The sequence below is a fragment of the Pogona vitticeps genome, chromosome 14 (genome assembly GCF_051106095.1).
Source record: "Pogona vitticeps strain Pit_001003342236 chromosome 14, PviZW2.1, whole genome shotgun sequence".
Lineage (NCBI taxonomy): Eukaryota > Metazoa > Chordata > Lepidosauria > Squamata > Agamidae > Pogona > Pogona vitticeps.
Window position 1 is genome coordinate 2,856,908 of NC_135796.1, and position 62,337 is coordinate 2,919,244.

Below are 62,337 nucleotides of genomic sequence, written 5' to 3' on the forward strand. Positions count from 1 at the left end.
ACAGACAGCCGAGGAAAGACAGAAACTGAAAGCGATGGGGTGGGATGGGAGGTTTCCTGACAACTCCCCCAAAAAGCTGTCCTGGAGGAAATGGGATGGTTATACTCTAAATAAGGAGGTTCTGAAACCCTTTGTTCTGCCTCTGAGGGCGAGGGGGTGGCCGTGTCCGCAAGTGCACAGCAAACGGGGGACGGAGCCAACCTCCGCCTTGCACAAGCACCCCATGAAGAATGTGGACGAGGGACGGCGAGGTTGCTCAAGCCCCCACTTCGACAGAACCGAGAACTGGATTCTTTTCCCAAGAAGCTTGAGAAGCATCCAGCCAGCGACCTCCGTCTTTACATGCCCTCCTCCCGCCGCCCTGATCTGCTGATGCCCATCCTTCCTTACGCCCTGGCCCTTGTGCATCTTGTCTGTCCCAGTTCACGAGTTCCCTTTTCGAGATTAACGTTTTTGGAAATCTGACGGTGGGTGCTCCTGCATTTGGGGTCAACATAAAAAGCTTTTTTCCAATCCATGGAGCCTCCGCATGGGCTGGACTGTGGCTTCCATCATCCCCAGCTGCCAGTGACCCATATCATTAGAGGAAGGACACCAGTGGCGCCTTCTCCCCTTTCCAGTCCTCTCTGAGGAGAAGCCAAAATAATAATAATAATAATAATAATAATAATAATAATAATAATAATAATAATAATAGTAATAGTAATAGTAATAGTAATAATAATAATAATAGTAATAATAATAATAATTAATATAATTTATTGTCATTGTAAGTATATACACAGTATACCATACAACGAAATTCACAGACACCCAGAGACCAGACACATGCACACACATAACATTCCCCAAACACTCGCCACCCTCTAAAAATCCCCCACTAAAAATACAAACATCTACACCTCAGGCCAAGTAACACAGTCCAACTAATTATTCACTACTGGTGGTCTTTAAGCTCATTATTAATTGCAATTATAGCTCTAGGATAAAAACTATTGAGAAAACGTGTGGTCCGAGTCTTAATTGTTCTATATCTTCTGCCAGACGGTAACAGTTCAAAAAAGTTATAAGCAGGATGGGAAGAGTCTCTCAGGATGCTGTGTGACTTCCTCAGACAGCGGGATGTGAAGATGTCATCCAGGGTTGGTAGCTGGAGCCGGATGATATTCTGGGCAATTTTAATGGTTCTCTGTAGAGCTTTTTTGTCCGCTACAGAGCTACTCCCAAACCATGCCAGAATGCCATAGGTTAGGACACTCTCAATGGTGCTACGGTAGTAGGACAGAAGTAAATGCTGTGATAAATTTAACTTCCCAAGCATTCTCAGGAAATACAGCCTCTTCTGTGCTTTCTTTATTAGCATGTTGGCATTTATAGTCCATGAGAGGTCCTCTGAGATGTAAGTACCCAGAAATTTAAAACTACCAACTCTCTCCACTTCCTCACCGTTTATGTACAGATGGGGTGGGTTCTGAAAGCAAAGTCATCACCATGTTCTCCATCGTGTGAATGATTAAACCATAATCAGGCAGCTGGGCAGGGATAAATCGTGGGAGGCCCTCGGAGATCAAAACCTGGCCGGTAAAAGGATTCGTAAGTACCCAGAGCAGATCTAGGGTGGATTCCCTCTCTTGAGGATGTCTCCCAAGACAATAGTCAATAACATTATTGATGGCTGACACCTTAAATCCTTAGGTCTTCTAGAATATATTTTATATTTAGGTGTTTTAGAATGTATTTGATCTTGTTCAAAACTGATATATTTTATTTTATAATTGAGTTTTTTTTCCCAATATGATTTTGTTTGTGTTACTTTTATGTTGTGGATTGGCCAGAGTGGCTGCAGGCCAGATGGGTGGTGTAGAAGATGAATTAATGGATAGATCGATAGAGCCTCAGTTTCCAAACTCTACTTCGTTCTCTATGTTGGATCATGACAAATGTGGGTCAAGACTTGCTTACGACAGATCTTTTACTGTGATGAGTTTGTTCACATTTGTGTTCTGATGATGGGACTAAGTAGGTTTTAAAATATGGATGCTGAACGGCTGAAGCCAAATTAAAAGAAAGTCTAGTTTGTCCCTTAGCTTTGTCTAGGCCTAGGACTGCTGAATGGATCGCTCAACCTAAAGAACAATGGGTTTTTTAAAAAACAGCCTTTTGTAGTATCTGTAAGATAACCCTCTCCAGAGGAAATGTTGAAACTCCTTAGGCATAAATAGGATATCTGCAGCTGTGTTGCTTCGTAGTCCCATTTTAACTGCTCACAAGATTCTGTCTTGTGTCTCAGATATATAAGTTAATTTAAATAACATTTATTTGTTTGTTTGTTTATTCGATTTATATCCTGCCCATCTAGTATATTCTACCACATCAGTTCTGAAGAGTCTAAATTTCACTCAGGCATCCAAGGGGGGGGGGGGGAATGGAGAGTAACTTCAAACAGGAAGATCAAAGAACAACTAATTACGGTTGTAGGAGGTAAGGGCTTAGAGAAGTTTTGGGTATAAGCCTTCTGTGAATGTTAATAAAGCTGGTTTCAGAAACATTAAGACTTGTCTGTGTCACATGTGAGTTTCATATCCTCATCTCTCATGGAGTGGAGATTCCAAAACTCAAGTTTGCGAAGTGGAGATGCTCTAGATTAATCCTACCTGGAAAACATATGCTCTTTGACCTTGATGTCCTGTCTATTGATATGCCACAGGTAAGGGTGCAGTTGTTAGAGATGATGGCATCACACGCCTGCCATCCCTCTTGGGCTTCCCGGGCCTCTGGGAGCATCGACAGAGTTTGGAGAAGTTACTTTTTCAGACAATGCCTTCCAGAATCCTCCAGCTAATAATGGCTAGAAGGAAGGGTCTGCAGATGCGAGAGAGAGAACAGAACAGTTTGCACAAGGAGAGAAATCTTTGACAGAAGGTGCCACTAAAGTGGGGCAACGAGGACTCTGACCCAGGGCACTAAAATTTATAGAGGGCAGAACCTTTGTGGCTGGAAGGGCAGAATTCACAACGTTTCCTGCCCTGAGTGCCTGGCGCATTGCTGGCAAGTCCTGGGTTCCAGTCAGGCTGTACACTTATTAGACCTCTGTTTCCCAACAAAGATCATCAAGAGTTTTCTGGGTGTTGTGGCTTGTCTGATAGGTGTTGTTGTTTAGTCGTTAAGTCGTGTCCGACTCTTCATGACCCCATGGACCAGAGCACGCCAGGCCCTCCTGTCTTCCACTGCTTCCCGGAGTTGGGTCAGATTCATGTTGGTCGCTTCGGTGACCCTGTCCGTCCATCTCATCCTCTGTCGTCCCTTTCTCCTCTTGCCTTCACACTTTCCCAACATCAGGGTCTTTTCCAGAGAGTCTTCTCTTCTCATGCGATGGCCAATAGGTGTTGTAGCCCTTGTTAAATCATTTCTCCCTTGACCTTTCAGAGCGGGATATTAAAAGTGAGTGTGTCTGTGTACGTCTGAGAAACAGTCCCTTCGGGGAAGAAAGAAACCTCTACTTCCCGCAAACGGATGGCCAGGACTATTTTTTACAAAATGAAAATGAAAAAACGCCCGTGTAAAGATCTACCGTAATTGCTGCTGCTTCCACACACACAAAAAAGGGGATTTCAACTGTGATGTGTCACTTCCGGAGAGCCTAAGAAAGGGAGGGAAAGGAAAAAAAGAAGGAAAAGTCACACGCAGAGCAAACTCCAGACAATGAGAGCTACATTCTAGTTTCTGAGGGGGAATCCTGCCTGCATGAAGGTTTCGTTCCCCTCTCTTGGTGCTGTGATGTCCTTCGCCGCCCCCCCCATTTGCCCTCTTTCGAGTTCCTTTGCCTTTCCTTCTCCCCGCCTTTAACTTCCCCCCAACCTGCTCCCTCCCCATAGGTTAGAACTATATTTGGAAAGCAATGGGTTTTTAATGTGTTTTCTTTACCCCATTCATGGCAGGGAGTCCCAAGTTCCTTGGCTCTTATAAAAGGGGTTTGCACCTCAAAAATAGGTTGGGGTCCAGTGTACGCAGCCTGTCTCTCGCATCAGATCCAGCAACACGGCTGCTTCGGAGACCTTTACCCCCTGAGTTCCACTTGGAAAACCTAAGCCTGAATCCAAAGGGGATTTGAATAAATGTGGGTAAGTTTCGGTGCAGCCGGAAAAAAGCCATGGGTTCTTGGGGTTTCAACACAACCCTTCTTCCCAATAAACCTGCTCTGATGTCTTGTTCTTTTTTTAGCTGGCTGGACAATGATGCTTTGTGGACGGCATGCAGGGCGTCATCCATTGCTGCAGAATTTAAAAGCATTTCAGAGGTGCTCATGAGTAATTATGTAGTGTGTGGGTTGAAATGCGCCTTGTGTGTGTGTGTGTCTCTGTGGATTAGATTAAAAGTCCATTTGAATACAATTGCAAATTTTACCATGCTTATTTGAAGGATACTCTCAAAGAAACTTGGTATCTGCTTTTGACTTTAGTGAAAAAGAGCAGCTTCTGTAGCAAAACAGTTGCAATAGGTTTGGTTTCTGGAAGGAAACCGCCTTTGTGCCTAGCAGCTTTGCTGGGTGAATACAGATAACCTATTTTGCTTTAAGGAGTGTCTCGTACCCAAACAAGTGCTCTGACAGCCAGTTATACAACAGGTGGGGTATTCCCCATGAGTAGTGTAATGGAACCAGGGCTTACGGGATCAGAACACCTCAACTTTCAGATGAGCCGGGCCCATCTGTTAGTTCGCTTGGCAGAGATGATGTATTAACAGCCTGGGCCCCTCAGCATGATATATGACCTTGACTCTAGACATGATTGATTTTACATCTCTTCTCTCCTCTCCGATTTCTCAAGTGGAATTGGAGCTGCGGTTGCAAAATGCTGTGCAATAGCTTATATAACAAGAAAATACATGATTAAATCACTGCAATAATCAGATTAGAAGCTTACACTTAACTGCAATTCGAAATTTCAGTCTGCTTTGTATCGCTTGTAATTGTGATCTCTGTATGGTTATTATGTTTTATTTTTGTTTATCTAACATGGCTGACCTAAGGTCGGAATAATAATAAAGTTAAAGACCTTGAGTGCCTGATGACCCACTTCTGCCTGCTGCTGAAGTTTAAGGAGACAAATTACTTGCACCAGATTTTTCTTTGGCTGGACCCATGGACGCCAATGACGGCTTTTTCAAATGGACTGGCTTAAAGGAAGCATCCCAGTGCATGTAGCGTTCAAATGTATAACACTCCCCCTCCACGAAAACCTCCTGTTTACCCTAATAAGAGAGGCATTGTGTGTGCATGGGGGGGTATGCCCCTTTCTAAAATGGATCTCCTGCTTCCTATACAAGCACCATCTAAATCAAGGAAAGTACGAAATGCTTGTTTCAGACAATATACAGATATTTGCTGATATACTGAATGAAAAGCTCTGCCAGCATACTCAGGCGGGATCACCCACTGCTTGCTATTGTCTAAGCAGTCAATGATACCAAGAAAATGTGGTTTTCCCTGGCACCATGAGGACCTCGGGGGCGTAGGTTAGAGCCAGAGGTGAGGATGTCTGACTGCTTGCCCTTTTGTCACTTGGGGAAGTGATTCGAAAGAATAAGATCCTTTGTTGTTGTTTAGTCATTTAGTCATGTCCGACTCTTGGTGACCCCATGGACCAGAGCACGCCAGGCCCTCCTGTCTTCCACTGCCTCCCAGAGTTGGGTCAAATTCATGTTGGTCGCTTCGATGACACTGTCCAGCCATCTTGGCCTCTGTCGTCCCCTTCTCCTCTTGCCCTCACGCTTTCCCAACATCAGGGTCTTTTCCAGGGAGTCTTCTCTTCTCATGAGATGGCCAAAGTACTGGAGCCTCAGCTTCAGGATCTGTCCTTCCAGTGAGCACTCAGGGTTGATTTCCTTCAGAATGGAGAGATTTGTTCTCCTTGCAGTCCAGGGGACTCTCAAGAGCCTCCTCCAGCACCACAATTCAAAGAATAAGATCCTAGCCGTGATTAAACTCATTCGGTTGATAAACCAGGGCCACTCCAAATAGTTTCCTGGCCCAAATTATGAGATGCATGTTCAGCCATCCGGTGGCACTGATTCTCTGTAGGGCACCATTTCACACACGCTTATGTGCTTGGAAGCCAGCTCCGCTGGTGTTCAGAGACACACTTTACACCTTCTCAACAGATTATCTGGCACCTCCCTGGTGATGAAGCAATCGAAGGAGTTGGGCAACCTTGATCTTGTTTTTCCTGGCAGCTTCCTTGAGAGCCATGGAGAGAGAGAGAGAGAGAGAGAGGCAGGTCATTGTTATCTCCATCATATAGGTAGGGAACTGAAACCCAACGACCAGCTCTGGACGTGGTCGGGTTCCACCTGATCTCCCAGATTTGCCATCTGGGCAGAATCAGACTGTGCTTTGTTGAGTCTGGTAAGAAATGTTAGGCTTAATCGTTGAGTTCCACCTCCAGATACTTGTTCCGCCTTTATACGATCAGCTGTCATGGTGATTGACAGCTCCAGATTTTCCTTTTTCTTCTTTCCTCGCAGCTTTTGCCTATTGAATGACTTACCCATGCCCTCCTGAGTTGCTGGTTTCTGGATACTTGCGCCGCTTTCCCACCCTTCTCAAGCGCATAAGGAAGGATAACACACCTGTGTTGTGCGTATGTCACCTGCTGTCAGGTTGGAACTGGCTTAAACGGTGACTCTCATGGGGCTTTCAGTGTAAGTGAGATCTCGAAGGGGTGGTTTTACTTCCCTTGCCTGGATAGCTCAACGCTTTAGGTTCTCTGGCTGTGGAGCCGGAGGTTTGGAGTTCAATTCCCCCCACTGGACCTCCTGCAAGAAGAGCCAGCCGTTGTTGCTGATGGGGTGGATGGCTCTGCAGTTCGAGGTGGGCAACCCTGGGGATAAGGGGCAGCGGAAAGGCAAAAGAAGGTATCCCTACACGCACAACAGAGACCCCAGACTCCTAGAGGCCACCAAGGAAGCCTTCCTGTGCCTCCATTTCTCCCTCCTCTCCTACCCCATCCATACCTGGTCTAACAACCCAACACTTCTGTTTTGGGAACAAGATTCAGCACCTTGGATAAGTCCTGGAAAATTCACCGCCTGCCCCCAAATGGCCAAGGTTCTTACCTGCTGCTCACTCTTCTCCAAGCGTCTTTCCAAAATCAGGTTCTTGACTTACCTGCGCACATTCAACCTTTTCTTTGTTTTGATCCTCCCTCCACCTTTTCTCTCTCTCGCACACACACACACACTGATTCACACACAGCTTGTTTAGCAGGACAGGAACACCGGACAATCTCGGATCCTTTGGTACGGAGACAGAGGGGGCAGGCTGGAGGTAGCCAGAGGTTAGAGCGTGGCAAAGTCCCTTCTGCCCAGATGAGCCAGCTGCTACTGGGCAGAATTCGAAGCCATGCAGGTCACCTATATTCCTCTTACCAGGTGTCCACCACAAATAAGTTTTTTTCATGCCTAAGGAAAAGGACAAGGTGGATCCTTTCCCATCCGGTACTGAACCTAAATGGACTGGCAGTTGAATCTTTCTCTAGGACCATACCTGAAGGCAGCTGGCAAGTTTTTGCTCGGCAGGCCGGCCGGCTGGCTGACCACGATGCACCGAAGGCCAGGGCCGCGCAACCACCTCTGCTGAGCTGCTGTTTCCGGTGCCCTTGTCACCCTGCCCCAGGGAAGGGCCGGAAGGGGTAGGAAAGCCCCTGTCTCTCTGCTCCACCCCACCTCTGTCTCCTCTGGAGGATGGATCAAGCCATGTTTACGCTGTCACGTGGGGGGCTGATATTTATGGGTGCCAAGCACTTTCAAAAGTAATTATTTTAAATAGATAATAAATGCATCCATCAGTACATTTGCAGAGAAATGGATCAAGTGACCATATTTGGTCTGGCTCCTTCCAGCTGGAATTTCTGATATTGTGAAGTGTCTTAATAAGAGAGCCACTTTAGGATATCCGCGAATTAAACACTTCCTCTGCTCCTCTTAGATAATTTTACAGGCTCAGAGATGTTACAGAATGTTGCATTTCTGGTAAAATTCCTTTTGGTTATTCAGAGACTCACAGAGAAGAACAGCTACAAGTTCCCAAGAGTCTGCCCCTTTTTCATTAACAGGCACCTAAAGGGTCAATAGACATTTGTCAGAGAAAGAGTAGAAAACATTTATTTAATTATAGTTGCTTGAAAGTACAGATTTATGCATGCCTTTTTCTTTCGTAGCACACATACTTCACAACCAACTGAACAGGTCAACAGCAAACATACAACGGACACCAACAGACTAAAGAGAGGGGAAAAGAACACTCAGCTCTCTTTCAGTTCAAAGGCTGGATGGAATTATTGATAGTGCGGCATAGATAGACAATCCACCGCAGCCCAGAAAAATCTCTCCTAGTCACTGAGATGGCAGGCAGCATGCAAGATTGTATATAAAACTTCAGCAAGAGATCTTTGACCTTTACCTGAATTGCTGTGTTCTAGGTTTTCAGTTTGCCAATCTTAGAGGAAACAATAGAGTGCTTAGATGGTCCCCAGTACTTGCATTTTATAAGCAGAGTGATGTAGGCAATGATGACCCCTCCTGGTGTTTTCCCATCATGCACTACCGTTGGCCAAGTTGGCTGGGGCTCCTGGGAGTCAAAGTCCAAAACAGCGGGAGGTAGTGGTGCCTGATGATACCACCTTTGGGGTTGCCACCTTAGGCCCCTTTTAGGAGAAAGGGAGGGTAAAGGTATTTTAAATAAGCAAACTAATGAATAAATTGCTTTTATTCCATTCTGAATGTTAGTCTCCCCACTTTACAGGAGCTATTCAAACTGCTGAAAACCTATCCACCTAAATAGGTTCAGCACCATGAGTCACTCTTCTAAAGTACAGGCTAAAACCCAGAGCGGATTGATGTCACCCCCTGAAATGGGAGTCACTGGTTCATACCTTTGTAAAGGGGTAAAGTGGAGTGGGGATGTCAACAAATCACATCTGATACTGAGTAAAGTTTACCCTTGTGAATTGGAGGCTATTAACATTTATCTCCGAGTGCCTTATCTGTCTGTGAAGTGGAAAACAAGCTTAGGTTGTAATCCTTTACAAACTTGCGCTCGGTGTGACTTAACTTCTGAGCAGGCGTGTATATAATTACAGAGTTATTCATCCGGCTGGAACCCTCCTTCTCTACCATGTCTTTGGAAATCCCTGGAGTTTCTGGCACCAAAATAAATTTATAGATTTTTGAAGCTCACTGCATCTGTCCCATCGGGGACACTTCCAACCTTTCTTGCTCACTGACTTGGTAGTGGGTATACAGTACGGACTCTACCCGCTTGCCCAAACGTGATTCTGCAAAACGCCTGCTTGCTTCTCCTTGATCCAAAGCAACACACCCAAGATCCGTCTTGAGCTTAAGCTGTTCAATCCCCTGGAAATCCCTCACATGACCTGCTACTTGTTCTTGACACCTTTACGTGTCACAGGGAGTGAAAAAAGAGGCCACAAGAGAAGGGAGAGTGTTTTGTAGATCCTTCGACATCACCCACAACCATCACTCCATGTTGGAAAGTTTAGACCAAAGTTCAGGGCAAGTCCCAAATATCGTGGGAGAGGGGGGATTTGCTGGTTGGGTAACAGCTTATCCTCCATACTATTTTACCCAGGCTTCGTGCCCTGGAGAGGACATTCCAGCTTTGCATACAGCATCAAAATACTAGACGCTGCTCCAAGTCCTCCATACAGAGCATGTTACCATAGTCTCTCGAGATTGAAGGATGCCTATGATGATATCACGGGCAAAACTTTTATGGCTTGAATCTTCGAAATGTTACAGTCCCCACCGTCTTCAATCAACGGCCATGTTTGAAAGGGCTGATGGATATGGGAGTAGAGAGAGCAACTAGTTCCTGCTGTCTTCTCTAGTCTTCTCCCCAGGACACAGTATTTTAGAAATGTAATGTCCTGTTGGTATGTTTAAATCAATAGGGCAGGGAGTTTCCATTAGCCGGAATAGAAGGAGGCTGCTGGCTCTATTATAAGGAGACGACGAATCTGCTCCCAATTTTAATCTGAACTTTAAAGCAGCTGTTTGAGATGCTGGACCTGTTTTGGTGATCAGACTCAGCACCTTGCATGATGCCTGCAAAACTGAGAGTAAAACCTTGGAGCAGATCCAGTGTTAGATGTCTTTGATGAAGGGGGCAAGCCAAGCCAGCCCTGCTTTTGGGCTCTGCAGGACCCCGGTTTAGGAAAGTTTGCTTTTTGGATGACACAGCTACCCTCGGGCAGAGGAGGAGGGAGCTTCGTCCAAAATCCCCGCACATATATCTTCAAAACAGTAATAATATGGGCCTTCGATTAAGGCCTCTTTTGGGGCCATTGGTAAGGAGGCTTTGCAAAGTCTGGAGATTTTTTATTGGACTGCAACTCCCAGAATTCCCTTGAGGGGGGACTCTGGGAGTTGTAGTACAAAATCGCTTCTCCCCCCCCCCCCGAAAAAAAATCTGTTTGAAATGGTCATAAAATGAAGCATTAATGAAGGCCTCTGGTGGTGTTTTTCCAGGGGTAGAATTGAAAGGAAACCGAACCAAAGTCTTGTGAGACACAATTCGTGAGGAGGAGGAGGAGGCCTTGCGAGATTTTGCGGGGTTGGGACTACAACTCCCAGAATCCCCTGGCATCTCAGACTGAGAGAAAGGGGGATTCTGGGATCGGTAGTCCAAAACCCTCCCCTCACGAATCTGCACACTTCGAAACGGTGATAAAAAGGGGGCTTTGAATGAAGGCCTCTGGCGGTGTTTTTAATACAGGTGGCTTTATTTAAACGGAAAGGCTCCCGGCCGAGGTCTTGTGGGGGCGCAAACTCGTGAGGCGAGGGAAGAGGCCGCGCGAGGTTTGGGACTACAACTCCCGGGCTCTGCGGCCTGGGGAATTCTGGGAGTTGTAGTCCCAAACCTCGCCCGCCCGCCTGCGTTGCCGGGGAAGAAGCCGGGCTGGGCCGAGGCTTGGCCGTCGCTTTTCCTGAGGCGCGCTCGGGGCCTGCTCCTCTTCCTCCGCCTCGGCCGCCAGGGAAGGTCGGTCGGTCGGTCGGTCGGTCGGGCCTTGAGGGGCCGGGATGAGGCGTCGGCGTCTCTCCGGGGCCTGGCCGGCCTGGTCGCCGGGCTCGTCGTGCGGGCGGGCGCCGGTGCTGCTCTCCTGCCTGCTGGGCCACCTGGGGGGCCTCCTGGTGAGCGGGGCGGCCGGGCAGGCCCGGGTGGAGGTGATGCTCCTCCTGCCCCCGCCGCCGCCGGGGGCCGAGGCCGAGGCCGAGGAAGGAAGCGCCGGGGCGGCCTCCGAGGACGGCGGCGGAGGAGGAGGAGGAGGCCGGAGCAGCAGCTACACCTTGGAGGGGGCCTTGCTGGGCCGGGCCGGCCTGGAGAGGGAGCCCGAGGCCGAGAAGGTGATGGAGGAGGAGGAGGAGAAAGAGGAGGAGGAGGAGGAGGAAGAAGCGGCGACCGAGGCCATCCGGGGCAGCCTGGTGCTGGTGAGGGGGGACCCGATGGGGTGGGTGGGTGGTGGTGGGCGAGGACCCCCCCCAAAAGCCGCCCCCTTCCCTGCCACCCCGATCAGCCTCGACCCCCAGGGTCTGCACACCCACACCCATATCTGCCTGGACGCCCCCCCTCTCCAAGATCCCCTCTCCCCCCCTTTAATTAGGGGGAGGACCCCCTCCATCCTCTCCCATTCTCTCCCCCCCTCCGTTCAGTGAAGGGGCGACCCCTGCCTGGAGAGCCCCCTTTTGAGACCCTCCCCTCAGCCATCCTTCCCTGAGGGTCCCTTAACCCTGTGGGGACACATTCCCCCCTCCTGTGTTTCCCCCCCATCCAAAAAGGCAGCTGGGGTATCCCATCCCCACCTCCCACCCCAGAAATCCTTCCCTCTGGTCATCAACAATTAAAGGGTGACTGATTGGACTTCTCCCCCCTCATCCATCCATCCAGTCATTCATTTTGATATATATATAGATATAGATATAGATATAGATATAGATAGATAGATAGATAGATAGATAGATAGATAGATAGATAGATAGATAGATAGATAGATAGATAGATAGATACACATACACACACACACACGGGTTGGTATACTAATATATAAACACACACACACACAAAACAATGGCTCGCTAATAAGGTTGTGTTTGTGTACATGCATTTTTCATATATTGTATTTATTTATATATTTATATCTAGCTATCTGTAAAATGAAAATAAATTAATTTCACCCCATTAGCGTAATGCACTCTTCTGGGCAGTTCGCCATTAAATAAACAGACAGGGAACAGAGATAAAACAAGAACAGATCAAGCAATTTAACAGTTAACAGCATAAAACCAAATGGCACGGAGGACAGTTTTCTCTATCCTGGCAGGTCCCTCCTTGTCTTCTGTCTCAAAGCCCGGCATGTGGGAGATCCCCCCCCCCTCGCCATGCCTCTTGTGAAAAACCAACCCGCTCCCCTCTTTCTGGCTGCACGGCCTCCTCTTCCAGAGTCTTGGGGGGGAGGCTCCATGCCTCTCATGCTCCACCCAGTCCTCCTCGTCAGTTTATAGGATCCCCCTTGCTCCCCACCTGAAATGAGAGGGCTGATGTTCCCCCCATCCACTTTCTCCTCTATCAGTCAGGGGTTAGTTTTCAAATGTTGCTCGAACCCCTTCTCCAACCCCTTATCTACCTAAATGTGTGCCTTCTTAGCCTCTTCCTGATCATCAAACGGTATGTGCATATGCGTTTATATCCATTTATGGCAGATCCGGAGCCTCTGTGGTGTGCTGGACCTCATATGGAGCTCCTTTCCTGCCTCTCGAAGTCCAGGGGAAAGGTCCTCCTTCTTTTTACTACAACTCGAGGAATTCCCCAGCTGTCACACTCACTCCACCAAAGATCAATATTCTGGAGCTCTTATCCCTGCAGATTCTGACTTCTTGCAAATCTGGAATGAGGAAACCTCTTTGGCTGGGTGGAGGAGACAGATCCTAAAAAGTAGCGGCATATTGACTGGGCCGTGTTTTCTCCCCAAAATTGTATGTGTGTGTGTGAGAGAGAGAGAGAGGGAAAGAGAGAGAGGTCTCTCCTCCTGTTCCAGTCTCCAAGTAATCCATATGCCCAGCCCTTGGCAGGATGAATTATATCATCACCATTGTCTTAGAGCTGCAGAGCTGGAAGGGACCCTATGAATTATCCGGTCCTACCTCGGTCAAACTCCCAATCTCTGGCTCTGCAGCCAGATGCCTCAGCGACTGAGCTACCCAACAGGAGAAACTCCCAAGATCCTGACTATCCCAGGATGCAACACAGTTTACATTCAATTAAACTACATCTCTAGATATTTATGCAACGTTTCTCTATCAGGATCTGTTCACAGAGCAGTTCAGTAATAAAAAAAAAACTATTTTAAAAGATAACAGCCTGCAGGCCATAAGAATTTGGGATCCAGGCTGCCAGGCAAGGAAGTCAGAAAGAGCCTCAGGTGGGTTTAGATAAAGACGATAGCCTTCTTTTCCAGGTGGGGGATACTGACCCCAAATTGGAGGATGATGACAGCTGGATTGGCGTCATCCCCGTGGGAGAAGAACAAGCAGAGGTGCCAAGGGGCAGCAGAGAAGAGTCCTTCACTACAACGGTGGTCAATAAGGTAGATCCGTCTTCATTTCTCCTAACCCTGCCCAATGCTTTGAGGATTCACACATGCCAGGTTTGTGACTTAGTCACTCCAAGGTCAAGTGGGGACCGCATGTGTGAAGGGGCTGCTGCAAGGTGGTCTATTCCATGAGCAGGAGTTTCACGTCTCCTCTTACCACAAGCCACGCCATGTTGGTCGATGCCAGCATCCTGGTTCATTTGAAGTCATGAGGTCTCTCCTTCTCTCCCTTTTCCGTGTTGTGGCTGTGGCTTGTATAGTCAAAACAGCTGCATGCAAGATGATGAGGTGTCAGCAGGCTTAAGAGGAGCCTGCAAGGATCACAGAAAAGTTGAGGGCAGAGTGTGCTCAGTGCCTGCGGAGTGCTGAGTGAAAATTGGGGGAATATTGTGGAATGGAGTGAAATATTGCCCTAGGGCATCGTTGACTGGGACAGTGGGGGGAATGACTGCACGCTGCAATATTTTGTTGTAGGTTCTGGTTGTGCTGGACAATAGACCATTTCCCTTTAGCGTTCATCCTACTTCTCTATTTGAGTGTACAGTATCTACATTGCACAGTTTATAACAGTCTTGATACCACTCAACTCTCATGAGCCCAGCCAGCTACATGATGGGTTCCTTGGTTTTGGTATTTTGGCGAGGCAGGCGTACTCTATAATATATTGCTTGTGGACAAGTCCCTCACTGAACTACAAATCCCAGGATTCCATAGGATGGAGTCATGACACTCAAAGCGCATCAGATTTTTTTTTATACTCATGTAGCGTAGATATGTGCTTAGTGATCAAAGATGCTAAGCCTTCCTTCTTCCGAGCAGCAGCTTGGCTATCAGTCTCCTCAATGTGAACAAGGGAGATAGTCCTTGACATATTTATGGAATGGTTCATAGTTTGTGCTGTGAATGAGCTGATGTATCAATTCCGGATCCTTTGATAAAAATTGTTTTTTCCTCCCCCAACGTCTCCTTCAGATGAAGCGGGCCCTCGTCTTTGGTGCCTCGGCTCTGCTCATCCTCGCACTGAACCAGAATGCAATCCGAGAGGTAGTCGTGGATGGTTTTGCTCTGTTTTCTTCTTGGGGAGGCTTGGGGCATAGAAAGAGGAGCCGTCCATGCCAGCCACCCTGCTGATGAACCTTTACTTTCCTTCCTTCCTTCTTTCCTTCCGCTGCAGATGGATGTCCCCCAAGTTCTCTCAAAGCCAGTGGTTATTGTCCAGACTTCTGAAAACGTTACCAAGCTCCTCGGAGCGCTGCTGCGGTGAGTCTGGCTGGAAAGATTCTTTCTGAGGTTTCCATTGGTAGCTCGGGAATGTACATGTTTGATTTCTTTTTAAAAGGTTACCTGTGGTTTTCTTAAAAGAATCCAAAGCATCTAGTAACCCACGTAAACCTAATCAGGGACATCAGTAACATCAGGAAAAACCAGAAGCAGAGAAAGTGACCGACGGGCAGAACAACAACAGCATCATAGCAGTAGGAAAAGCTGCAACAAGCAGTTTGGAGAAAGCTGATCTCTTGGGCAGTGGAAAAGGTTTAGGGTTGGCTTTGGCAGGCTTTCTTGGGGAGAGCCTTCCATGAAAGTGGTGCCACAACAGAGAAGTTCTTGGCTCTTAATATTTATTATCTATTTATTTCAATTATATGCTGCTTTTCTCCCCAAAGGGGACTTAAGATTGCTTACAACAGATAAAACTACGGTTCTAAAAACATGGTGTAAAAAAGCATGTTGTTTATATACCAACCCATAGTGCTTAAAGCACTCTTTGGGCAGTTTACACTTTAATTACTGTATGCACTGGTTACTCAATTGACAGCCCTCGGAAGGATGGAAAGCAGAGTCAACCTTGAGCCAGATGCCTGGGATTGAACCCAGGTTGTGAGCAGAGTATTGGCTGCAGGACTGCAGTTTAACCACTGTGCCACGAGGCTCACCGGTTAAATATCATATTTTAAAAACCATTATACATATAAACAAGTTAAAAAAACTCAGAAACATTGAAAATATCTGTGACTTAAAAAAGAAAAACAACATTCCTCAAATAAATTACTGCTTAAAACCCTAACGGAAGGTCTGTTACTAGCCTCATGTTGCAATGGTTAAACTATAGTATTGCAGCCAAAACTCTGCTTGCTGTAAGCGTTCAATCCCAATGGATCTGAGGTTGACTCAGCTTTCCATCCTTCCGAGGTCAGTAAAACTTGAATACCCAGCTTGCTGGGGAAGCAATGTGTAGCCTGCATAATGAAAAATGCCCAGATAGTACGTGAACCACTCTGGGGCAGTATATAAGCAGCACATGTGGCCTTAGTTTTTACTTTACTCAGATAGTAATGTTTAAGTTGATGGGGAGACAAGGAGCAGAAGCCTTACTGTTGCAGTTGGGGAAAATATTTATTTATTTATTTATTTATTTATTTATTTATTTATTTATTTATTTATTTATTTATTTATTTATTAGCTTAGCTTAGCTTAGCTTAGCTTAGCTTAGCTTAGCTTAGCTTAGCTTAGCTTAGTTTAGTTTATATGCCACCCATACTACCCAAAGGTCTCTGGGCGGCTCACAACAATTTGAATTCAATCAAAAGATAAAAACAATTTAAATGCAATTAAAAATACAAAGCTCTAAAAATTGCCATCAGGACCCACAGTTGATATTATTTCAATTTAAAACCTTCTGGAACAGGAAGGTTTTGACCTGGCACCGAAACATCATCAACGTCGGCGCCAGACGAATTTCCGTCGGGAGGGCATTCCATAGTCTGGGGGCAGCCTGCCGAAAAGGCCCTTTGTCTATCTACAAGCCGTCCCTCTTACCTCCTGGAGGGATGGCTCTTTCAGGCAGCCCCCCCCCCCGGCTAGATCTTAATGGCCGGGTAGGTTCCTAAGGAAGGAGTCAGTCCTTCAAGTATCCAGGGCCCAAGCTGTTTAGCGCTTTATAAATCAGAACAAGCACTTTGAATTGGGCCCAGGCAGCGACTGGTAGCCAATATAATTTGAACAGTATTAGCCTGATGTGTCCCCCAACGGCCTTACCACTCACCAGCCGCTCAGCTCGATTCTAAACCTGTTGCAGTTCCAAAATATGGAAATGACAAATCGGATGGAAAGGATCTTCTTTGAAAACAAAGAACGAACTCATGTTGGGAATGTCCAGATGAGCAATTTTAATACAACTGTGGGGACAGCAAGGTTTGGTACTGTATCTGTCCAGACGTGTGCATTTCATTCTTTTAAATCACCTTGTGTGCTTTGGCGCTGCCGTGGGTGAGCAGCCCTTTTCTGGGGGTGCCTCTTTCCGATGGGGAGGGTGTTTTTGGAAACTGAAGGGGTGAAGTGAGCATCTCCTTCCCTGAAGACGGGGCTAAATTGTTCTCTTTCTCTCCCTCCCTTCCTCTTTTCCTGGCAGAGGACTTCGGGCAACAGCCAAGATTACGTATCAAGCTGTGCTCTTGGAGAACGTGGTATGTGATACTTGCGGGAGGTGGGAATGGGTGCGCTCCCTGCCTCGGCCCTGGTAGGAATTCGAATCCCCCTTGCTCTCTAGGCATTCTTTTTGTGCCAAGCGGCTGGTTCTCCACTTGGTTAAAACGGACAGGAAGGTTCCTAAAAGGGGTTTGAAGCCACCCTGTATTTAGGTATTTGTGAAAGTCACTTACGAGGCCTGGCCTCTTGCATGTTTCTATACCAAAGCCTTCCTTGGCAATGCTATCTCTGTGTGTTTTATCTTGAAGGGGGTGACACTGACTCTGTGGTCCACGTGTGGCCTCTCTCGGGGTGGCTTGTATGGAGAGTGGCAGGGAGTCATCTGCACGGGGGAAACAAGCTCCAGAGTCCAGGTAGGTGAAGATGCTGGGTTTTTACTTAAGACCCCATTAGCCAGCGATCCATAGCTCGGTTGGCCAATGTGGATACAAATGCTGGAGGCCTACCAGGCTATAACTATGTATTATAAGCATACACGGGATGCTTATCGTACATTTAAGAACATTATGGCATTAAAAAAGGAAATGGTAATTCTGAGGAAAAAAAAAAGAATGTACACTCAGTCCTTTGAAACCACGCTGGATATAATGGTATGTTTCTGTTAAAGATTTTCTTTGAAGTTCAGGATTGAGAAACAAATTTAAATTTATAATACGGGCATGTCCCATGTTGGCCTCACCTGGAGTATCTTTGCAAGCAGTTTCAACTCTTTGGATTCATTTTGTCACCCTTTTGGTAGGAAGCATGATTTTCAACCAAAGACTCAAAAGGGGTGCGTGGCCTGATCATAATTTTCAACAGCCAACAAGTAGAACTGTCACCTAAATCCCAGCGTAAAGAAACACACTCGTTCTGACTGGTGGTTTTGCCAGGCACCCACCCACCTCCTTTAAAAATGAGAATATTTTCATCCTGCTGCTTGCTCCCTCTGACTGGCAGGTCCTCCTAAGGTGGCATGGATTACGTTGGCAGACACCGGTTCAGGGCTGGCCTGCCACCTTTCCAAACAGCCAGTCCCCTTCTGCTAGCTTAGGCGGCTTCCTTGCTCATGATGTTTAGAAGACCCTCCCGTCTACACGGTGTCAGAGATCTCGCTTCTGACAGAGGTTTTTGTTGCAGAAGTACCTCCAGCAGCTGTGGAATGCCATCCTGCTCATCGCCCTGATCCTGTGCACGGGTGTGATCATGCAGGCACAACGGCAGTCTCGGCATAGCCAGCTGGACGACGACTCTGAGGTGGGTTCGCTCCCTGCCTTCCTCCTTTTTGCCTAAACTCTCTGGCCAAGACAAAATCCGCCTTGGGCCGCAAGCGGGAGCTAACCTGGCGCCTTCCCTCCTGCAGCTGGATCTCAAGCAGCACATTGCCCAGAAGCTGTCAGCGCTCAAAACCCGACGGTATCACCCCGGCAAGCCGCCTCGGAGCTGGGCTCATGAGATCGACAGCTGTGCCATCTGCTTGGACCATTTCCACAAGAATCAGGTAACTCTTGTCACGGGGCGCTTGTGCGTGGGAGCGTGGATCACCACGAAAAGGGTAGGAGGAAAATGAAAAGTGTTGTGTGCTACTCTGCGTCTGTCAACTGTTTCCTGGGAATGGTGAAATGCCGTTTGAGACAAGGAGGCTGTCTTGGCAGCATGGGCATACCCCAAGGGCCCTTATGTGTTTCATACGAGTGCCGTGAGTTTTAATGGATTCCATCAGTTACCCAATTAGATTTCTTTTATTGATCACAACGATGCATCCAGTTGATCATGTAGCAGAGGGGGGAAAGCAAGCAAAAATCACCACTGTTGACATTTATGAACTCTCCCATCTCGGAAGAGGCTTTCTTTCTTTCGCCTCTTCCATGCTGATGCCTGCTATAAAGGAACGCAGGCATCACGTCCCCGTAAAGAACCTGCTTGGAATTCAGGTACTTCTTTTGGGGGCCCATGGAGGCTGGGTGGGATGAAAGGCAGGACAAGGAGGAAGCGAGGTTTATAGTCTGCAGAGCCGAGGGTTTCCTGCTTGCCGGACACAAGAGAGAGCTTTCGCATCTCCTGGTCCTTTTAACGAGAGGAGAATTTGTGGAATTGACCTTTAGGCCTTCTGCGTGCCGAGGGAGCATTCATCTGGTTTCCCCTGCTTTCCAAAGGGAGCCCAAACGGGGAGGTTGAATGAGACTCTTACCCACCACCATCCTGGGAAGGAGGGGCAGGGCCTCTGAAAGCCCTGCCTTATAGAAAAGGGATCAGAGGAGGGAACGGTCGGATCTCCTGCTCTTTGGTGGGCTGCCGGGTCCCACGGAGGCCAGTCTGTTGGCCTCCTCTTCCTCTGCCTTGGGGTCCAGACCTTTTTCGCAGCTCCTGAACCTGCTCTGCCTGCCTTGCAGTGTCTCCGGGTACTGCCATGCCTGCACGAGTTCCACCGGGACTGCGTGGATCCCTGGCTTTTCCTGCAGCAGACCTGCCCTCTCTGCAAACACAACATTTTAGGTAAGCCCCTTAACGGTCGGTCCTAAAGGCCCGAGGGCCACCCAGCTCTTCCCAGCCATGACCTGCTTTTTTTCCTGTGCAGCCCTGCAGAAATAGGTTCTGTTTCATAAGCAAGTGGCTGCAGAAAGCGGTAGAAATCGATGCTCTTGGCTTTCCATTGCTTCACCTTGAGGAGCATCAGTGGCCAGGGACTCTTTCATCTCACTTTTGCCTGGGTGTGAGGCCCTCAATACTCCTGTTAGTGTAGGAGAGTGGAGTCAAAGAGAGGCGCTTGGTGTATGCTCAGAGGCGATCTTTATTGTTGTTTCATATGTTCCTCTCATCAAACATTGACTTTAGTGTTAGGGGTCCAGCCCCCAATTTAAAAGACCCTTTGTATTTTTGACCCAGAGGTGATTTTCTCTAGGATAAGGCTAGCCTTATTATCACTGGCCTGGCCTGCTGTCAGACCAGAATTTCACTTGCCCAACCATTTACAAGCACAGGAAGATGGAAAGCTGGAATCACTGGGGATTTCCTTGGCTATTCCCCTATTTCATGTTAAACAAGGGAAGATCGTTTCCGGGGTGGAGGCCGTATCTACATCATGGCACTCTGCACCTAAGTTGATCGTAATCTCTGTTTAAAATCCACTTGCTCTCAGGAGGGAAAGGCGCCGTTTGCTTTCAGAAGCGTTTTGCGCTGCAGCCTAGAAACACGCAGCAAATCCGTCCTCCACCTTGGCAGAGAGAAAACTCTGCCCATTTGTGAAGGCCCCTCCCGCGAGCTCCCCCGGTCGACCGCTCTCCTCCTCCCACGTTGCTACTTGTTCGGCATTCCCACAAGCCGTGGCTTTCTGAGCACAGCCCTTTGCAGGCCATCCCCAGCTCCCTGACCCTCCAGTGACACACTCTTCTGTTTTCTCTCAGGCAACTGCTGTCAAGAGAGCTAGCAAGCCCAGCAGGTCCCTCTCTTGGGTGGACGGATCCACCAGCACACCAGGGGAAAAGCGCCTGACGGAGACCTTGGCTTGCCAGCGTCTTTCCTTGCCTCGGTGGCTGCTCAAGGCAAGAGGGGAGCTTCGTCCCTGGCGCTTTGGATCCCTGTCCAGACAGAAAATGTGTCTGTGTAAAACTGTGCTCATCTGTTCTTGGGTCTGCTTACATGTCTCCACACTGGACGGAATCCAGGGCTTTTGGGGTCAGGATGTTCTGCCCCGAACATCCACACGGTGTGAGTCGGGTCTGGGCAGAGACTTGCCTTCCAGGTGGCTCGGCTTTTGTGGGCCAGCCTTCGGCCCTCCTCTCCCTGTAAGGGAAGGTGGGCTGCCTCCACGGCGGTGGCTTCCTTCAATGTCTTGCTGTGGAGAGCCATCCTGGGCGTGGGCTCCCAAGGCTCGAAAGGGGTGGGTGGGGGTTTGGAACGCTTGCTTATTTATACTAACTTATTAGAGAGGAGGGGGAGAAGAGGGTGGCCGGGACCGAGCGACGGCTGTCCGTTGTGTCCTGAAACCCCTTCCCGAAAGGGCCATGGCACCGGAGGCCCTGCTTGGATGTATGGAGCCACCTGTACTAATAATAAAATCAAGCAAAGAGAAGCCAGTGTCCGCTTTCCTTTTTGATGCAGGTCCTTCTCCGCGGAGAGAACCGGACTCTCACTTTCACTCAGGCTGGGAAGAGCCCCAGGCGGGCCACCTGGCGCCAGAGCCACCGGGGGAGAAAGGAGCTGGTGGGGAGCTGGAGAAAGCAGATGGGGGTGAAGGGCCTTGTCAGAATGCCACACCTCCGCAGAGTGTAGAGGAGAGTGCAGGCTGCATCAGACAACAGAAGGGGAAAGGGAACAAACTATCTTCTTGAAGCCGGTCCAGCCAGCTGGCTTCAGTTTACTCCCAAGCCCTGGTCCGGCCACAATGCAGAATCCCCAGCAGTGCCCTTGTTACAACCGCCTGAAGCTGTTCCTCTCAAGGGCTTTTATTTCTGGTGGCTCCAAGCCCCGTGGGCTGGGTGGCCAAGGACCTGGTCTCTTCCTTGCGCTCTGGCGAAGGCACCGAGGCCAGAGCCCTCCTCGCATGAGAAGTGGAACGCTGCTTTCCGAGAAGCTTGTCCTGAAGGAGGCTTCGCTCGCTTGCCTTCGCTGGGCGGCCTTCGGGAGGCTGAGCCATCTCTAGCTAGGGCGTGGCCACTCCGTGCCCTGTTCTGGCCAGCGCTTCCCAAGATGGCCCGGTTGGGGGAAGAATGGCTTGCTGGAGCTCCCTGGGAGCCTCTTCCTCCGGCATACCTGCAAGCAGAAGGAACAAGGCGGAGGCGTGACCGGGAAAGGGCGATTCCCAAAGCTCCCGTGCACCAGAGGCGCTATGGGGCTGCCCCACTCACCATACAGGAGGTTGCCTCTCGCCGTCTTCGCTGGTGGCTTTCGCAGGAGGCTGAATCCACAGCTGGGCCGGAGGTACAAGCTGGGGAGGGGAAGAGTCATCCTCAGCACCCGTAAGGTCAAAAGGCACCCGGGCGGCTGATCTTGCTAACACACAGCGGCCATCCCACGAGGAGTGGGAAAGACAAACCCTGTGCTGCATAGGTCAGAGTTTCCCGTGGCGCGTTTAGGACTAGCAGGTTTGATTTGGCACAAGCTCTTCATGGAGCGCAGCCCCCTTCTCGAAGCCACGGACTCTCACTGGAGGTGTGGAACTGGTAAAACGGCTCCTTTAATATCTTGCTTTCATTGAAAGCCCTACTAGGCTTGCTCTGAGTTGGTTCTGGCTTGACGGCTTGTGACCGCCACCTCGGTCCCTGCCTGCCTGTTGCTCGAGGGGGGCACCCAAGCCCGACTGGCGACCCCACCTACCTTCGGCCCTTCCAGCTGGGTCACCTCTTTCATTTTGGTCAGGGCCGTGCGGAGGCGCGCGTTCTCCTCCTCCAAGATGCTGATGCGGATGTTGTTGGCCTGCAGCTGCTTCCCCATGTCTTCCATGACGTCCCCTGTGCCTGCGCGGAAGGACAAGACAACCAGGAGTCAAGGCCAGGGCGGAAGGATGGGGCATTCCCCCATCTGCAGAAGGGGTGTGTGTGTTAATAACAAGCCTTCTTTACAGGGTTGTGAGCATTTATGGGCAGTGCTTTAAAAACGTGCAAGGAACGTCATGTAAATGCTGATATCATCCTGTGTTTTTTTTCCTGAATTTCAGAAAATTTTGCCACAACCTTGAAAAATTGCACAAGCCGGAGAAATTCGGGACCCTAGTAGCCACTAGCATTCAGCAACTGATCTGGCAAGGAGTGAGGGTTTCCCAGAGTAGCCCTTAGGAAATCTATCCCTCCCTACTATTGCATTATGAAGGTACTTGGAACCATTTTTAAACAGCATCGGTATCTCTTATTTTCTCTGCATTCAGTCTCCCTGGTCCCTTTTTATTCTCTCACCACCTTTGTCAGAGAGAGCTCCTTGCTCCCATTTTACACAAGCAGCAGCAAGGTGGGGAGGCACACCATTCCCCTCAACAGGCGCCTGGCGGCCACAGCCGTATGTTTTGAATCCAAATCCCAGTTCTCTATCCCCTCCCATCCTCCCCAAACTGGATCCATGCACACTAGCCTTAGGAGAGCAGACCCTCCTTGGCCTTCCGCCCCTTCGGTGTCCGGGTCCCTTACTTTCAAACTGAGCCTCCACAGGGACGTGGAGGTCCGGGAAGAACACCAAGAGCCTCTGCTTCTCCTTCATCTCCTCGATCAGCTCTCCCAGCTCAGAGATCGTCCTTTGCAGCTCAGCAGCCGACTGCTCCACCGTCTGCTTTTCGTGCTGCGCTCTTTCCGTAAGTTTCTGTGTTGAGACAGCATTGTGGGTTAAGTCTCCAGGGCTCCCCTGGATACGACGGCGGCAGATCAGAATGAGAATGCTCCCCAAAGGTGGCTCCGAAGTCCCTGGGGGGGGGTGGTGGGGGAGATGGAGCTTAAACACCCCACATGCTCTCTTAGTGCTCATCACCTTCCCGGCTTCTTTCTAATCGTTCACCTTTTCTGGAATAGCAATCGCCAAGCCTCTATGTAACTGGGCTAAGGCTGCAGTGAAACAGACAAGGACTTGTATACGGCCTGGGCCAATGGCAAGGGGTGCTTTACCCTGGTTTGCCCCTTTTCAATGGGCAGTTTGGTCCCCACCTGCTTGGAATGCTCTCCGACACACACATATACCCAATTTCTACAGACCTGCTGGACCTCCAGTTGTTGCTGGACCCCCCGCTTCTCCTCCTGGGTCTCCTTCAGCCGGTCCCTCATCATCTGCTGCTCCTCTTCCCCGTCAGCCAGACTGGCCTTCAACTGCTCGCATTCCTGGTCCAGACCGTCCAGCTGCTGCATCAGAGCCCTTTGCTTCGCCTGCAGGGACTTCGGGAACAGAGGGAGAGCCATCCGTGACTCGGACACGACCAAAGGGAAAGGCTGAAGCTTTTAACGGGCTGATCAAGCAAGCCGAAAGAAGAAGTGGTACATGCAGAGATAGCGGACTTTAAAGACAACTCTGTCTGTATCTGGAGGGCCATTTGAGTTTTGGTATGCTGCCGGGAATGGATGCCTACCCCCCCCCCCCGTCTCCTCTGGTGGGCTCTGACGTGTCTGTGGATGATGGGAGCGCGGTCACACGTCCCTTTTAATGCTCCTGCTTGTTTTTCGCAAGAGGTTTTGACTAAAGGATGGGGGCACAAAGGGTTTTGATTCCGGGGAAGCAAAGACACAACTACGCCTGGCCGCGCACACACGCACGCACACGTACACACCCATCCCACCTCTTTGTGCCGGAGCATGCTGTCTGCCTTGGCCCGCTCCTTCTCCAGCGCCACGCTGGCCCGGTCCAGTTGCTGCCTGGCACTTTCCAGCTGGCTCGCCTGGGCCTGGAGCCGGTCTTCCAGTTTCTGCACTTCGTCTCTGTCCACCATCTTCGCTTTCATCTCCTGGAGCAGACCCTTCTTGGCCTCCTCTGTGGAACGCACAACAGTTTGGTTCAGGGGGCCACGCCAGACGCAGCGGAAGGGGGAAGCCACGTGCCACAGTCAAGAAGGCTCTGCGGGGCACCCTCTTTTAACCTTTCAGAGGCCAAGGGGGAAGAAGTGGCGATCGGTGTCCAATACAGTTATACCTTAAGTGCCATGGCCTTCATCGGTTTATAGGACTCCAGCCTTAGGGTTTTTAAGGAATTTAACTGTGAAGTCTTACACAGGCCTACTCAGAAGTCAGCCCCACTGAGTCCTACGGGATTTACTCACAGGTTCCTAAGCCTCCCTCCCCCCCCCCCGGTAGCTGCAGACATGGTGCTAGCCATATAGATTGGGAGCAGGCAGTCCGAGGGGGCCATATGGCTCCCTCCCTGAGCCTCCAAGCCCTGGGCTCGCTCCCACGATCGCTGTTTCCTCACCGTTTTTCTTGCCAATTTTTAAAAGCAAGGGCGCACAAGGGGATTTTTTAAATTAAAAAAAAATTAAAATTTCAGGAGACAGAGGGGTGTGGGTGCTTGGGAGCACCCACGGGTCTCTGAGGTCTCGCGTACAACCTGCATGTTGCCCACCTTGAACTCAGATCCCTCCAACGTCTTTTCCTGACTTGAATGTTAAATGGAAGAGGGAACAGTAGTAACGAGAGTACAGTAGGGCCCCCTTATCCACGGGATTGGTATCCACAGATTCACTTATCCACGGTCTGAAAACTTTAAAAGAAAAATCCCCCAAATATATATTTCTAACCATGTCGTTACCAGAACTGGCCGGTAGAAGGAGCCAGAGACCATGCTTGTATAGCATTTGCTATTATACTAGCATTTGCCATAATCTGCGTTTTTCAGCATCCATGGGGTTGGTGCTTGGAACCAATCCTCCACGGATATGGGGATGCTACTGGATCTCTGCTACAGAGGAATTGCCAGTGGATGCAGCTCTGGGCCCTCCCTATGCTGACCTGGAGGTGCCTGCTTCCACGTCACCTGCAACCCAAACGTAAACACCAGGAATATGTCGCCCGCAAAGATTAAACCTTAGTCCTCCACCACCTCCGACAGGACACCAAATGACCGGCCTAACTTGTGAGCTGACAGTGACTGTGAACATCACAGACTCTGCCTGTGAAGGAAGCATCTCATGATGACTATTACCCAGCGCTTGGATGGTGCCTTCCTGTGCCCGGAGTGTCTCTTTCAAGCGGGAGAGGTTTCCCTCTAAGGAGTCCACTCCTAGAAGAGATCCAACAAGTCCCGTTCAGTGTTTATTACAGTGGCTGCTAGTACCCGCGAGAAGGAGCAGACCTGGGGGGGGACCCAGTGACCCTCAGGGTGTCTCTGGGCTCCTCATCCCGCCCAGCCACTGATAAAAGGACGAAGGGAGCGGTAGGCCAGCAACATCCACACCCTCTTGGCCAAAAGCAAAAAAAAAAAGGGGGGGCAGACCAAGGAAGCCCCTCCGAGCTAATTCAGAAGATGGAATTCCGGGAATCATGAGGACCCAGTGCAGTATTTTGGGGGGCAGTGTACCTGAAGGCCACGGGCTGGAGCCAAGGCACCCCAAACCCACCTCCGTGGAGTCCTTGACAGCCCCAACTGAGGGTGGACAAGGTGAGCTGGCCTCTACTACCTACGAAGGCAGCCCCTCTGTACTCCAAGCCGCACTAGAAAATGCAGGCCCATCTCTTCTGCCCTGGGCCAGAGCAAGGCTTGGCTTGGGGAACCACAACTCCCATAACCCTTCTCGCCAGACAGTGTTTGGGAATTGTGGTTAAAACCAGATTTCTAAATGTTGATGAACCCTTTGGAAAAGTCTGGTTAAGGGAAAGATATTCACTGTTTTGAAGCTCCTTTTTCTCTTTCTCCAGCGAGGCCGCCTGCTCCAGGCTCTCGGCGTGCTTTCTTTCGAACAGCCGCTCTGCCTCTTTCCTTTCCTGCTCCTGGGCTTCTTTCTCCTTCTGAAGGCGGCCCTCCAAGGTCTCCAGCTGGTTCCTCAGCTCCTCTCTCTGCTTCTCAGACTCCTCCAGCGCCCCCTTCAAGGGATTGATGAGTTCCACCAGCGTTCGGAGATGCTTGTTAATCCTGGAGAGGTCTTTGCTTTGCTCGGTGGCCCAGTAGCTCACGTCCATGGCCCTGAGGGGCTTGGTGTCCGGGGCCTCCCCTGCCAGCTCCAGGAATCTGCTCAGAGAGGAAGGAAGGTTCTGGCTGTTGCAGATGTTAATGATGCCCCTGCCCACTTCGCGGAGGCTGGCCTGGGCTCTCTCGCACACATCGCAAGGCTCCGCGGACCACTCCGTGGTCTGAGTTTGGATACTCTGCACAGATGTGGCAGGACCATGTGCTGACTGTGCCCCAGAGGGAGCGGCGAGGTGACTGTCCATCTGCCTGCTCCTGGCAGATGATGTTAACGGGGAAGACTGGAAGCTTGGTAAAGTGACCTCCGACTCCGAGTGCGATGAGGAGCTGCTTTCTGTGCGCATGTTCTCAGCTTCCGTGGGCTGTGAGAAAGCTTTCGGGCTGGAGGAACCTTCTCTGCTGCAATTCTTCTAAGCAGGAAAGAAAAAAGGGGTTAACGCCCCTCTTCAAACAACCCCCTGTGCATTAGAGAGGCGGGTCTCTTTGGGCAAGGAGACACTGCCTCCCCCCACCTCTCCACCCGATAGCAAAAAAGGCCAGTAGAGGCCACAGTTCCCCCCTGCATGAAGAAACAAGGCCTTCACAGAGATCAGATGTTTATAAAAATGAGGCAGAAGAACCCCACCGAGTCAACATAAGAGATTTTTCTTCACTTCAGTTAGATGTCAAATATTATGAGGTTGGATTGCCATGCTGCTGCAATGAATAATAATAATAATAATAATAATAATAATAATAATAATAATAATAATAATAATAATAATAATAATAATAATAATAATAATAGAAGAAGAAGAAGAAGAAGAAGAAGAAGAAGAAGAAGAAGCAGCAGCAGCAGCAGCAGCAGCAGCAGCAGCCGGTACTGCCCAATGTTGACTCTAGTTTTCTGCCACACTCTTCCAGTCCTATGTGCCACGAGGCACTACTGATTCTGTGTATGAAACCCTTTTGCGTGGTTATGTCTACGCAACAATCTTGCTCTCTACATCAGATTCCTAAGAATGTGTCATTTTCATGTAAAATAAGCAAAAACAACTTCTTAGACCCATCTGGTATGCCAGCTGCATCCCTAAGTTTATCTTCAATGGGGAAAAAAATGACTTCTGGAAAAATGAGCCAGGAAATCCTCCACCGTTCAGCTCTGGTATGGCTTAGGGTGCCCTCATAAGTTCAAACTATTTCCAAAGGTGTTCCTGACAACGTCCTTGTACAGTGGGACTCTCTGGACAACCTATCTAAACTGCCTGTTTTTAAGGCCACTGTTAGACAGAACTGTCATGGTCAGGTTACGGAAATCTATACGAAAGCATTTAGCAGCCTCCGGACGAATGAATGAAAATGGATGGATGGGAACAACATACTTCTTAAACCTCTCTTGTGGTTTATATCCCTCAGATTTGGGATACCCCGGATCTTTTATCTCTGCCTGCAACCCCTGGAGCCCCAGAAAAGAAAATGGCAAGATGGAAAGTTGCACCTATTTTGATAAGAACTCACTTGGTGGGCGTGCAGCAGACACCAAGCTCCTTAAGGCGCCTACCTCTGCTGCCAGCTGCTGATAGAGGGTGCCCAGTTTCAGCATGCTAATCCAGTACTTTTTTACTGCCAGCCCAATAGACATGCAAGGTCTTGTTGTCCTGGAGGGAGGCCGGGTGTGTTCACCGATTAAGCTGTCTGTGTATCCCATGAAGCTCTGAAGCAGCAATAGCAACCTTTGTAGGACAGAAAGGAAATCTAGTTTTCATGTGAAGTCAACATCTTTACCCTAATTCTCCATATAAAAGTAAGTCCAAATAGTTTACAATGACGTACCAAAATTAATACAATAATAAATCTGGATCTGTTCTCAATTATCCCAGAGTGCAAAACACATAATAATGGGCTCAAGTTACAGGAAGCCAGATTTCAATTGAATATCAAGAAAAACTTCCTAACTGTTACAGCAGAACAATAATGGAACCAATTCTTGAATGAGAGAATATCAGACAACCATCTGTTGGATCTGTTTTGATTTGGACTCTTGCATTGAGCAGGGGGTTGGACTCGATGGCTTTATAGGCCCCTCCCGACTCCATTACAGTACTCTATGATTCTAGGACATAAAAACTAACCAATAATTTATTTGGAAACTCATTAACAGTGAAAATGTTACAGTAACCCAACACATGTACATTTGATTTCCTAAGAATGGCAAAATAACAGTTTAACAAACAAAGCACAATTCATAATCATTAGTTTCAAATGAAGCAGGCATTTTTCAATGGATTGCAAAAGGATCCCTCTTTCTTTGGCCAGGGGGACCTGGGCAAAGCATACTGCACGTATCGTCTCTCCACTTGCAATCAGATCCACGCGTCAGTACGTCCCACTGCATTTATTGGACTCTCCAAACAAGCATGCAAAGAACTTTTAGGAAGGGCTGCAATGAGGCTGGGGATGCTCAGAACAGGATTTTGGTGCAGCCACGGAATATGCTCTCACCTGTCAATCACAAGTTCCAGAAGAACCACATGGGAATGCTGGGTGAATTCGGGATCATTCTCCGAGAAGTCATAGCGCTCCAGCAAAGCTACCAAGTCCAGATCACAAGATACCTTATCAGGAAACTTCCAGGAGGGGTAGTGCACAGCCCCGATGCAGGAGAACACGCTGATGACTGTCCCTTGAAGATCGGTGATGTCCTTCCGCAAACTTTCCATGCAGTTTTGATTCACCAGCATCGTCACCATGTTGCCGCCCTTACGTGACAACACGCCTTGGTCTTAACGAGAGATGTTCCTGGGCAGAGAAAGACACGTGCGTGACCGCTAGCCTGCATTAAGCTGGTCAAGGCAACAGAATAGAAAACACAGATGTAAATTGGAAGAGGGAAAGCAACTGATGGGGAAAGACATCAGTAGCCGTCGCACCCCTCACTCTACTTCCGTTCAGAAGTTTGGCAAAAACAGGGGAACCCCAGCTTGGATCTCTTCTTTAAAAATTCCCATCCATTGAATACAGATGAGCCCCCAATTTCCTGCTATTTTGCACTCTACAGATGTGTCAGACAGCCTCGCCTGTCAACCCCAACCAGGCTGGCTGGCGTGATGGGCATTATTGTACTGGGGGGCACATTGGGGGCACTGGGTTTGGACACAGTGGGATAAACAATCCCAAGAATGCCCAGGTCCTAGAGACGGTGAGATTTAAAGCCCATTGCTGGGGCAGCTTGTGAAGTGGATCATGCCAACAGTTCAGGGAAGGACAACTTTCCCGGCCACGAACCCCCTTGTTCCTTACAGATTGTCCTACAGGAGTCTTCTTTTATTTCTACCAAGAAACAAAAGTGGGTGAAAACCATTTCTCATTATATTTCTAAACACAAAAACGAGAAGTGCTGGATAGCCCAGGGGTTGAGGTCTCCGGCTGCAGAGCCCAGAGGTTGGGAGTTCGAATTCCCCACGGTGCCTCCATGACAGAGGCTGGACTGGATGATCCCATGGGGTCCCTTCCAGTTCCCGCAGTTCTAAGATTATAATATGAACAAAATTGATTAATACGTATCGTGATCTCAAGATGTACAGAGTTATCTTCTCCTTTGCAGGTGGGTTTAGAATTGCATTTTTCAGAGATGACTTCTGAACACATGCTGTGCTGTTGGAGGTACTAAGAATGAGCAGTGGCTGCACCGTAACGGCCATACCACTGCCCTGATCCTGTGCATGACTTTGCCAGGATGCTTGCACCTCTGTTGCAACCAGGACTGGGGGGTGCACGTGAGAAATGCTGCCTGGGGGGGGCATTGCAATGTAAAGACCAGCTTGCAACATTCATTGCACGAACTGTGTATTTGTTGCATGAGCAGTGCTGGCTTATGAGAATTGCAACTCCTGCCTGCGTGTCAGGGGAGCGGGAGGGAAAGCACTCTGCACGTGCTCAGAGGCGCTCTGCCGGAAGTGCTCGAAAAGAGGATCTCCCTTAACCTAGAGATGAGGATATAGGGCGTAAAGGGGCCGTTCCAGGCTCGCCTGCGGGGCAAAAGGGGGGGGGGGAGAAATCTCAGGGTCCCAGAAAAAAAGCCCCCTGAAAATCGGTGGGGGGGGAACCGACCCACCTGTCGAATGAATCTCCACTACTGCCACCAGGCTCGCCCTCGCTTTCTAGGCCTTGACCGCTGCCATGGCAACCCCCGACACCTTTCCCCGGCACGCCCGCCATGGCACCGCCCCTTTGGAACGCCCCCCCCTAAGCCCCGCCCCCTCAGGGGAGAAAGAGGGAAGAAGAAGTAAGCTTGGCCTTTTGGACTTGACTCTTCCGGTTCTCGTTCGACCCGCTCGCACCAAAGAGGAGGCGCAAATGGCGAGAGCTGTCTTAGGTTTATTAAAAGCACCCCCACAAAATGCTACCCCTGTGCAAGGGGGTTGTCAAAAAGGCTTGAGGGGGGAGGGAAAGGAGGAGACCCGCCTTGGATCCTTTTCAGGAGAAAGGCGGGGTTTGATTGATTGATTGATTGATTGATTGATTGATTGATTGATTGATTGATTGATTGATTGATTGATTGATGACTTCAAGTCAGCTTCAGCAAATGAAGGAAAGGCGCTCTGATGAGGATGGCCAGAGTCTTGTGTCACTTCGAAGACAATTGTATATTGAACTCCACACACCTTCAGTGGGAGAAAGCTGCGTGCAGTTCCATGGGAGACTCTTCTCAAATAGAGACAGCCAGGATTGTGAATCTGTCAATGAATCTGCTCTGGGTCCTCTGGCCAGCTAGAGGTCACTTTGGGTCAGCTGAATAGCCAGCTGTCCTCACCTGTCCTATGGGCATGGTGTATCTTCAACGCCTATTTGGCAAAGCAGGAGCCACGTCTGGAGCACCTTGAGACCAATGTGAATTTGGTACCAAACTCTGGGAGGCAATGGAAGACAGGAGGGCCTGGCGTGCTCTGGTCCATGGGGTCACGAAGAGTTGGATACGTAGACCCCCTGCCTACCTAATATCGCATTTTCCTAAATCTATTGACTTCAAACGTGTTTTAAGGGTTCTTTGAAAGAGTGCTCAAGTGTAGAAAAAAAAAACATACAATTTTTATTCATACCTTCATTGAAAAAACACAAAATGCAACTACTGTAAATATTTGTATTTGGAATGAAAAAAAATCAGTAGTACCTAATTAAATAATATTATGAAATATTATGTACACAGAAGCTGTGTTTGGTGTAATTACGGATCGCCTAAATATTTATTATGATCTGCCTAATGGGATCTGCTCACCTTTACATCTCGTGCACCCTCAATTTTTTTCTCTCTCTCTGACATGGACCTCCTGCAAGTCAAAATTGACCCTTGGGGATCCATATAGACCACTTTGGAAACCTATGCTTTTGACCTTGCACTGCTTCATCATCATTTGAGAACTGGAGGTTTGCATTTCTGCACAGGTTTGCCAGGGTGTAAGAACACACACACACACACACATTTCTGGGGGGAAACCCGTGAAATGGATCGCATGAGTGGAAAATCTGATTATTTTTTTCTCGGGGGTGGGGAAGGCTTCCAAAGAAGCAGCCGCCTTCGTCTGTTTCTTCATCTGGGCCAAATTTAAAAAGAGAGAAACAAGAAAACAAAATATTTATTGCATTAAAGCTTTTTTTCCATGTGAACTTTCGCTTAGCAAGTGGAGTCTTGAAAGCTGACATTGGCCTACATGGGTTAAGTCTTTAAAATGCTGCAATATCCTGACTTTTTCCTTTGTGCATCGCCAACGTGCAGAGCAATTAAGGATGGAAACCGGAAGTGACGGCAAACGGGGGGGGGCGGCCGTTTCCTTCAGAGGAAAAAGGAAAAAGCTCTAGCCTCACCTCTCTATGGTGCGGAGTCGCGTTCCTAGGAGGAGAAATGCGCCTGCGTACAGAGGGCTCATTTTCCTCCTCCCTCGGAAGCTCCTCCTATTGGCGGGCGACTCGGAATGCGCGCGCATCCCGTCCGACGCCGCCATTTTGTCGCCGCGTTGGGGATTTCGGCGAGTGCGGCGGGTCTTGCGCTCCGGGGAGAAGCGTCGCCATGCCGACGGGGCCGGTGCAGGCGATGGCGCCCGCTCAGGTAGCGCCGCCTGAAGCGAAGCAGGTACTGTCTCCGTCTGTTCCTTCGGAAAACCGTTCCTTCCTTTCCTCGCCCTCCCCGTTCCCTTCCTCCCCCCCCTCTTTACACAGGCCTCTGAAGGGAGAGGTTCTCCCAGGATGCTTTGCGAGCCGAGCGGTGTATGCTGGGAATCGTAGTCTGGAATGCTCTGCTGGGTGCAATGCAGTGGAAAGGAGTGTTTATTTATGTTATTATATTTCCCACTCCCCTCCTTTCTCTGTGGAAAGGACCCAGGGCGGCTTACAGCAATGAAATGCAGTATTTAAAGTTGGAAACAATGAATATGAAAAGACAATCTAAGAACAAATTTACTTATTTATTTATAATATTTTTATCCCACCTCACATCGTTAAAAGACAATATTTAAAGCTAAAAGTGAGTATAAAAAGGCAGCGTACATCATTAAAAGTCAATATTAAGGCAAAGATCAATACTGTAAGTATACAGAAATTTCAAGCACTGAGATTGGCAGCAGAGAGGGCCATTAAGTAACCAAAGGAACTGGCCCATCCACTGAAATCTTAGGTCAAAAAGAGGGAAAGTCAGTCCCAGTATAATTCATAAGTATAGTGTTTTTCATTTCTGTGTAAAATGCCCAACATGTTTTGGCCAAGCAGCCTTCTTCAGGGGCAACAGAGTAAATGAAATATATATTTTTAATGTCCAACTTCCTAATTTTGACATATTGATGCAATGCGTTAGACAAGAATATTACTAATTATCAGAATAATAAAGGTTTAAAAATTTATTTATTTATTTATTTGATTTATATGCCGCCCATCTGGCAGCGAGGGCCACTCTGGGTGGTTTACAGCAGTAACAAAACCATAAAATAACAAAATAGTACAACATCAGAGTTAAAGTGCAATTTAAAATATCCTAAATAAAGTGAAGGACAAGATGAAACACAATACATATAATTAATAAAATATGATATCATAAAATATGGCAACACATATTTGGATGGTAGCATCCAATTTATGGATGCATTGTGGAATTATAATCATTATAGTCATGTGTTCATGACTTTATACAATGTGGCCCCCAATGTTATGATTTTGTAGTTGTAATTATTTTAATGGTATATAGCGCTTGAAGAAAGCTGAAATGCATCACATATTTTGCACTGAAATAAAGAACATGAGGATTGAAGCTGGAGGTGTGAGGTGTTTGTGTAAGGCCATTAAATGGGTTTGTGGCAGAAAGATTTGAAGGATGGTTATTGATGTTTGGATGCTCCGGTGCCTCAGTTGCCTTTTTCTTGCTACAGAAAAGAACATTCCCACAGGAGAGGCTCTGCTTCGGAGCAGTCCTCTTACTTACTTTCCCTGTAAACCGGTTCTGAAAATGTTCTGTGTACCTTTTCAAAGCGTCCTGTTTTAACTCTTAATTGCAGCCGGAAGATGAACCAAAAGAAGAAGCCACCCCTGCCAAGCCTGTCGTGGGAATTATTTATCCTCCTCCAGAAGTTAGGAATATTGTGGACAAGACTGCCAGCTTTGTAGCCAGGTAAGGAGACGCTCTAGACTGGGTGCCTGGAATATCTGTCATCTCCTTGCTGGGATAAACACAAGGAAAGGTTTTGACAGCCTGAGGGGTCGTCCAAGAGCAAAAGTAACAAAGTTACCGTATTTTTCACACCATAAGACGCACTTTTTCCCCACGAAACAGGGGGGTGGGAAGTCTGTGCATCTTATGGAGCGAAGATAACAGATTATATTTTCCTGTTTTCTTCTCCTAAAAAATTGGTGTGTCTTATGGAATGGTGCGTCTTATGGAGCGAAAAATATGGTAGTTGCCATGTTGCAAATAAATAAATTGTATGGTGATGAAGTACACTGGGGCCTTTTATCTGTGGGATCAGTATCCGTGGATTCACTTATCCGCTGCCTGAAAATAAAAAAAAAACATTAAAAGGAAAATTCTGGAAATATATAGTACAGTATTTCTAAATTTAAAATATGAAAAAACTGGCCACTAGAGGGAGCCAGAGACCATGCTGTGTGTAGCTTTTATTATTAAAATCCCACTCCTTATAATCCATGTTTTTCAGCACATGTGTGTGGGGGGAGGCTTGGAACCGATTCCTTGTGGATACGGGGGTCGTATTGTACCTTTTATTCTTGTTCCTCCTGGTGTTTGGATAGCATGAGGGTTCTTCTACAGCCAGACCAATCCCCAGTGTTTTCAAAGCAGGGAGGCCCTTATCTTCTGTTTAGTTGACCTTGAGTGACCCAGTGCAACAATCTACCTTTTGTTCTTCATTATGCAGTCAATGTCATCCAGCTGTGTTTTATGACAACTTCGCCTTTCATTCATTCACCTTAATACTTACTTTGTGGTTGGTCATTGGACACCGTTTAATCTCTGTCATACAACTTTCCAGAAATGGCCCCGAGTTTGAAGCCCGTATCCGTCAGAATGAGATTAATAACCCCAAGTTCAACTTCTTGAACCCCAACGACCCTTACCATGCCTACTATCGGCACAAAGTTAATGAGTTCAAGGAGGGGAAAGCCCAGGAGCCCTCGGCAGCCATCCCGAAGGTCATGCAGGCTCAGCAGAGCGCCCAGCAGCAGCTTCCCCAAAAGGTAAAGAGGGAGCCTCTCTTGGCTTTGTCTTCACAATTGAGTCTCTCCATTCTTTTTGGTGTCACATGAAGTCCATGTCCTTGCGGTGGTTCTTCTCTCTCACACACACACACATCTTTTTAGGCCTCTTGCCCTCACTCTGGTGACATTGCTACGAATTATGTTCTTAATCATTTCAGAGTGCAGGACCCATAATAATGAGCTCAAGCAACAGGCAGCCAGATCTAGGCTGAATATCAGGAAAAAATTCTTAACTGTTAGAGCAGTACAAGAATGGGACCCACAACTTCAGGAGATGGTGAGCGCTCCAACCCTGGAGGCAGTCAAGAGGAAATTGGAAAATGGTCTATGAGATCTGCTTGGATTTGGAGTGCTCCACTGAGCAAGGGGTTGGACTTGATGACCTTCTTGGCCTCTTCCAACCCCATGATTCTAGGATTCTATTATGTCTTCCAACCTGTGGACCTCTAAAGCTGCCCCCTAAGATATCTTTTTCAGGCTCAGAGCCAGCTAGATGATGAGCCTATAGATCTTTTAAATGGCCACTTGGAGTCTTGGGGAATTTGACTGGCCATCTTTTGGCTGAACCTCTCCCTCTTTTTGGTGTAGGGGTTCTCAAAGTTGGACATGCAGGCTGGAAAATTCCTACTCTTGCGTCAGAATGTAGCAAGCAGCAGGGGTTCTGCAACCTGTCACCAACATGGCACATTTCTTTGTTCCTATTAAGGAGATTCCTCCTCATTGTAACTCTTGACTTAGAACCACATCTGTTAAATTTTAGCAAATATATTAATGCATGAAAACAGCCCGCGTGATTGTCTGCTCCTTCTGTAGGTACAGGCCCAGGTGATTCAGGAGTCAGTTGTGCCGAAGGAGCCGCCTCCCGAGTTTGAGTTCATTGCGGATCCTCCCTCGATCTCTGCCTTTGACTTGGATGTGGTCAAACTCACGGCCCAGTTTGTTGCTCGGAACGGCAGGCAATTCCTCACCCAGCTGATGCAGAAAGAACAAAGGAACTACCAGTTTGATTTCCTGCGGCCCCAACATAGTCTTTTCAACTATTTCACCAAACTGGTTGAACAATACACCAAGGTGAGAAGTCCCAGCTTCTGCAAACAGGTTTCAGAGCGGTTTTCCACCAGGGGCTTTCCTCATACCTGTACCCCTTTTCCTTTAAAACAAGCAGTCACACATTTCTCTTGTACCTATAGGCTGGCGCTGTTTTTAGAATGGTCTACTTTAAGCCAAAGCAAAATGTATATTTTGAAAATGCAGAAAAGGCATGTGATGTCTGGTATTTTTAAAAAAGTTTAGCTTTCATTTAAACACAACAACAAAGATGTTTCAAGTTGTTACCGCTGGGAAGAAACTTCTGAAAGTGTGTGTGTGCATTACCTATTGCTATCTGAAGCTCACTGAGCAAGACCCCCAGTGGTTTTGTTTTCCAGACCCCTGCATGCTTGTTTCCACCTCCTGTCGACAAGTCATGAGCTATTCTGGTGCAGAATTTGTTTTACATGCGTGTTGTGCCTAGATACTGCCGTCTTCACAGAATGAAAAAAAAAAAAAAGCAGATTTGATTTCTTTAAAATCTCTTGGGAAAAAATGTGTTTTTCAGATCTTGATTCCACCAAAAGGACTAATTATAAAACTAAAGAAGGAGGCAGAGAATCCTAAAGAAGTCTTGGACCAGGTAACTAATATAGGTTTTTAATTCCAACAATTTTCAGTAAGCTTCTGAGCTCATTTCGTTTCATGTGTGTAAGAATGTATGTAATGCACAGGGAATCAAGCACGGGTTTAAAGATCTAGCAAAAAAGTACACAACGTTACAGCACATGTAGTGTAAAAGGTCCCATATCCCTGTATTAAAAAGTAAGCCCTATGTAATGAGTTTGGAAGGTTTTACTTTCAAGTAAATGTGATTCTAGCCTAATTGTGTAATTTTTAATGAAGGCAATTACTGCAATGTCAAAATTGACCTGGTGTTTCTTTTCTCATATTGGCGTGTTACTCCATTTTGTGACCTATGATCATAGAATCACAGAGGTGGAAGTGCCCTGAAAGGCCGTCGAATCCGACCCTTTGCTCAGGGCAAGAACACGTTGCTTCCTAAGACATTTCCACAAATTACTCTTTTTAATTTTTTAGAGACTTTTAATTACCAACCCCAGGGATGTAGCGATTCACAAATTTGGACCCTGGTGGCCATCCAGAATCTGTGGTTGTGGCCTAAGTGATGGTGGAAGGGCATAGTTTGTCCTTACTCTTCCATATTGAGGTTTGAGGTGGTCCAAAATGGGAATCGGATGGTAGAGTTGAAGGGGATTTTCCCTGTTTATTCCCATGAGGCGTCTGCAAACTCTGTTGGTTTTCTAATTCCGTGCCAGTGGAGCACCAGGAGTGGCGGTTGCCTTTTGTACACTCTCATAAGAGGCTAAGGTGTCCACCTCCCCTTTTCCTTGGTACCTTTGCACAGGTTTGCTACAGAGTGGAGTGGGCCAAGTTTCAGGAGCGAGAGCGGAAGAAAGAAGAAGAGGAAAAGGAACGAGAGCGGGTCGCTTATGCCCAGATCGACTGGCATGATTTTGTGGTGGTCGAAACCGTGGACTTCCAGCCCTCGGAGCCAGGTTGGTTCAGTTCTTTAAGTCGACCATGGCGCTCAAAGCTTGGGTGAATGCAGCATCCGGGGAGGAGGAAACCTTAACTCAGACTCCTTGAAAGGCTATGACCACAAGCTTGCTTTTCCCCACCTTCTGTCTGCTTTCTGGTCTAGCCCTCGGGAAGCTCCTTGTCCTGTGGTCGTCAGCCCCAACTAGCTTTCGGGAGGCAGGCTGTCATATGACTTTTGGTCCTGATTATGATTGTCCGGGGCAGCTCTGCTTCTTCAGTACCAGTAGTCCTTGGGGTGGTCAACTTTCAAAGGCCACATCGGTGCCCAGAGGATCTCCAGGAGTCTTGCTTCCCACAAACAAATGTTTTTAAACGTCTGGGGTATGTTTTATATTTTTGACATATCCGTCTGCTCACCCTCCCACCCAGTGCTACTCCTTTAGTCCTGTAGAAGTTTTATTTCAAAACCGGAAGGGACTAGATCTGGAAGTGTGCTAGGAGATGAGCTTCTTCAGCTGTAGGGTAAGAAGACGGTAGTCTCTGTCCGGTTTAATTTGGTGCCTGCCAGGCTGGCGTCTTAACAGAGCAAAATGACCTAGCAGCTCAAACGTCAAAAGGGCAGTTAAATGATGAAGAAGGGTGGGAGGGCCTTATCTTTCCCCTTCTCTCCCTTCAGGGAACTTTCCTCCGCCGACCACTCCTGAGGAGCTGGGTGCCCGAATTCTGATCCAAGAGCGTTATGAGAAGTTTGGCGAAAGCGAGGAAGTGGAGATGGAAGTGGAGTCAGACGAGGAAGACGAGAAGACGGAGAAGACAGAAGAGACGCCCTCCCAGCTGGACCAGGACACCCAAGTGCAGGACATGGATGAAGTAAGTCAGACCTAGAGCCGCTGAGAGGACGGCGGAGGTTCTGGTCACCCCAGGGCCCAGCCATACGGCTGAGAATTCATTCCTGAATTCTCCGTGTGTCACCAGCATTCTAAATCTTTGTGCTGTGCTGAGCTTCTTTTAAAGACGGAAGTGTTTTGAGTTTGCAGGGCAGTGTGGAGTGAACTGATATGAGGGAGATATCCAGAGGCATGTCAAAACCTCTTGAGCCACAAATGCAAAGGGAATTGGAAGGCTCTTAAACCACTCTGGAGGGTCCCAAGTCCCTTCAAGATTCCCCAGTCGCCCACCTCGCATCGCAGTATTCCTTTGACATGTGCCAGTATTTCTGCGACTGGCCTTTCGTCAAACTGAGCCTGAGGAAACAGCGGCCAAAGCTACCAGTAAAAGCCAAGGAGTAGTCCTTAGCTAGGTTTAATCTCTACCAAACAGAATGAATCAGTCCCATCAAAAGAACAAACCCGTCCCAGGTTTGCCTCCATCCTGCGTTGCTAATCTGGTCCTATTCGGGAAAGGTGCCCCAGACAAAAACCAGCCTTCTGTGAAAGAAAAGGCCCATGGCTGACATTTTTTTCCCTGGCATCTCTACCCTTATGGAAATTTGGGGCTGGGTGGATTGACCTTTCCTTTAATGGGACCCCATGGTCCTCTTTTCTTGATTTAAGCAAAGGCTCCTCATTAGGCCATCCTTTGTGCTCGCCAGCATCTGTATAGATGCAGATTAGGTTTGCAATTAGGTTTGGAAGAGGTCTGTCCCAGCAGCAATTATAAAGCGACAGGGAAGCGGAGATCTTGCCCCAATATTTGCTGATGGCTTATCCGTCGAGGTCCCGTGTGAGTAGCAGTTATGCAATGCCGCACGAGGAGGAGCATTACAAAGAGGGACGGATGCTTGGAGGCGCAGTGTTTTGGAAGGAAAGGACGGTTCTGTGGGGTGGGGGAAGTCAGGCCCTTGGCCCACCTTTTAACTGCAGCACTGGCTCCATGCTCTTGCTGGTGGCTCAAGCGAGGAGTGTCTCAGTCCTGCACTGGACCCCACCGCTTCATGACTTTTAAATTTAAAGGGGTCTGATGAAGAAGATGAGAATCAGAAGGCACCCCCTCCTCCAGAAGCTCCGATGCCACCCCCTCTTCCTCCTACTCCGGACCAGGTCATTGTGAGGAAAGATTATGATCCTAAGGGTAAGTTTTGCTTCCAGTATGGTGGGATTTTTCTGCTCGGGCGTGCTTACAGTCCGGATCCCCACCATCCCATGCATTTCTAATGGTGTGGCTTTCTCTCCCTCTAGCTTCCAAGCCTTTGCCGCCAACTCCTGCCCCGGACGAGTATCTCGTCTCTCCCATCACGGGGGAGAAAATTCCCGCCAGCAAAATGCAGGAGCACATGCGCATTGGGCTTCTGGACCCTCGCTGGTTGGAACAGAGGGATCGCTCTCTCCGGGAGAAGCAAACCGACGACGAGGTTTACGCCCCAGGTCAGTCCAGAGAGGCTTGGCGTGGCGACATCAACACGCTGTCTCTTCATGCTCCTTTTAGTATAATTGAGGGAGACTGCTTGTACCTCCCATTGCTGTTGTTTTTGAGAACAATGCCAGCAGAGGGATTGGCAACTGCGGGTGGAACACAGCATTGATTGATTGATTGATTGATTGATTGATTGATTGATTGATTTGATTTGATTTGATTTGATTTGATTTGATTTATATGCTCCCCATCTGGTCTGGTCGACCACTCTGGGCGGCTTCCAATAAGGTGTATACAAAAATATAAGAATTTTACAAACAGTCCATAACACATACAATAATAAAACAAATAATAAATGAAAGAAAAAATAAAGAAAGAATTAAATATTGACAGGAGGGAAGGCCTGAACATACAGCCATGTTTTTAGTTGACTCTTAAAAGTGCCCAGCGTAGGGGCCGCACAAATAACCAGAGGAAGGTTATTCCAGAGGTGAGGAGCCACCGCTGAGAAGGCCCGGTTTCGTGTCCTTTCCTTCTGGGCCTCCCTCGGCGTTAGGCTCCTCAGCCTCACCTCCTGGCTCGTGCCAGGATAAAATACAGTAAACCTATGTTTTCCGTTTAGGTTTGGATATTGAAAGCAGCTTGAAACAGCTGGCTGAGCGCCGTACCGATATTTTTGGTGTGGAAGAAACAGCCATTGGCAAGAAGATTGGAGAAGAGGAGATTCAGAAGCCAGAAGAGAAGGTGCAACCAGAACTGAGCTGACTATTCTAATACAGTAGGGCCCACCCCCATCTGTGGGATCAGTGCCCACTGATTCACTTTTCTGCTGCCTTAAAATACTAATAACACCCACCCCATCGATTTATACATATGTATACATTATACAATTTTATGTATTTTCAGCATGTATTTACTGGAATTGGCCACTAGATCCTGCAGTGTATAATATTTTATATCTCTGCATTTTTTTGTATCCGTGGGAGGGGTTGGAACCCGTTCCCCGTGGATGCGGCAGTCTTGCCGTATTGTATTTCCCCAAATAAAATGAGAGGCTTGAAAGCCCTTTTTTTGTGTGTCGCTAGGTGACTTGGGACGGTCATTCCGGCAGCATGGCCCGAACCCAGCAAGCCGCTCAGGCCAACATCACTCTGCAGGAGCAGATTGAGGCGATCCATAAGGCCAAAGGGCTGGTGCCGGAGGACGACAGCAAGGAGAAGATCGGTCCGAGCAAGCCCAACGAGATGCCCCAGCCACCACCACCACCGTCCTCCGCTCCAAACATTCCAACGAGCGCCCCACCGATCGCCTCTGTGCCCCGTCCCCCTTCGGTAAGTCCTGCTCCTTCCTTGCGGAGCTTCTTTGCTACCTGGAAAACCTCATTTCTGTCCCTGGAACCCAATGTTTAAGAGAGTACAAACCGTTTTCTTCCTAGATGCCGCCTCCTGTTCGTACCACAGTGGTCAGCGCTGTCCCTGTGATGCCTCGTCCCCCAAACCCGATGACGTCCGTGGTCCGCTTGCCACCGGGCTCCGTCATTGCGACGCCGATGCCACCGATCATACACGCTCCGAGGATCAATGTTGTGCCGATGCCCCCTTCGGCTCCGCCCATGATGGCGCCACGCCCGCCTCCCATGATCGTGCCGACAGGTCGGTGTCGAAGATTGCTTCTTTTTACCTAAGTTGTAGTTTCAGGAAATACAACAGCCTGTCAGAGTTGCCACTGATCCTTCAGAATTTGCCTCCGCTTATGTGTTTTCTTCGGCAAAACCTTAGGATGCCGTCCCAGCTACAGTACTAAAAATCATGAGAAGTCACATTTTTGTAATGCTAGTTTATGCAGTACCTGTATAGGAAAAGCTATGAGTGTGTGGCTTCTGTACCACCCCATAGCATTTTAAGCAAGCTCTGGGCATGTTTAATTATGCAGGTTACACACACACACACACACCCCAGCAAGCTGGGTGCTCAGTTTCCCAGCCTTGGAAGAATAGAAGGCTGAGTCAGCCTCGAGCTGAACAGAGTCTGGACTGCAGTAGTGCAGTTTAAGCACCACACCACGAGGCTCCTAATGGAAAGCCAATTTTACAGCAGAATGAAGCATGGAAAGTGTTTCTTGCCTTCAAGCATTGTATTTATTTGCTACTGGATGGATATAGAAGCTGTGTTATGATACTCTAGTAGCATTTAGTTCTACCCCTTCTATGCCCTGTATCCAATTTTTTCTTTTAGATTTTTTTTATTTTTTAAAAATAGACTGAAGATCAGGTAAGCAGCAATATTTCTGCAGGCGAGCCTTTCATCCCAAAAGTTCCGTGTCTAGGACAAGAGGCATGAAAGTCGTTCTGCTGTCTGGCCACGACAGCCCTAAGGCTTGCCTCCACCCAGCCCCCTTCTCTGTAGAAATGTGAGGTAGATGGTTTTCACAGGGCTTTCCTGCTTTCTTGCCATTCTTCCCATAGTAGTTGATTCCACTTGTTTAATTAAAGGAGCACAAATGAGAGTAGATTTTGTATTATTTATTCTTTAGAACACTTCACTTACATGCAACATTTGTTTTAAGAGCTTCAGACTTTTATTCTATGTACCTTAGTGCTCGTTATGGTTACACAGATTTGAGTCTATATATAATCAAGGGTGTTTTTTTCTGAAAGGATTCAGAAAACCACACTCTGCCAGGTGTTTTTCAGCGCTATATCACACGACAAAGAAATGGCCTGGGTCTGGTGCTGTATCGCATAAATTTTCACCTTTGAATATGAAGTCTAAATAGGCTGTATGTTTTTATCCTAGGTTGCAGTTGAGCTGAGCCGTTGACTAATTATATTTAATTGTTACAATATAGGATACAGACAGGGACCAGTCAGCAGTCCAGGTAACTCCTTAAGTGTCATTGTGCCCGCAGAGGTAAACTCGGCTAATCACTAACCTTCCAGTCAAGCTCTAATTTGCATGCCTTCACTTCTCTTGTCTGTCCAGAGTGGTCCCAGGGGAATCCTGGCTGTGGTGTGCATCTATGTGTGTCAATAGTTCTGACTTTGTAGATTTCTTGGCCTGATTGTCGCCACTCTTCCAAGCTGTCATGGCTGCATGCTAAGCTTGCGTGCTGGTGCTCCGGAGACACGCCCCTGTTGCAAGGGGAAACTCAGGCCAGCAGTACCGGAGGAGCCGGAGTGTCACCCTTGCGAAAAACAACGGCCAGCTCCCTTCGATTTACTTGTCAGACGCACTGCCTCAGTGATACAGATACTGGGAGCAGTGCATCTGTAAACCCTGCTTGTCTCCAGAAAGAGGTCTGGCTGCTCGGTGGAGGGCACTTCCTCATTTGTATCAGTGACTCTCCTGTCCGAGATTCAGAGGCGTTAAGTAGCTCAGAGTTGCTACCAGCGTGGCTCAGAGGTGTGGCCGCCCCATGGAAGTGCTCACGTCTGGAATCTTACTGTGTTCTTCTTTCTAAAAAAATGCCAATGCCTCCAGTAATTCCAAGCCAAACCTTTTGTAGCAGACTGGAATAACTTTCAAAGAATTTCTAAAATTGAGCAAATAGACCTAAGTAAGAGTCTCCGGCCCAAGCATTGGAAACCCAGGAAAGAGAGAGGAAGGAAGGGTGGATTGGGGTGCATATTTCCTTTGCCTTTAGAAAGGTAAGGTGTGGCTGAAACAGATGTGTAGCACACAGCTGCATTCCTCAGTGAGCCATGAAGGGCAGTAGCTCCCAAGGGCTGATGGCTCTCATGAAGGGACCCTTCCTTAGAAGCAGGATGCCTTGAGAGACGGAGCAACTCTTCCTAGTGGGGGCTCCGCAGCTGGGAGTAGCCCTGGACGCGCATGTCAGTCCAGCCCACAACAGTAGCTGTTTCACTTACGTTTCACCATATTCCTTGTCATGGCATTTAACCTTCGTGTTGCAGCAGGAAAGCACAATTTTTGTGTGCCTGCGTTCCTTAGTTAGAAGCATTCAAGTGCAGATGCCTCACAGTTGCATTAAAATCCTGGCTTTTGCAATGCTTGGGCGGGAGGTGGGTGGGATGACAGCCTCCTTTGGCGTTTCGCCCAACTAATCTCATTGTAACGCAGCTTTTTGCCTTGGAATTACCACAGATTCTTTTTTCCTATTCTTGCCTCTTTCCTTCCTTAAAGGCCGGGGTGTCAAATGTAAGTCCTTTTGAAGAGAGCGCTATCCTGTCATGTCATGACCTGCGATCAGACGGTGCACCCAGATTCCCTGTTCCTGCTTTCCTGATGGCATCACAGACAGGAGTTGACAAGAGGTCAACTGTCCCTGCAGAATAATTATGCCTTATTTGCTTGTGCCTTTATGGCATTGATGCATCATGGGAGGCAGCTGTGTCTCTCTTTTCTCATTATCTTTTTTTTTTCTCCGCCAACACTCAAATTTTGCCTATTTTCTGTGGAGGTGTTCCTTAGGATATCCTGCTTTCACAGTTTAGCAGCTGTCTGAGATAGTAACATAGACCGGAAGCCAGACTCCCTGCTCTGTGTGTCAGCTGGCTTTTCTTTTTTCCTCCTGCTACCCGACACGGATTTTGTTCATACTACTGTTTTCTATAATACATGAGAGAACACACTAGAAGTGGGAGCATCAGCCCCTACTTCTTGGAACACAAGTAGTTGGCAGCCCTTCTGGCCTCTGTGCCAGGTGACAACCGGCTCCCCCCCCCCCCGTTGTTTTGTCCTTGGTTGCCCAAAGCTGAGATGACGCGCCAGCGTGGTTAGTTCAGTTTGGACAGTTTCTACATTTGACACCCACCGCTTTGGGGTACAACCGATTCCGCTCCCTGATGAAAAGGCGGTTGCTGCTGTTCTTCTAACAGCAACTCTTCCTGTTGCTTCAGCATTTGTTCCAGCTCCTCCTGTACCTCCGGTCAGTGCTCCGGCGCCTATGCCTCCTGTTCACCCACCACCGCCCATGGATGATGAGCCTGCCTCTAAGAAACTGAAGTCTGAAGACAGCCTCATGCCGGAAGAGGAGTTCCTGAGGAGGAACAAGGTGCGCAGTTAATAGACTTGTAGACAGACAAGTTGCTTTTTCCTTAGGAGACTCTTCCAGGGTAGATTGTGGATTAAGGATATCTTTCCATGTCAGTGTCTGGATAATCGGCTCCCCTTTGCCTGCCAGTCCAGTTTGGTCGTGGGTGACCTACTCCCCACTTGAAATCCAAGCAGATAGGTTTGCGGCTTGCAGGAAAATGGCACCAGAATGTTGAGAGCCAGTAAAACCAGTGTCAAGCAAGGGAGAAGCAAAAGGGTTCTTGCGTTTAGCCTCTCTGTCTGTTCTCTTATTGGCTCCTTTTCCCTTCCCCTGGGATACCTCTGCCTGTCGCTCATGGTGTTTCTCCTTTTAGGGCCCTGTCACTGTCAAAGTCCAGGTCCCCAACATGCAGGACAAGACCGAATGGAAGCTGAATGGGCAGGTGCTGGTCTTTACGCTCCCTCTTTCTGACCAGGTAAGCAGCCCAGGGTTACCCTGAGCAACACATGGGGGGACAGTTTCTGCATTCACAGAGGCTTCTTTCCTCTTCAGCATGTCTTCTGGAGGTCAGGGACTCGTTTTCATGCCCAAACATGACCCCACCAACCACCATCTTAAGCAGATGGGCTACACTAGAGAAGTCGGCACTTTTCTGTCCCAGCTCAGTCGTAGGTCCATGCCACCATGACCTGTGCTTTGAATTGATTGCCGCTTTGTGTTTTTCCATTTGGAAAAAGATGGCGAGACGTCTTGCCGTGTTTTGTTGCCGAATACGCGGACCGTTCCTCAGCGATGTTCCCGAGCTGTGAGTTGCTCCCTCGAGGCACTTCGCGGCGAAGCCGATGCAGAACATTGATGGTGCTCCGTGGGAAGTTCTTTCCATTTGGCAAAAAATACTGACCTGGCTGAGCCTGGTCTGTTTGCTCCAAAGGAATTCTCTCCCATGGGCAGAGCAGATTGCGGATGGCTTGGGTGCCCTCCTCTTCTCCAACTATTTGTAATATGATTAAGTTCTTTGAAGTCAGCTTGCCTGAACGTTGCTCCCCGGCTGCTTTATTGAAGCATCCACTTCGTTCTGTGTTCCTGTCCTGCGCTGTCTTTCTCCAGCATGTGGTGCCAGTCCTTTTATAGTATCTCATCTGCTGATATGTTGGGTTTTTTTTTCCCTTTCTGCTTCTCAGGTCTCTGTGATAAAGGTGAAGATCCATGAAGCCACTGGAATGCCTGCTGGCAAGCAGAAACTCCAGTATGAGGTGGGTGCTTGGTCATGTTGACCTTTAAAATCCTGTCTTTCTTCTTAGGCAAATGTTAGGGTGTAGTGGAGGAATGACTCTGTAACTGTTGCTTCTCTGTGGTTTTAACCCTTTCCTATTTCATTCTGTGTGCCCAAGGCCCTTGTTCTGTCCGTGTTCTTCTGGCTTTCTTTAGCCTTGCGCCCAATTCTTTGATGTGCCTTCCATGTGTCGCTACGAATAGAGCAAGCTGTCTTGGGAAACAGAGTGGGCAGAAAAAGAAGAGGAGATTATGCATCTTACCTGGGCCACTTTCCTTGCTAAGCCATGGATTGGTACTACTAAGACTCTCTTGTTTTTACAGGGCATCTTCATTAAGGATTCCAACTCCTTGGCTTACTACAACATGACCAGTGGGTCCGTGATTCACTTAGCGCTCAAAGAAAGAGGTGGGAGGAAGAAGTAGGATTTCTCTGCGAAGCAACTGCTGTACAGGATGATGAAAGACCAGCTGCTCGAATCCCCCAGCTTTCTCGAGGAGCAGGAGCATGGCATTCCTTCTGCGGCTGTGCTTTGGAGATGTGCTTTTCTCTCTTGGTCCCCAGGGACTGGACAAAGGAGGAGCTACTACCCATCCAGTTGCTGTGAAGTGTTTGGATTGTAATTTTATTTTTTGCCGCTTGCTCTATATTCATTGTGCTGCCGGCACTGTGTCTTTGCTAGCGTCCCAATTAGTGGTCCTGTTTTTTTCCCCAGAGCAGCATTTTGCCTTGTGTCAGCTTTTCTTCCTAACTTGGACCTGTTCTTTCTGGTTTTGGAAGGGTTGGCTGGCAGGCATAGGAAGACATTTGTCTGATGGGTGAAACGTTCCAGTCATCTTCTTTTGTTAACGCTCACTGGTATAATAAAATCATTTGTGATGTCCCATGTGAAATATGTGATAACCCTGATGATAAAAATATCCTAGCTGTAGAAAGGGAGAGATCCAGGTTTACGTGTGATGCACGAGCCAGAATCTTGTTGGTTAGTTAATCCAGCGTAAGTGAAGTGGTGTAAATAAGCAGTAGTGACAGGCCGGTAGTTAATCAGTCTGCCAGAGAGATGACAGGTGACTGAAAGACTTGGGAAAATTCCATCCCTCATTGATGCCGTGTAACCTGTTGACAGAAAACCACATGTTCCTTCATAATTCAGCATTGGGAAATTATTTTAAATCCATGTTTGAAAACATGTCAGTCCTAGGTGTATCTCAGATTTAGACAAAAGGTTAAAGGGATAGCCAGACTTTGGAAGATGGTGGGTGAAATCCTGTTGCACTGGGCATAGCATGAAGTCTGTAGGGAGTTATGTCCAGGCAGTCTGCATTTCCTACCTGACTATGCAGCTGATGGTGGAACTACTTGTGTCGCTTCAAGTTATGTGGGTGTAGCTGTGTGCCAGGACTTTGGCCCTTTGGTTTAAAATGCAGTTTGCGCTTAACTGTCTGCGGTTGCCATCTTTGCGGTGCACCATCCCTTGCTGTTTAGGTGCATTGGTGCAAAATGCAGTTAAACCTTTGTGATGTTGAAGATTAAAGTTTTCTCAAGATGTTAACAGTTTTGATTGTGGATGTTTGGCGTCTGAACTTTTCACACCAGAGTAGATCTTCTGCCGACTTTCGCCGGATGGATCAGGCAAGGAAGGTTTCTGCAGCAGCACAGCCACTACATGTAGGCAGTACAGAATTGACAGCTTCTCTCTAAAGTGCAAATAGGAGGTAACAGTGGGTCCTAGATCCACAAAAGCTGAACGCTAGGAAGGTAAGTCTTGGTGTATTTCATTCTCAGAGACAAGTTTCCAAAGTTTTTTTCTCCCGAACCAGGTGAGTGATACGAGAATTTTAATACAATTTTTGTCTTTTGGATATTTGGGGGGGAGAGAATGCAGAAATATTGTGGAAAACGTGTATTGTGTCAGTGTTACTGAACAAAGAACCCTTGCTTTTGCATATTTTCCTCCAAAACATGCACATTTTATTGCACTCATGCAGTATGGTACATGCTTTATTGTGCACTCCTGTACAAAGTTCACAGAGTCCAGCCTGCCCTGCCAAGGCTACTTTCTCTGACTACCTCCTGGAACTGGGGAGTTGCGGCGCTGCCTCAACTTCTTTTTTGGGTGTGTTTAAACAGAGGCTGCAGGGCCAGTGGTGGACCTACCTTTTTGGGGCCCTGAAGCTTCAACTGTTGGGGCCCCTTTCTGACAAGGTCTGCGTCCCGGCTTCCCTACCTCCTCCAGCCACTGTCTTTTGAGTGGGCAACCGACAGAGGCAGTGTGGGGAATTGGAACAACCAAGCTATGGCTCCACAGCCAGCTGCCAAAACCACTGAGCTCTTCTCTCTGTATCAGTTTAATTCAGCCAACTTATTTATTTATTTATCATTTCTCAGTTAATTTGATCTCAGAACATAACATGGACATTGGCGGCAGCGGGGGCGGTATCATGAATACCCATTGATAGAGGATAACACATTTCCAGGGTAGAGGTAGCTCTGCCAGTCTTGGCAGTGCAGATGAAGACCAGAGGGCAGTGAACCCCTTTACTACAAACCTTTTGGGCGCAGAAGCACCAGATGCTCAGCACATGGCAGGATTCGACAAGATTCTGCCGTCAACCTCAAGTCATTGTTCTTTGTTTCCTCAACTTTTCCCCAACAGCTTTTTCTAACATCTTCGCCAAGGAAGAGAGTGGGTGATCTCCAACAGCTGTCTGTATTTTTGGATCTTTTGGCATCCCAAAGGTGCACCTTGATAGGTCTTTTTGAGACTATCTGACCCATTGGTGCAATGCACTCTTCTGGGCAGCTAACAGAATGAAATCAAGCAAACATTGGGGTCTCTGTAATTCTGATGTGACTTGATGGCAGAAAACTGAAAAATAGGTTTTGAGTTTGTTCTTTGTTTGCACTCCTTATCATAATCGAAATGTATACCAGAATGAAACGTCTTAGCTTTCAACGCACCATGACCCCAGCAGATGGCGTTTGGACCTGCCTTAAAACATGCATCCAAGATGTCTTTATTGTAGATGGACGTCTTTTCAGAAAGAGTTTATTAGCTGGGATTTATATAGGGGAAAATATTCAACATGAAAGTCTGCTTTTGGGGAGATGACCCCCCACAAAAACTGCTATGAAATCATGATAATCCATTATTGATTTCACGATTCCACCTTTTACTTTATTCCTAACGTAGAAGAGATCTGTTTGTACCCAGCTCACTTTCTTTTCTTATGAAGAAATTCGAATAGCTAGTTCCTGCTTTTTAAAAAGAAAATGTGAAGAGAAAGCAATTCAAGGTTTTCCAAAGCCACATAGGTTAGACGTGGGGGTGGGTAGACAAAGATGGAAAGCGCTATTTTTAAAAGGAAAGATGAAATGAATCTTTACAAATTTTCTTATCCTCAGTGAAAAATGGTGCCTCAAAACATTAAGATACCATGACCAATATAAAGCAAAACAAAACAGTTTTAAAAAGCATGAGCATTTGCAGGAAACCTGCGCAAAACTTGTATTTCGTAAAAAAAAATCTTTGCAAAATTAAAAGGTTTTTTGAACCCAAAATACTAGGTTTTTATGCAAAATACAGTATTTCAACTAAATGTTGGTTAAAAAGTGTTAAAATGCAAAAAAATAATGCAGAAAATCTCTTTGTTACCCAGCAGAAAGAAAACTTTTTCTTCTCACTTTTAAAAAATGAAATAAGCAAAGACTTCTATCCCTATTCTCAAGTCCCACCACTTTTGCCATAGAACAAATAGCATGTACTTAGACACTGCAAAAGCTTGCCAGCCAGCTGCAAAAAATGGGACTGCTTTCGCTGGCTGCATCAAAACAGCCAAACTGGTAGCACAAGGGACAAAGCATTTAGACTAGTAAAGAAATGGAAAGCCTTTTACACTGAAACAAAATAATGAATTTAATTAAAAGCAATAATGCCAAACCTCAAGAAGCACAAATGCAATAACTAAGGCACCTCTGTCTCATTCCATTCTTCCACGGACATGCAATCTAAACCTGGGGGGTACTGAATTCTTTCTTGATCTCCTTCTATTGGTGTCTGTTTGTCTGACTTCCAAAATCAAGAAAGCATACGTTATTATAAAAGGGATCCAAAAGCAGTCCAGTGTGATCTTAATTAACACGCTAACCCATTCTAAAAAATGGATGGAAAAACCGGCAGTCTTTGCCGCCTGGCTCGTCAAGGTGACGATGACACAGTTGGAGATGTCATAGAAGACGATCCAACCGAGGTAGATGAATATGCCAACCGTGTCTTCCTTGCAGACAGAAGAGATGAAGTAGATACTGAGTGGATAAGTGATCGTTGCCAGGGCAAGGGCTGCGTAATAGTAATATGGGATAACCCATCCGACGCCAGTCGTTGGATCCGGCTCGACTCTCTCCAGCAGAGACATGGACCGGTTTAGGTGACCAATCTCAAAGATCATGTACAGGTTGTTCATTAAGATCATGTAGATCCCAGCCACGGTTGATCCTACTTTGGGCACCATGCCACAGAAGCCACCTCCACAGAGCAGGATCATTCGCTCTCTAAAACCAACCTGGAAGACAAAGAACACTGAAAACAGTAGTGCAAGATACAAAATATGTTTCAGAGCTCTTTACATTTTAATTCAACTAGAAGGTTAGTTTCAACGTCTATCTAGAACAAGAGCTCAAATTGAACTTCAGGAGAAAGACATGAAGCAAAGGTGCTGATGCACATTTAAGTGCATGAAGAACCAGGAAATGGGCAATCTCTTCTCTTTATTTATTTATTTAAACTATTTTTATGTCGCCTTTATCCTTCGAAAGGATCCAAGGCTTTCTCTTTGAAAGATAACCAGCTCTACCGTGGCCCCGATCTGGTTCAGATGCATTCAGGAATCAGCTCCTGTGGGCTCCTTATCCCTGAGAGACTGACTAGAAACGTTGGCAGGTAAACGGCCACAAAACAAGCACCTACACAAGAGAAACATGAGCACAGACCATCAGGAGGAAGAAAGACTCCTGGCTGAGCCAAACGTCGTGTCTTACCACTGCTTGCTCCGAGAAAGCCATTTCCACTGGAAGGCCAAGGCCCCGCTCCACGATTTGCAACGTGCCGCTTCTTCTCTGAAAAGGTGGAGAAAGTATCTGGATGAGCGTGGCTTCTCTTCTTCGGGCCGAAGCCTCTGGCCTCAGAGCCCGAAGCTTCGCGGAGGAGCCATAGAAAGGGCTCCACGGATTCACACCAGAGCTCAAGAGTGCAGTTGGTTCCAGCGCTGGCCAGGATGAAACCTCCAGGGAATTCGCAAAAGGGGAAGAAACCGGGGCCGGGCTCCCTGCCCTCCCACACTTTTCTGATGCTTTGCCCAAAAAGAGGGATTCCAGGTGATTGATGTGGTTTCCAGGGAGGCTTCATCCTGCAAACAGCCCAGAATAGTCCACTGCAGGAAGGAGACGGTGGACAAAATAGAGAGACAAACAGACAGACAATTGGCGTTGTTCTCGCTTTGTGACATGTCTGCCAAAGGAGCCTCCTTTCAAAGCCGGGGAGGCTCTTTCTCCAGGAGATGATGATGTTTACGGCGAGGCAAAAGGTTTCAGGGCCTCATTCTGCTCAGATCCTGAGAAGAACGGGCACAACTCCTCCCAAAAATGGGGCTTTGAGGGGCTGGCGGTTGTTCTCTCTCTCTCTCTCTCTCTCTCTCCCCGGTATATTTATTAAAGAAACAGATCGAATAGCCCAAAAGAGGCAATAAAGTAATTTTCTTGTCCTAATATGGAAAAGTGTGAAAAGGGGGAGTCTTGAATCCCTTTCAAAAACAAGGAGACGTTTGTGGTGCCTCTGGTTCATTTAATCTCTCTCTCTCTCTCTCTCTCTCTCTCATTTTAATTTATTTCTCCTCCCCTCCACCTTGATGTGGAGGCAAAACCCAGGAAAGCCCACCTTTCCCGTCTCCAGAGAGGCTGGATTGACCACCAAGGGTTTCTATTCTCACCTCCCTGAGGTAAATTCCCTTCTGTGAGGCACATGGGAGGCGGGGCTTGGCTGGGAGAGAGGCGATTGGTGGAAGGGGCTGCCCTTCCCAGGTGCCCCGAAACCCCATTGGCCAATGAGCGGAACGTCTCTCCCGCCTTCCCCTCTCACCCATTTTAGGCGGGAAAGTGGAAGCCATGCCCCCAAAATGGAGAGGAAGGCTTTGCGTCGCCTCCTCAGAGGGCTCTTTGGCCCCCTCTGGTCACAAACTCGCCTCACCAAGCTGTGCAATGCCTCGTGGCTCCTTTTTAGAGCCGCTTTCTTAAAAAATTGACCCCAAAACTCTAAAAATGTGTATTTTCAGAGACCACAAAAGCCCCCTTGTCTCAGTGCAAAAGACTGAATCACGCCTGTGTTCCTCTTGACATTTCTCATTTTAAAAGAACTTTTGTCAGTTTGCTTAAAATGTGGGGGTTGGTCCTTTGGAAGCCATTTCAATCAATCAATCAGTCAATTGATCAGTCAGAGGACAGTTGATGAACAAAGACCTCTCTACTCAGAAACAAGCTTGTTGGAAATAAACAATGCTAATATTTTAAGAGGTAATAAAATATATTTGAGTAGATTTGTTCCTGGATGAAAGAGAACTGTTTGAGTATTTATTTATTATTGGCGTCATCTATAAGTAAAGCCTAGAAGAGTTTTAGGAAACGCTGTTAGGCAATATTGGAGAATATCAGCTTTTTTAATAAATACCCGCCCCAAGAAATACACACCCCTTCAGCAGGGCAGGGCCCCCTCAGGCCATCATCCTCCCAAAGGTCTCCTCGGGAGGCCCTGTTCCTGGTTGGAGCTGAACACCCTAGGGGGGGCCCTTGCCTTCACCCCCTTGGCTCTGTCCATGGTGCTAATTCTGCCCTCTGGGTTCCTCATGACTCCTGCCCTGTTCAGATGGAGATGGGCAAAACGTGGCCTCTGGATGTTGCTGAACTGCATCACGTCTCGTTGCCATATTTGGCAGCCGCCCTCTGTTGAAACTCTTGCAGCCTTTTCCTTCATATTTGGGAAACAGTTGTTGCCTGTTTTGCCCTGCTGGTGCCATCTCCCAGAAGAAAATGAAACCCCGGTTCCTGAGTGGTGGTGTTTCTCTTTTGCATCTTGAGTTTTCCCCCGGATGTCATTTTCATATCGTCTGCTAATTCAGCTGGATCTCATCGGATCAGTTTGCTTATTCCCTGTTCTATGATTCCCCCCCCCCCACACACACACATACTGTTTTTGCACATCTCTATGTGGTGGCTTGTCATGTCCCAGACTCTGGCATAGGCTGTTCTTGGGCTAGTGCACATGAAAGACTAAAGGAAAAGGAGGGAAGGAGGAGAGACCCAGTGGGATCAAATGCCGGCAGTCTTCCAGGCCACAAAGAGTGCGATCCAGATCTTGGGAACTAACGTTGCTGACTTGCCAGAGGCTGTCCTGCTGAGGGGGAGATGGAAAAGTTTCAGTGCAAGAGAGCTGCGGAGAGGCAGCCGATGGGGTTCAGTCAAAGCCACGCAGAACATTTCTATTTGGAAAGCTGGAATGCTAAGCGTAGAACTGCAATTCAACCGCATTTTATTCCATCTGTCTTATTGCAGCTCTTCAGCTGAAAATAGGCATCTTAAATTACTTACAGTTCTTCACTCTCCCCGGATGGAAAAATATAGGCATTTCTGTATCAGCTGGGACATTATGAAGTCATGTTTAGTTAGACTTCTGATCCATCTCCTTCGGTGTTTCCCCTAGTAGTAGCTCTGCTCGAAAATTGCACACGCTAACCCTTCTCTTGAAATCTCACAAGTGGAGATGCTGAGGGATGGATCGATGAGTTTGTCTTTCTCCACCACACACCCCTGAGTCCCTGCTTTTCACCATTGCATAGCTTATTTACAAAAGAACAGCCAACTCAACCCAGTCACACGCGTGTATGTCAAATATTTGATTTGATTAAATACGTTGGCTTCCCATGGAAGTAGGAATGGATGGGTGTGCAGAACAGCTGTGGGTTTTCCAACCACTGGGTCCTATCTGGTTCATTAAGCCTTTGGATATGAGCCCACAGCTGTGGGGCTAAAAAGGGTGTTTTTTGCTCTCTATTGGAAAGGCAGCTCACGATAAAAATCTGAAAGCATATCACTGTGTGCCAACATGCTCTCAGGAAAAAGACACCTGTGTTTAATAATGTCTTACGAGCATCTTGCAATTGCAAAATGTTTTGAGTGGGACGCAAACAGCAGATGAACCCCTCCAGCAAAACCCAAGAAGACATCTGCAAACTCGGGGTTTGGCAGGAACGGAATTGTCTAGTCACTGCACCCGAATGTCTAGCCCATCTTCACATATGCACAGCGCATCCTCCTTTCTTCATTAACTGAGGTTCATCTCTGGTTTCTGGTAAAGGGCCATGTATGACTTCTGGAAGTTGGGATTTTTTTTAGAAAAGTTAGTTATGAGATTCAAAAGATGCTGCTGCTGCCATTGTTCACCTGTATGGTTTTCCAGCTATAAACTGTGTAGCTCTGGTGGGGTTTAACGCTCATTCTCTCTACTTCTGTGTCACTGCACAAACGCCTTAAAGTACCATACAAAAGACTAGTGACTTGTGTCCTTTTAGTCTAGAAACACATTTTTTCTAAGGTTTCTTTAGCATAACGGTCCTCAAAGTCTGGCCCTTCAAGTGGTATTGGACTGCAACTCCCATCATTCCTCTTTCTTATTGGCCACGCTGGTGGGAGTTGTAGTCCCAACAATAGCACGAGGTACAAACTCCCCATGACCCCAGAAACAGTGAGTGTCATAGGTATAGATTCTTCCTCATTTGATAATTTGTAACTTAAAATAATTGCATTGTTCTCAGAACTAAAAAGATTACCTTCCAGTTAAGAATGTCAGCGGGGTGGCATGCCACTGATGTTTACCAAACACACGTAAGCAGGCCTCCTTGTAACTCTCAAAGGAACTAAATGGTTACAGTTACGTTGCAAAAAAATAAAAAGGAGTACAGCAAAAAATAAAAAATAAAAGTCTCCCAGGAACATGGTTTGAATACTGATCAGTCTGTCAATATATCTTATACACACACAAACCTCAAAAGGTCTCCCTCAGCGCCCCCCCTCTCTTAAGACCTTCTCTCGCCCTCTTTGCTGGCCGTAAATTGTCACCCACCCACCCTACAACAATGCATTCCTGCTAGCATTTGGGATTCGTCACGGCTCAGCCACTGGCCTGCGACTAATTTGGCGCATAATAGGAAAGCGTATGCATCCCCCCCCCAATTGCCTTTCTCTTCCAGTCAGCCATTAAAAATGCCATCTGGTTTCCCTTGGCTTTTGCAGCCTCGGAAAGCGATCCCTCTGAGGAAAAAGACCCTAAGGGCCGACTTTCTGACCCCATCGCCCCTCGTTCGGCGTGCAGAGTTCGATTCCTGCAAATACCGCCTCTCATGAAAGATGTGTCAGAATTGGGCTGGATGCTTCTCAATGGGGTGGGGTAGATAACCCGGGATATATAAATATATGAAAATCCAATTGATAAGCCCATTGAGGCAGCAGGAATCACCCTAATTTACTGGCACTGAAATGGTATTAGGGCTAACTATGTCCAGCAGGATCCGGACAGAGTGCTGAGGCAGCTTTAAACTCAGGTTATTTCACGGGAAGAGAGAGATTTTTGCAATGGATTTTATTTCAAACAAGTTTACAAGTTTACATTGAACTACGGTACTTCGTTTCTGAGTGAAAGTTATGAGGATTTCTCTTTGCCGCAGGGTGTGTGGGTTGTGCCCCCATATTCTTGCTAGGCAATGCAGCCCAAGTAAGGCCAATGGGCTTTTGTCGTCATTTAGTCGTGTCCGACTCTTCGTGACCCCATGGACCAGAGCACACCAGGCCCTCCTGTCTTCCACTGCCTCCCAGAGTTGTGTCAAATTCATGTTGGTTGCTTCGATGACACTGTCCAACCATCTCATCCTCGGTCGTCCCCTTCTCCTCTTTCCGTCGCACTTTCCTAACATCAAGGTTTTTTCCAAGGAGTCTTCTCTTCTCATGAGAATGGGCTTTACTCACAGGTAAAACATAAGTGAGACTGCCATTTTACGGTGAGGCAGGGAGAGCCAACACTGAAGTAATTTTTTTCAAATCAAGTAAATTTTCTTAAATGGCATTCTGCAGAAATACGAAAGTTATGGACAACAGATAAAAGCAGCTCCTTAAAAGCAAAGCTGCCAATTCTGTACTGCCACAAATTAACTTATAAATATAAAAAATAAATTACAAATATTTATTTAAAATAGTTTTACTCTGCCTTTCTGCTTGAAAAGTTCCTAAGGTGGCTTACAGAACTGAAAGACAATATTTAAAGCTGTAATAATGCTGAATGATGGCACATCAACACGTTATACAGAAAAGTGTGCATATCTGGCTGCATTTCCGCCCCCCCCCCCCCCGGCAAGTATACCATGGTGGCTTACACCATTAAAAGACAGTATTTAGAGCTAAAAGCAATAAGTATAAAAGAGCAGCTTACATCATGAAAAGACAATATTAAAGTTGAAAACAATAAGAATACAAATCATAAAAAGAAGCAAACAAAGACCGCTTTGGCAAATGGTCAACAAAACCCAGTCAAAGCTGTAATGCATGAGAATCCATGTAAAAACCTCTCTCAGACAGCCACTTAGGTAGGGAAAGCTTGCCTGAAGAGAAAAGTCTTTGCCTGCTTGCGGAAGGACAGCCAAGAGGGGGCCGGCCTGGCCTCCAGTGGGAGGGAGTTCCAGAGTCTAAAGGAGCAGCCACAGAGAAGGCCCTCTCCTGTGTCCCCACCAGATGCACTAGCTATTAATTTTTACCAAACTTACAGCTGGATAGCTGTAAGACCAGAATCCTATTGACTTATACAGTGGTGTATGAGCCACCCCAACATCTGTGGGGCTGTTTCTCAGGCTGTCTAAAATACACTTGATTCTCCCCTAATTTGGCCATTGACAGGATACCAGATGCTTGTTGGTCTGTGGCGGGAGGGAGCGAAACCCTCTTGCCCTATTGCTGTTACGTGCAGAGTCTCTTCCCACAGCATGATTCTGGCTTTTGGTTTCCTCCGGCTGATGGGAGGCAATGGCAGAGTAGCTGGCTTCCCACTTTAATCACTAGGAGGCGCTGTCTCCCTTTCCGTGAGTCACACTCAAAATCTTTTGGAATCAAGCAGGTGATAACACTGGGGGGGGGGGGGGCGCATGAATGCTCACTGCAAAGGGATGCTTCCCGCAGCTATTTCACGTTTGCAGTGTTGGCTAGCGTCCACTCCTCTGGAGCATGGTGTGGAGAGTTCCCACACTCGCACTGTCCCAACTGGGAGGCAGCTGATGCTGGAAGGAGAAGCCCTTTCAGAAGGACAGGACTTGATGGCTGGAACTGCATCTTTTTCCTATGTTTCTGCATCGCACGGCATGGTGAACAATATTTTCGTAGGGTGTTTTCATCAACCTCAGCATGAGGGTTATGAATTATTATTATTAGTTCTTTGATTTATACCCCGCCTATCTGGATTACGAGTCCACTGTGCATTGTTCTTGCGTCTCCCTTAACTTTCCTTAAAATCTGACATGCCCCCAGTTATCCCAAATTCACGCAGGTTAGGAGATGGCGAGAGTTCAGTGGCAGAGCCCCTGCTTTTTTTAAGGGTGGAAAATGAGTTCAATCCAGGCGTATTGTCCGGATCTGGGTGGTGGCAGGGCTTCCCTGGCACCACCACCCTAGCAAGCTGCAGGATCGGGGCCAGCTTGGACCCGGGAAGAGCCCAGCGTTGGCAGGATCAAGCCCTGCCATGGTAGCAGCTACCAGGGCTCTCATGAGGTCCACCTGGGCGTCAGGAGGGGAGACCTATTTAAGAAAGGACACCGTCTCCCTCCCAGAAGCTGCCTGAGCAACATCGGTCTTTGTATTGGGCTGTGGTGTTCCTGACCCAGCATCCCTGATCCGGCTCAGCGCTCCCACTCCTGCGGTCCGATTCCAGTCCTGGTGGGCTCTGGTTTCTGCTCCTGGGCTCTTATCCTGGCCAGTTGGTCCGTGGGTGAGTTTGGGCTTGGCCTTCTGTGCTGTTGGCTGGATCCTGGTGCCTTTGTCCCAGCAGTGGAAGGCAACCATCTACAAGCCGGACCCTCTAGGGTCCATTCGAGGATGTGAATGTCTGTTATTTCTGAGGATCACAACTCATCTGAGCAGTCCGAAAAGGCTACTGCATTTATCCCTGGCATCCTTCTGCTTGGATCGTGGGCCCAAAGATCTTAGGCCAGCGGTTCCCAACCTCGAGCGTAGATCCTGCCGAGGCTTAGTCTGGCACTCTACCCACTACACCATACTGTCTCTCCAAGTATTTTTATTTATTTATTTAAAACATTTGACCTCCTTTTCCCCCCCTTAAAAAGAACCCAAGGTGGCTTGCTTCATTAAAAGACAACATTTAAAGCTAAAAATAGTAAGTATACAAATACTATAAACTAAGGACCAAACAAATACCATCCTAAGAGATGGTGAACGAAGCAACACCAAAATATATTCATAGCAGTCTGAGTACCACTTGTATCTCCCTCCGGTGTTTCTTATGACATCCCACTTCTGCCCTTTTTAAAGCAAAGGACAGCCTTTGGAGGCTGTAAGCGGACCCGTTATCTTCTGGAGGACGGTCGCGGCCATTGCGTGTGCTGGGCAAGGTAGTCGGGGAATGGAAAAAAAGGAGAAACGGAAAAGGGTTTTGGGTCCCCCCAGAGGAGCTTCTCTGCCCCAGATTGTCTCCTGAAGCTGCTTTCGACTCTTCCCACAGGAGGAAACCTATTGCATTTTGAAAGGAAGCAGCCCGTAAACCCTGTGACTAATTAACGAGGGGCTTAATGGAACAGGACAGCATGCTGGCAAGAAAGACTCTCCTGGACTTTAATTCTTTAAAAAGGAAGAAAGAAAATAAGGAGGTTTCAATCGAGACCCAGTGGAACCCAGTACAAAGTCTACGGTCCGAATGGAGGGAGATTTCCGGTGGAAAGAGTGACACAGGTATGTGCATGTAAGTGCGAGAAAGGAGGTGGGCTCACGTACTTGGTGTCACATTTATACAGCCTTCGCTAAACACTAACTAAACACTGACCACCATCCAGGGAACTTTTAATGTGTCTATTTACGTGTTTACTTTTTATGGTCACTTTTATTTTTAGTCACCCTTTTTAAATTTAGAATTGAACAAGTGACCAGTGGGGGAAAAAGAAACCCCCTCTCAAACTATTTTTCCATTGATAATGCCTTTGGTGAGTTCCTACAGCTGGTCCTCTGTGTGTGTGTGCGCGCGCATGTGTAGAAACTCATCCGTCATCCCTGTTGTTCTTTTGGCACCAGGCAATAATCTTTCTGATTACGCAGATCTTCTGAAAACAATCCTCTTTGTCCCTGTATTTTTAAGTACCTGTGGTTTTAATTGCTGCAAAGTTTTGTTTTGTTGTAACATTAAATGCAAGTTTTCATCTCTGTGGTTTTAAGCTTTGTTTGAAACGACTTTTGATGCAAACTGTTTTTATACTTATTTATTATAAGCCAGCGTGGTGTAAGTGAACAGAGTGCCTGAGTAGGGTTCAGGAGGGCTGGGTTTACATTCCTGGTCAGCCACGAAAACCCACTGGCTGGTGGCAATGGTCCACCGCTCCTGAACGTCTTGCATACGGTTGCCATAGATCAGAATGGACTTAATGGTACATCATAGCAAATAAGCCACCAGGAAATGTTACATTATTGGGGAATATACCAACCCACATACATATTCTCAAGTTTTGCTCACAGAGAAAATGGTACAGTTTAACATAGACTCAAAAGAATCTTGTCAGAACTGCTGATTTTACTATGGGATGTCAAGTCACCTGTGACTCACAGCGACCCTATGGATGAGTGAGTCAGTCCATCTTACATTTTGTCATCCTCTTCTCCTGCTGCCTTCCACCTTTCCTAGCATTAGGGTCTTCTCTAGAGAATCCTGTCTTCTCATGTGCCCAAACTAGGACAGTCTCAATTTCAGTATTTTTACCTCCCGAGATAGTTCAGGCTTGATTTGATCCAGAACCCACTTGTTCATCTTTCTGCTAGTTCAGGGTATCTGGAAGGCTCTCCTCCAGCACCACATTTCAAACAAATCCATTTTTCCTTCCTTTCAGCCTTCTTTGCTGTCCAGCTTTCTCACCCATACAAGGCATGAAATACAAAAGTGTGTTTGGTCTTGGTCTCCAGTGAAACATCCTTACGCTTATAAACTCTATTAATTACCTATATTAATCAGCTCTCACCCACCCAGGCTTGTCTGCATTACTGCCCCTCTGCATAGAGCTTAAGGATTTTTTTCCAAGAAAATCATGAATCCAAAAAGGGTACTTTTTAAAACCAGACACACTCCTTTAACACTGAAGAGAAACTGACTTTTGTAACTGACTTCAGTATTGCTGGGATATTGACACTGAATAACCCTTTAAAAGTTTATGGTCAGAACCCTTGTCCTTATTTATATCACATTTCATTCTGTCCTGTGCATACCCCTATAACCAGTGCGCTCTAAACCCACAGCTTGGATATGAAACTCTGTGCCTCTGAAGAAGTGGGCTTGTGCCAAATAAAACCCATTAGGCATAAAGATGTTGCGAGTCGTTTTGCTGGTTTTACTGCAACAGACGGACTCAGCGACCCATTCGGAAAGCCAGCTATGGGGCACATTTTTCTTTATAGCAGGCAAACGTCTTGTTTAGGGTGCCCTGTGGAATAAGTTCCTTTCGGGGATTACCTCTCAGAAAACTCCACCAGCCTAGCCCATTCCCATGTTGGCTGAAATATTCTGGGAATTGTAGTCTTCCAAAGTAACTTTTTTTTCATCTCTTTCTGCCTAGTCCTCTTCCCCATCTCTTGATAGGCCATGTCAGCAGCCTTGCTTTGTTTCATGGAAGGGATCCTTCCCTCTGCGGCAAGAGTTGATCTTCTGGAGTCAGTAACAGCAGGGTGAGCGGAGAATTAAGAAGTAATCAGATGACTTGATAACCTCAATAAACAACTCGGACATGGCTACCATTATTTGGACAAGACTCACTAGGAAAAGACACACACAAAAAGACATTGTGGCACCTTAAAGATGAACGGCTATGTTTTAATTTGTGTGTGTTCTGTGCCATCAAGACAGAAACTGACTTATAAGGACTCTGATAGGGTTTCCAAGATAAGTGGGTTATTTCCAGAGAGGTTTAACCAGTTCCACTCTTCTAGTGAGTTTCCATGGCTGAGTGGGGATTTGAACCCTCTTCTCCAGCATCCAAGCCCATCACTCTATCCATTACCGGGGATCATTTTAATTAAATTAGATTAAAATCTTTAAGGCGCTACAACGTGTTGATATTATTATTGCTTTAAGGTGGTCGCAAAGTCTTGTTTTGCTTTGGTTCTGCTTTGTTTCTTGTTGAAATGCTTGCACCGATGAGCGAAAGTCAATCATGCTGGAAAAAGTTGAAGGCCGTAGGAAAAGAGGAACATGGATTGACTCCCTGGAGTCACGTTTGTGTGATCTGAACAGGGCTGTTAAGGGCAGGACCTTCTGGGTTTTACTAATTCATGATACTGTTATGTGCCACCAGGTTGCATCCAACTTAGGGCGACCTTTGGAGGGCTTTC

General features: G+C 47.5%; 4 protein-coding genes and 2 long non-coding RNA genes across 10 annotated transcripts; 3 read left to right on the plus strand and 3 right to left on the minus strand.

The window, feature by feature from the left end:
• Positions 1–756: 756 nt before the first annotated feature.
• Positions 757–5,750, plus strand: LOC144584738 (uncharacterized). Its single transcript, XR_013539163.1, has 2 exons — positions 757–4,121; positions 4,222–5,750. It is a non-coding gene; the product is annotated as an uncharacterized LOC144584738 (long non-coding RNA).
• A 5,024-nt stretch (positions 5,751–10,774) lies between these two features.
• Positions 10,775–21,201, plus strand: RNF215 (ring finger protein 215). The gene is made up of 10 exons (XM_072983085.2): positions 10,775–11,505; positions 13,530–13,658; positions 14,637–14,708; positions 14,839–14,924; positions 17,074–17,128; positions 17,399–17,503; positions 18,270–18,386; positions 18,493–18,630; positions 19,523–19,625; positions 20,534–21,201. The coding sequence occupies exons 1-10, from the start codon at positions 11,098–11,100 to the stop codon at positions 20,554–20,556; spliced, it is 1,236 nt and encodes a 411-aa protein (XP_072839186.2). The 5' UTR covers positions 10,775–11,097; the 3' UTR covers positions 20,557–21,201.
• A 116-nt stretch (positions 21,202–21,317) lies between these two features.
• On the minus strand, positions 21,318–25,873 carry LOC110082902 (coiled-coil domain-containing protein 157-like). Of its 3 annotated transcripts, none has more exons than XM_078381579.1 (7): positions 25,734–25,873; positions 24,370–24,569; positions 23,804–23,980; positions 23,249–23,417; positions 22,446–22,585; positions 21,977–22,056; positions 21,318–21,881 (listed from the first exon to the last, which is right to left on the minus strand). In XM_078381579.1, the coding sequence occupies exons 2-7, from the start codon at positions 24,538–24,540 to the stop codon at positions 21,575–21,577; spliced, it is 1,044 nt and encodes a 347-aa protein (XP_078237705.1). In that variant the 5' UTR covers positions 24,541–24,569; positions 25,734–25,873; the 3' UTR covers positions 21,318–21,574. The 3 variants fall into 3 exon arrangements, with proteins under 3 accessions (XP_078237705.1, XP_078237707.1, XP_078237706.1); XM_078381581.1 differs by having other exon boundaries at positions 24,379–24,569; positions 25,734–25,866; XM_078381580.1 differs by lacking the exon at positions 25,734–25,873 and adding an exon at positions 25,155–25,710.
• A 31-nt stretch (positions 25,874–25,904) lies between these two features.
• LOC110082903 (coiled-coil domain-containing protein 157-like) lies at positions 25,905–30,923 on the minus strand. 3 transcript variants are annotated; one of them, XM_078381576.1, is made up of 4 exons: positions 30,808–30,923; positions 29,196–29,492; positions 28,255–28,426; positions 25,905–27,124 (listed from the first exon to the last, which is right to left on the minus strand). In XM_078381576.1, exons 2-4 carry the CDS (start codon positions 29,441–29,443, stop codon positions 26,243–26,245), a joined length of 1,302 nt encoding a protein of 433 aa, XP_078237702.1. In that variant the 5' UTR covers positions 29,444–29,492; positions 30,808–30,923; the 3' UTR covers positions 25,905–26,242. The 3 variants fall into 3 exon arrangements, with proteins under 3 accessions (XP_078237702.1, XP_078237703.1, XP_020656503.2); XM_078381577.1 differs by having other exon boundaries at positions 26,923–27,124; positions 28,212–28,426; XM_020800844.3 differs by lacking the exons at positions 25,905–27,124; positions 28,255–28,426 and having other exon boundaries at positions 28,815–29,492.
• A 1,738-nt stretch (positions 30,924–32,661) lies between these two features.
• SF3A1 (splicing factor 3a subunit 1) lies at positions 32,662–48,211 on the plus strand. Its single transcript, XM_020800807.3, has 17 exons — positions 32,662–32,820; positions 34,232–34,344; positions 35,222–35,426; positions 36,261–36,518; positions 37,045–37,119; positions 37,906–38,056; positions 38,716–38,909; positions 39,992–40,109; positions 40,217–40,402; positions 41,014–41,135; positions 41,477–41,722; positions 41,827–42,043; positions 43,239–43,268; positions 45,250–45,404; positions 45,760–45,861; positions 46,568–46,639; positions 46,983–48,211. The coding sequence occupies exons 1-17, from the start codon at positions 32,758–32,760 to the stop codon at positions 47,082–47,084; spliced, it is 2,409 nt and encodes an 802-aa protein (XP_020656466.3). The 5' UTR covers positions 32,662–32,757; the 3' UTR covers positions 47,085–48,211.
• A 2,872-nt stretch (positions 48,212–51,083) lies between these two features.
• LOC144584739 (uncharacterized) lies at positions 51,084–52,659 on the minus strand. Its single transcript, XR_013539164.1, has 3 exons — positions 52,592–52,659; positions 51,697–51,774; positions 51,084–51,221 (listed from the first exon to the last, which is right to left on the minus strand). It is a non-coding gene; the product is annotated as an uncharacterized LOC144584739 (long non-coding RNA).
• Between the last annotated feature and the right edge of the window lie 9,678 nt (positions 52,660–62,337).

Coding starts and splice junctions, on each gene's coding strand:
- RNF215 (XM_072983085.2), top strand. CDS start 11,098: ATGAGGCGTCGGCGTCTCTCCGGGGCCTGGCCGGCCTGGTCGCCGGGC. Junction 14,709..14,838: donor ACCAGAATGCAATCCGAGAG/GTAGTCGTGGAT, acceptor CTTCCGCTGCAG/ATGGATGTCCCCCAAGTTCT. Junction 17,129..17,398: donor CTGTGCTCTTGGAGAACGTG/GTATGTGATACT, acceptor TTTATCTTGAAG/GGGGTGACACTGACTCTGTG.
- LOC110082902 (XM_078381579.1), bottom strand. CDS start 24,540: ATGAAAGCGAAGATGGTGGACAGAGACGAAGTGCAGAAACTGGAAGAC. Junction 23,418..23,803: donor AACAACTGGAGGTCCAGCAG/GTCTGTAGAAAT, acceptor GTCTCAACACAG/AAACTTACGGAAAGAGCGCA. Junction 22,057..22,445: donor CCCAGCTGGAAGGGCCGAAG/GTAGGTGGGGTC, acceptor TCCCCTCCCCAG/CTTGTACCTCCGGCCCAGCT.
- LOC110082903 (XM_078381576.1), bottom strand. CDS start 29,443: ATGGTGACGATGCTGGTGAATCAAAACTGCATGGAAAGTTTGCGGAAG. Junction 28,427..29,195: donor CTGGAACTTGTGATTGACAG/GTGAGAGCATAT, acceptor TGTCCTACAAAG/GTTGCTATTGCTGCTTCAGA. Junction 27,125..28,254: donor ATCAGCAGCTGGCAGCAGAG/GTAGGCGCCTTA, acceptor TTTCCTGCTTAG/AAGAATTGCAGCAGAGAAGG.
- SF3A1 (XM_020800807.3), top strand. CDS start 32,758: ATGCCGACGGGGCCGGTGCAGGCGATGGCGCCCGCTCAGGTAGCGCCG. Junction 38,910..39,991: donor AAGTGCAGGACATGGATGAA/GTAAGTCAGACC, acceptor TTAAATTTAAAG/GGGTCTGATGAAGAAGATGA. Junction 41,136..41,476: donor TTCAGAAGCCAGAAGAGAAG/GTGCAACCAGAA, acceptor GTGTGTCGCTAG/GTGACTTGGGACGGTCATTC.